The sequence below is a fragment of the Amblyomma maculatum genome, chromosome 11 (assembly GCF_055883805.1).
Source record: "Amblyomma maculatum isolate TAMU_Amacu chromosome 11, ASM5588380v1, whole genome shotgun sequence".
Lineage (NCBI taxonomy): Eukaryota > Metazoa > Arthropoda > Arachnida > Ixodida > Ixodidae > Amblyomma > Amblyomma maculatum.
Genome location: NC_139354.1, coordinates 107,122,297 through 107,191,064, shown reverse-complemented (window position 1 = coordinate 107,191,064; position 68,768 = coordinate 107,122,297). Strand labels below are relative to the sequence as shown.

General features: G+C 46.2%; 1 protein-coding gene and 1 long non-coding RNA gene across 4 annotated transcripts; one reads left to right on the top strand and one right to left on the bottom strand.

Moving 5' to 3' along the window:
• Positions 1–12,715: 12,715 nt before the first annotated feature.
• Positions 12,716–21,082, bottom strand: LOC146174612 (uncharacterized). 2 transcript variants are annotated; one of them, XR_014701917.1, is made up of 4 exons: positions 20,803–21,082; positions 16,200–16,327; positions 14,922–14,986; positions 12,716–14,508 (listed from the first exon to the last, which is right to left on the bottom strand). It is a non-coding gene; the product is annotated as an uncharacterized LOC146174612 (long non-coding RNA). The 2 variants fall into 2 exon arrangements; XR_014701918.1 differs by lacking the exon at positions 14,922–14,986 and having other exon boundaries at positions 12,718–14,508.
• Positions 21,083–22,019: 937 nt separating this feature from the next.
• Positions 22,020–68,253, top strand: LOC146174611 (uncharacterized). Of its 2 annotated transcripts, none has more exons than XM_084583777.1 (3): positions 22,020–22,217; positions 60,232–61,014; positions 67,212–68,253. In XM_084583777.1, exons 2-3 carry the CDS (start codon positions 60,384–60,386, stop codon positions 67,730–67,732), a joined length of 1,152 nt encoding a protein of 383 aa, XP_084439903.1. In that variant the 5' UTR covers positions 22,020–22,217; positions 60,232–60,383; the 3' UTR covers positions 67,733–68,253. The 2 variants fall into 2 exon arrangements, with proteins under 2 accessions (XP_084439903.1, XP_084439904.1); XM_084583778.1 differs by lacking the exon at positions 22,020–22,217 and adding an exon at positions 57,979–58,237.
• Positions 68,254–68,768: the final 515 nt, after the last annotated feature.

The window sequence follows — 68,768 nt, the reverse complement described above, 5'->3', positions numbered from 1 at the left end:
GGATGCATCAGTACACAATGAATGTTGCATGGTACCTCACTGCGTAACCGTGACCTTTTATTTTCCGTCCTCGCCTATCCTCGTAAATGGCAGTTTACACGTGCAGTACATCCCTCTCGTATTCTAGGTGACATACAATACTGCTCTTGTTTTCTGCAGGCATGGCAGACACTTCAGTTTTTTTGTTTCATAACAGCAGCAATGCTGCAGCCGGTGCACGTTGTCGTATGTAAAGCTCACCAGCTTCGATAGCTCTGATTCGGTGAAGTGCTTTCTTGCCGAATGAGTGGGTGTAATACCTCAAAATAACCTTATACAGGCACAGAGGGACGTTTATATTAGGTAAACCAATGAATGTAACGTTAACTGAACTGCCTAAGTGAGCATCCTACAGCAGCCGTTCAATGAGCGTTACCCCACTTAGCTCGTCACGCGGGCGCTTCCGAGTGGTGGCGCCATGGTATGAGGCACGGCAGCCACTCAAGCAGATTAAATCTATACGCCAGCTTTTTTTGAAGGGCCACTGACATATGCGTGACGTTTTAAACGAACAAGCTCAAAGCTTCGATCAGGTATCGGAGATAGTCTCGGCAAAACACTACAGCGATGCGCATGTCGGAAAAAAGCAAAAACAAATGAAAGCTTTGTCATGATACCTTTCAAAAATCACGCTTCCAATTTTTCTCTGCGCTAGCCAAAGGAGACACGGGGAGAGCATACAACCAAGGATGGCGTCTTTTGGTCCGTCTTTCTTACTGAGGCGTGAAAGGTGGGACACTGGGAGTACACAACTAAATGTGTTAGCCATTCTATACGCGCATTTCCGCCGCGCCTTTCGCCTAAGAAAAAGCACACAGCCACACAAAAAGAAGGTTTTTAGTTTTTCCATATACGCTCCATATACGCTCCAGAGCACCGTGCTCCAGAGTGTTCTGTGTGCTTGCCGGTTATACGTTCGCTTAACCGCAAACACAGAAAATACTTAGACGCAGAAATATACACGCATACTTTCACCGTCCTGATTTTCTAAGAGAGAGCCTCTCGTCAAGGCTACGATGAAGGAAGAGAAGAAAGAGTGGAAGGATAACTTCTCTGGTTTCGAAAAAAAAAGTCGCCCGGTGGTACCCATTCGGTTTGGGGACTAGGCCCAACGCGCACGAGACAGCTAAAACGAAGGAAAAAAATGTGTGAAAAATGCTGGGCCATGACGTACGCATGTGACGTACTCAGACACCCCACCTTCCGCCGAGCTTGGAGGAGGAGGAAAGGCAATTCGGCTTGCGGAGGCTAGAGGCCAGGCAGAGAAGTGAAAATGCTCTGAAATGGAACGGAAGGAGAGGAACACTGAAAAATCGGTTGATTGCGGTGGTTTTAACTGCGCTATTAATTACTTGCTTAAAAAGATGTTTGCGACCTTACATTCTGGCGTCGAAGTCTCACAGTCACCAGGGAAGAAAATATTCTGACCGGAGGGTGGACAGAGGCCTTTTAAGGGTGGCAGATATGTCAGAAGCCTGCCCTATTGGTACGGCGAGCGATTAGATGCAGATGATCGCAAAAGTTACTGTGTCCACACAGAGACATGTGGTTAATCGATAGCTTTGCTTGACTGCTGCCATTTACTGCGCATTGAGCTATTAACAGCGTTAGTTAGTAATGGTAAATAATATATATTGGTGGCAAATATTAATGATAAATAACGCCTTTTGTGCTAAGAGTTATCGCCAGTTGACTGCTTAAACAAGCGGTTGCATTGAGAGGTCAATGATTACCTTTAATATGGGCTTTGCAGCACAAGGCAGAGTTCGGTCCATCACTGGTTCAAATTTTCTTTAGGAGCTATGATGTTAGCAAAGGTCCATTTCAATGTATTTCACCCCAGAACAGCCGACTACCAGGCCGGAGGAAACCTTGCATCCTAGACTATTATCCTATTATCAATATTCTGCAGAGGACAGAGCCTCCGACACCCGTGGTAGGAGTCCTGGACAGTAAGAGTAAGAAGGTTTAGAAGCTATTAAAGGGACCATTAGAGACAAGTTTATAACATTGTGCTATGACGGCGGGAAGAATGCCCCGAGCATATCAGCGCGGACTTAGCACGGGCGACGTAATAAAACCGTACAAGTACCGGTTTGACAATACCTCTCAGGGGGTCTGTAAGGGTATTGTAAGTGAATAATGAAAATGCACAGGTGGTCGTTCACATTGCACAACTCCACAATTACGCGATACAGTAGAGCGCTCGCTGTAAACTTTTTTTTTTTTTGCTTTCGCGGGAGCACGGCATCATTACACACAATATACAAGAATCCGATTCGCTTACAAATAGAATGCCGCTGATGTATGGATCTACCGGCGGCAACTCATAGAAATTGCTATGAAAGAAATGAACACCGCGAAAACAGGGCGAAGCTTGACGCAGGCTCTGGCTCGTTTTTCCGTTTTTATTACTCCCGAGTAGTATTGGGTTATATACATTTGGTATGACGGCGACTATGTCAAGCGGGCTGAAACACGCCGCTTTTTTGCGCTCGTTATATGCATACCAGCTATACCATGCAAGCTATACCTTTCTGAATCCTCATGGTTCGCGACTTGTGGAATGTGGTCCATGTGCTGGGTCTCACATTCGCAAACACGGTGGTGTACCTCTCGATGGCAGCATGGGATTGGATAGAGTGGCGACAGCGAAAGGTGCGCCACACCGCACTCGGATGCCGTGGTCGGGTGGCGAACGAGGCCATTCAGGGCAACGTTACTATTCAGGGCGAGCTAGGTGGGGTGGTTGACCTTTGAAGTTCGTGAGGCAACAAGCAAGTTGGTATACCTCGGCCGCCTGCTGTTCCTGCCTCCAATTCCGTGGACCCAAAGGCGTAGCTTTTTGGGCTTGTTGGTGCATGAACATAGCAATATTGTAGCGAAAAACAGACAAGAAACACGAGAAGACCGAACAACACGAGCGCTAACTTCCAACAAAATATTTTTTCCACATATGCAGCACATTTATACGCCAAAGACAAGATATCACACGTGCTAGCAGTATCATCGCCGGAGAAAAGAAAGTTCCTTATAACATAAAAAAATCGACGGAGTGCTAACACATATCTCTCAGGAAGCATTTATCCTCTCCGTTTCAATTATTACACATGTGGTCATATTAAAACTTCTTGCTAGCACAGCAGCTTGTTCAAAGTATGGCTTGCAAGTTGCCGATTTACAAGAAAAATGTGATCCACAAGTCAACTACCCTTCCCGTTCTTGACGTTACGTGCGTGCTTCATTAATATTGCCGCGAAACCTTCAAAACTGTATTTGTTGTTTTTTAACAGCCGCCGGCATACAGGCTTATCACTCTGATTCTGAACCGCGTATCAGTTCCGTAATCTTTGTTTGTTAGTGCTCGATGTCGCGAGTCCCACCTTTATCAGTTTCATTGTAGCGCAAGATGCACCGAGATGTGTCTCGAAGGTTCCGGCCACTCGGGTGTCTTTCCACAATGTTCCAGCCGGTGCTGGTAGCTGTTTGCGACGTTATCTAGATTGTTCTGTGCGGCCTTTAAATTGAGCGGTGACGAGTGTGATGAGCATCCTTCATTCGACGATCGACCAACACGTTTGCTACTATCGCCGCCGCCGAGTTGCTAGTTCTTTTGCGGGCGCAAGTCAGCCCAATAAAGAGTTAACTTCCGTGACATCAAGCCTGTGTCTTCATTTGTGTGATCGACCCTGGTCACCACCACGTGACATCTGGTGGAGGTGCTGCCCTTGATCCTTCAAGTGAAGACCTCAGCCTTATTCCTGTCGCCCTGGAAGACCAACCTACAAGTCACCGAGCCAGCCGCCGACTCCAAGGCCTACAACCCGAACACGGTCTGCTGCCTGACCCCATTCGATCTCGGAAGGCATCGACGCTGACAATGGCCCAGCCTACAGCACCGGTTGTTTTTGTCCAGCCCCGTGAGCCCCCCTGCTTCCATGGACGACCGGATGAAGATGCGGGAGACTGGATGGACCTTTTTGATCGTGTGGCAGAATTCAACGGCTTGAATTACGCCGCTTCAAGGACATGCCCGAGTTCTTCAAGGACATGCCCGAGTTTGGTTCGAAAATCATGAGGCAACTATGAAGGATTGGGAGACTTTCAAGGAAGCATTTCTGACTGCCTTTTCAAGCGTCATCCGAAAGGAAAGAGCCCAGGTCCTCCTTCAGTCAAGACATCAACTCCCTAACGAGCCTGTTCTGACGTATGTTGAGGAGATGAAGCGCCTCTTTCGCCGCGCCGACCCTAATATGACCGAAGGTGAGCAAGTCAAACTTTTATTGCGAGGCGTTAAAGAGTCGCTCTTTGCGGGTCTTGTGCGAAATCCGCCAAGAACTGTGGCGGAATTTGAAACGGAGGCGTCTACTATTGAGAAGACGTTGGCCACCGGGATGCACCGCTCCGAGTGACCACTTCAGCCGGACTGCTCAATCCACTACCCCAGCGCATCTACAAGCGGAGAGAACCTTCGAGACCTCATCCGGGAGATCGTGCGAGAGGAGCTCCGCCGACTGATGCCATCATCGCAACAACCGCAGGTGGCGACGCTCGCGGACGTCGTCCGTGAAGAAGTCCAGCAAGCGCTGGGCGTTCCTCAAGCGACGGCTGCGACTGTTCCAGCACAAGAAGCAACAGGGATGAACTACGCTGGTGCATTACGTCGACCTCCGCCCCGACGTGATGACTTTCCGAGCCCTCGCCGCTACCGTCCTGTTCCTGAAAACCGCCCCTTGGCCCCCGCCCGCCCGCCACCGTTAGCCTCTCAGCTCAGAAAAGTTACCACCGCTTGGGATGGCCCGCTGATTCGCACCGCAGGTGGCAACCTGATTACTCCATCGGGACGATGCACTGCAAGAATAACCATAAATGGGAGTACTTACCCCACCAGCTTTGTGGTCTTGCAGCAGTGCTCCCGTGAAGTGATTTTAGGCATGGACTTCCTAAATGAACATAGGGCTATCATCGACCTGCGATCCAAGCTCATCAAGCTCTCTGCAGACAGAGCCCTTCTTGCTACAACGACGTCGATGCAACACATCCCTCTGAACGTCCTCGATGAAGAATTGACCATCCCACCCCGATCAAGCATCGCAGTCTGCGTAGGTAGCGCAAACATCGAAACCGCTGAAGGCATCGTCGAAGGAAATATCCAATTGCTCTTAGAACGAGGTGTCGGCATCGCAAGAGGCATCACAAAATTCCGGAGAGGTCAAGCTCGGGTTCTGGTAACAAACTTCAGTGAAGAATACCGGCATCTCAACAAGGGCACGACGATCGCTTTTCTTGACGAATTAGCGGACCTCAAAGATGTATTCGCCCTCCACGACCAAACGCTGGAAGACGCACTGGACCTATTCCATCAGCCCACATTTGACATCAACCCGGCATTGACCCACAACAGGAAAGACCAGATTCTCAGTCTGCTTCGAAGCTACATGGAGTGCTTCTCATCGTCATCGAAGGTACGACAAACACCACTGGCCAAGCACCGCATAATAACGGACGAACACGCCCGACCTCTGCGCCAAAGCCCTTATCGTGTATCGCCGCGAGAACGCCAGGCCATTCGCGATCAAGTTGAGGAAATGCTGCGTGATGACGTAATCCAGCCATCGAACAGCCCCTGGGCGGCACCAGTCGTTTTGGTGAAGAAGAAAGACGGCACACTTCGCTTCTGCGTTGATTACCGCCGCTTGAATAGCATAACGAAGAAGGATGTCTACCCGCTTTCCCGCATCGACGACACTCTCGACCGGCTCTGCAATGCAGGGTACTTCTCATCGATGGATCTGAAAAGCGGATATTGGCAAGTTGAGGTGGACGAAAGAGATGCATTCATCACACCGGACGGTCTTTTTGAGTTCAAGGTGATGCCATTTGGCCTCTGCTCCGCACCAGCCACATTAAACGAGTAATGGACACAGTCATGGCAGGCTTGAAGTGGCAAATTTGTTTGGTATATTTGGACGACGTTGTTGTCTTCTCGTCAAACTTTGAAGACCACCTAAAACGACTACAGACAGTGCTGGAAGCCATCAAGTCATCGGGACTAACGCTAAAAGCAGAGAAGTGTCACTTCGCCTACGAATAACTCCGGTTCCTAGGTCACATCGTTAGCAAGGACGGTATTCGCCCAGACCCGGAGAAAACATCTGCAATCGCACAATTCCCACCGCCTGCCGACAAGAAAGCTGTGCGCCGATTCCTTGGGCTGTGCGCTTATTATCGACGATTTGTCAGAAACTTTTCGCGGATCGCCGAACCGTTGACTGCAGCTTACAAAGGCTGATGCACCTTTTAAATGGGAAGCGCTGCAAGGAGAAGCCTCCGACGAAGTTAAGCGCCGCCTGCAATGCCCTCCTGTACTTGGCCACTTGGATGAAAACGCAGAGACCGAAATTCCCACCGACGCGAGCAGTGTGGGCCTAGGAGCCGTTCTCGTCCAGAAGAGTGCCGGACAGAAGAAAGTAATCGCCTACACTAGCAGGTCCCTCACAAAAGCCGAAGTCAATTACTCGACGACCGAGAAGGAGTGCCTTGTGATCATCTGGGCTACTTCTAAGTTTCGTCCATACCTATACGGCCGACCATTCAAGGTTGTTAGCGACCATCATGCGCTCTGCTGGCTGGCTAATTTGAAAGATCCCTCCGGCCGCCTTGCCAGATGGAGCCTACGACTTCAAGAATTTGACTTGACTCTAGTCTATAAGTCGGGCCGGAAGCACTCCGACGCAGACTGCTTATCACGGGCTCCCGTCGACGCTCCCCCGAAGGACGATGACGACGACGCCTTTTTGGGACCGGTAAGCGCCAGCAGTTTCGCAGAACAACAGCGATCAGACCCTGAGCTGAAAGCGCTAGCCGATTACTTAGAAGGAAAGACCACTTCCCCTCCTGGTGTGTTCAGGCGACAATTATCATCGTTCGCGTTAAGCAATGGCCTCCTAGTGAAGAAGAACTTTGCAACCAACAAGACCGCGCAGCTTCTTGTAGTGCCTAAAAACCTCCGGCCGGAAATTTTGCAGGCGTTGGACGAAGAGCTCACAGCAGGCCATCTCGGATTTGCGCGCACGTTGCGTCGAAGCCAGGAGAAGTATTACTGGCCGCGACTGCCTGCCGAAGTTGCCCACTATGTGAAAACGTGTATTGAGTGCCAACGACGCAATACGCCGCCGATCAGACCAGCAGGACTACTAAACCTGATTCCGCCACCAATCCTGCCCTTTCAACAAATTGGGATGGATCTCCTAGGCCCCTTTCCATCTTCGTCTATGGGTAACAAGTGGATCATCGTGGCCACTGACTACCTTACCCGTTACGCCGAAGCAGAGCACTACCAAATGGTACCGCGGTAGAAGTCGCCAAATTTTTTGTCGAATAAATTCTCTTGCGACATGGTGCCCCAGAAGTGTTCATCATGGACAGAGGAACGGCGTTTACGGCAGAGTTGACGAAAGCCATCCTGGAATACAGTCATACAAGCCATCGACGAACAACAGCGTACCATCCCCAGACCAATGGCCTTACGGAGCGCCTGAATAAAACTATCGCGGACATGATCGCCCTGTACATTGACGCTGAACACAAGACCTGGGACGCCATCTTGCCGTACGTGATCTTCGCGTATAACACGGCAGTCCAGGAGACGACCAGAGCGACCCCGTTTAAGCTTGTGTATGGCAGGGAGCCCACCACGACGCTCGACGCAATGCTACCGCACGTAACCAGCGAGGACAACCTTGACGTCGCCGCCTACCTGCAGCGTGCAGAGGAATCCCGACGACTCGCACGGCTGCGTATTAAAGACCAACAGCGCACCGACAGCCGACGATACAATTTACTACGACGCCACGCAGAGTACAATCCAGGAGACCAAGTGTGGGTTTGGACGCCAATTCGCCGTCGCGGATTAGGTGAAAAGTTGTTGCGTCGATATTTTGGGCCGTACAAAATCATTCGCTGCGTCGGACCACTGGACCACCTATATGAAGTCATTCCCGACGGACCGTCAGCATCACAACGGCGACGCGAACGCCCAGAAATTGTACATGTTGTACGACTGAAGCCATATTACGCGCGTTAAAGAATCAGTGGTGTTTAAACTTTGCAGTGTTTATGTTTAAGTTTCTTTGTTTTGGAACATCGAGGCGATGTTTTTGTTAAGGGGGGAGTAATGCCGCGAAACCTTCAAAACTGTATTTGTTGTTTTTTAACAGCCGCCGACATACAGGCTTATCACTCTGATTCTGGACCGCGTATCAGTTCCGTAATCTTTGTTTGTTAATGCTCGATGTCGCAAGTCACACCTTTATCAGTTTCATTGTAGCGCAAGATGCACCGAGAATTGTCTCGAAGGTTCCGGCCACTCGGGTGCCTTTCCACAATGTTCCAGCCCGTGCTGGTAGCTGTTTGCGACGTTATCTAGATTGTTCTGTGCAGCCTTTAAATTGAGCGGTGACGAGTGTGATGGGCATTCTTCGTTCGACGATCGACCAACACGTTTGCTGCTATCGCCGCCGCCGAGTTGCTTAGTTCTTTTGCGGGTGCAAGTCAGCCCAATAAAGAGTTAATTTTCGTGCCATCAAGCCTGTGTCTTCATTTGTGTCATCGACCCTGGTCACCACCACGTGACAATATGTGGAAGAAATATTTTTTTTGGAAGCCTTGTTTGGAAGTGTTGTTGGCCTTCTCGTGTTTCTTGTCTGTTTTGCGCTACAATGTCGCTATGTCCGTGGACCCACCGGGTATCTAATTACGTGGCGGCCGCATGCGCCCGAAAGCCGTGGACAGCCGCATATATACCAGCCGGAGAAGAAATGCGGCATTTTCCAGGAGCGGATATGAGCCGACACTGTGACCAAGTGGACGGCTAAGGTGCATGGTCGCGTACAGCAAACAGAGCGGGAAGCGTGGACCGCTAATATAGAGAAAAACACGCTGACATTCTACCGGGTCCACAAAGACGACATCGAGCCTGTGCCGGTGTATGAGAACAACGGGGTTAGCTGCCTGCTTTTCGAGGCCCGGGCTGGGGCTCTCCGGACGCTGCAGTACCGCAGCTGCTGTGATGCAGAGGTGCTGTGTATGTGTCGAGTGTGCGGTCCGGAGGCAGGAACGGCAGGTCAATTAATTTATTAATGCCTTCATTCATTCATCTTTATTCATAAATATGACCTCAGGCCTGGAGGGGAAGTGGGCGGGTTAGGTGAGGTTGAGGGCGCCAGACTCCGACATGAAGTCTAGCAGGGCACTAATCTTGCGCTTGGCACCGATATTGGGGGTTGTCCAGTCCTGGTATCTCGGGACGAGGTGAGCAGATGTGCAACAGGCGTGGAGGCTCGCCGTGCCAGGGCAGGTCGAGAAGAAGCACTTCGCCCTAATTGTTGTGGACTAGCGACATCGCCTCTAGAGTGCGTTACGCTTCCTGAGGGGCTTAAAAGCAGAAAGGTAACATAATGTTATCAACGTAGCAACAAAAATTCAATAACTAGAATGATGGTATAGTTAACTATAACCTAAAACAATATTTAAGATACAGGGAAAAAAGACGAGCATGCGAGCAACTGCTATCCGTCCGTCCGTCCGTCCGTCCATCCATCCATCCATCCATCCATCCATCCATCCATCCATCCATCCATCCGGCTTTGGGCAAGTGAAACCGGCAGCAGTGGCTAGAGTCACTGAAAAATTTGCAGAGTACCACACAGGTGCCCGCGGGCGCAATCTTCCTTCCAGACCGCCGAACCCAGCCACCGTCTGAACAGCGAGTGACCGCATTCGTAGGCTTCTAACATGTTTTGAAGGTAGAAAACTGAATGATTTTGGTGTTTTTATTGAGAACAGTACCACCAGTGATTATGTGGTCACTAAGTTTATTATTTTACTCCGCAATCGATGCAAATGATGAAGTGTGTGGGTGAACCGGCGAACACTTCTGGGCGGCTCTTCTTGTAAATCGCCGGCCATTTGGATTAACTCGTGTTGTACGCGTAGTGCAGTGGTGTTACATGTGTTACAACGTTATAAAGTGACGAAGTGTAAAATAGCATGTCTGCGAAGACCGCAGGAACGCGTGCATGCCGTCCGCTGGCGCTGCTGTGCCAGACGCGGTAGAGACAGGGAAGATGAGGTGCAGAGTTTATTACGCTCTGACACGATGAATCGCTTTGTATAAGCAACCCAAAATGGAGCAGCAGGCTCGTCGAGACAGCATGAACAGACTAACATACAACTTAGTATTGCCGTTGCTGCGCCAAGAACGCTAAGCAGGCTTTGTTGAAGCATATTGTTTTGCGTGAACTTAATTCTTTTGCGGCACCGTCATTAAATGAAGGAAAAGTAAAGCGCTGGTCGCACCCCATTTTCACTCTGAAAAAAAAAAAACAACAACAAAAACATGGCCTACTGTATCATCGCTATAACCGCGCGGTTGTGAATATTGTGCTTTTCATTGTGTAATGATATCTTTATATGTTGTTTCATCGGCATGCCCCTCGTGCCACCAATTTGCTAGAACGTCGCTCATTAACTGCCGTCAAAATTTAAAATGACATCGCACATTATTGACATATCTAGTTAACACATTTGCCAAAAGTTTCCAGCTGCGAACACGCAACAACCATGGTTGGTTGTTTAGTTTATGAGGTTTAACATCTCGAAGGGGCTCATACAATAAGACACCGTAGTGGATAGCTCCGAAAATTACCAACACCAGAGTTTCTTAAACGTACAAATAAAAATAACTAGTAAATCTGCGTATAGAGTTTTATGTGCATTTACATTAACAATAAAAATAAAAAAGGAAGAACTGCGGGCGGTCCTCGATCCGTACACGAACACGCAAAGTGTGTGATTTCGCAGAACTGAATATAGATGTATCTGATGCCGGCTGGCTGGATATTTAACTTAATCTGCGGGTAGCTTTTTCAAACTTCCGCAGGTAAAATGGACGCTGCATATTGCTGCGCACGTGCGGCACACTGCGTTGGAAGGTAAACACATGTTGCTATTAGGCGAATCATGTTCACGTTGAATGTTTAGGGCGCTTCTTTCGCGGCTAAACGAACAAAATTTCAAACCAATGAACCAGCTTATTTCGCACCCGAAGGTGTTCCTTGATCGCACGAATTTTTGGCACGTGAGTCCGCGGATTAGAGGCTGGCAGGTAGCCCTTGGCTTGTTGCGGCCTCTTTCGCCAGATGGACGGTGCAGTGCTGGATCGCAGTGTCCGCGCTTCGCAGCAAGGTATCCCAGGCTTCTCTACTTGTATATGTTTAGTCCTGTCCCTGGAGATTGTGGGCACTCCCAAATTATGTTGTCGAGGGTCCCTCTCGCCCCACAGTGTTTGCAGAGATCATTGTCCCTAACGTCTGGTGGCGCGTGAAACGCCCAGACCGGGTTCATGAACGTATTAGTTTGTAGCCGCCTCCACGCGACAACTTCTCTATTATTTAGTCTAACATCTGGTGGGGGTACCAGTCTACGTCCCAATTTATAATGGTCGATAATTTCCCCGAAATTTTGCAGACGCTCGTCGTATGCCCAGTGTTCGGGGGCTCGACGGCTACCCGGAAGTAGAGAGCTCGGGCTAGCTCGCGAGCCGCCTTGTTACCAGGGACGGCAGCGTGAGCGGGTGTCCAAATTAACTGAATTTTTCTATTCATCGTTCTTTGGGTGAGGATTTTGGCCGCCTCCGGCGATAACCTCCCCTTCCCAAAATTTTGAATGGCAGTTTTGCTGTCGCTAATTATGAACTTGGCTTCCTACGCAAGCCTCCTCCAACTTCCTCCGCAGTCTCTGTGTTGCGGCCTCTGATGGCTGCCGCGGTGCCCCTCTGCCATCGACTACCGAAGCTGCCGCCGCACCTGTTCTGCCACTTGCCGCATCAACATAGACTACTTACTTTGCTCTCAGTTACGCCACGCCCAGGTAGGGCGTGGCGTAACTTATTCTGCTTATTACGTATGCCTGAATTAGTTTTAGTAAATTTCTCTCTTTGATGCCTCTTCCTTTAGTGGCGACCCTCCTCAAGAGCCCGAGGGTTTGCATCGCGTAACTTTCTATTTTTTTCAGGACCTCTCCGTTATGGCCGTGGGATTGAATGACCATCCCCAAAATTCCGATCTTATCTACTTTTGGCACCGGTTTGCCGTCCACCCGAATATGAAACTCCCCGCTATTCTTGCAGCGGAGGTACTTTGGGTTATAAACGAACAACTCAGATTTATGCGGATAACACGAAAGTCCCCTTTTAGCCACGTAATCGACAATGATGTCGGTCGCTGCCTGCAGGCGTTCCTTCGTACTCGCATCGCTCTCATGGTTAATCCAGAGGTTAATATCGTCCGCATACATGCTAAAATTTAGCCCCTTGATTTGGGTAAGTTTACCTGGGAGGCCTCTCATTGCCACGTTGAATAGGAAAGGCGATAGCACTGAGCCCTGCGGTGTGCCTTTGCTTCCTAACTCTATCGTAGGAGATCTAAATTTTGAAATATCATGCAGGCTTTTCTGCCCGATAAGAAGTCTTTTATGTAGTTGTACGTTCTCTCCCCTACTCCGAGCACTTCGAGCCCTTCGAGGATAGCCTCGTGCCTGCCATTGTCAAATGCCTTGGTGAGGTCTGTAAAAAATTTTACACCCTTAAGGGTGTAAATGGCTTGTCGCATGGGGAGCACCCTAAATTTGTATATTTTAACACCCTTCTGCTGCAGCACCCTTCCCCGAAGGAAGGGTGCTGCAGCAGAAGGGTGTTGCAGCACCGTGTGCTACACCCTTCCCCAAGGAAGGGTGCTGCACGCGGTATACGTGCTCGTGCAGCAAATCCAAACCTGAGCATCCAAATGACTTTGTATGTCCCTCATAAAGCAAAACGTAGGCTTGAGCACAGTATGCGTGCTTATGTGCAGTGTTGCGAAGAAAAGAAGTAATAATGGTGTATGGGTAACTTGACCAATACGCATGCAAAATGCAAACCTGTTTACATTCTACAAACTAGAGCATTGGTCAGACATCATCTGCATCCAAGCACCAGACCAGCTACTAGCACCAATGTGCTTACTCTATATGCCTTAGCTGGCTGAACCTGAAGAATGTGCCCGTAGAAATAACATTTATTTGAATAAACTGCGAGGAACAATGTACTTTCACACTTTCAACCCAAAAGAAAGTTTAGGAAACAACAAGGCTTTGGCAACTTCCTAAGCCAGAGTCAATTTGTAAAACAGTAACAAAACGTCATTTGTAGAACAGTCAGAAATTTCATTTATTGACACTTAACAAATGTATCTCGCCTTTTCTTGCAAATACGCCATCAAGAAAACTAGTACACTTGGCTTGCATTTACTAAAATTAGAGTCCTCAGAACTAAGTAGTGCCCAGTACTTTAATATAAAGAAGAATGTATAAAAGTGCCACAAAGATTTGCACTTATGAACATTGAAATCGCAACATCATGAAGTTCTTTTTTCACAATCTTGTTCATAAATTTCATCCCAACTGTTCCTGGTGTATAAAATTCATCTTCAAGAAGAGCTGCTCTAGGACAACTAGATCATTGAATGCTTAAGGTTATAAATGCCTTTTGAAGAGCCAATTTTCTCCTAGGAAACAATCTCCTTCTGCATTGCCTGTAGACAATAGGCGCTGGTGCTCAACGTAGAGGTAGAAAAAGTGTTTCTTCAGTGCGCTCGCTACCGTAGACTACATAATAGTCAGGAGGTTCTTTAACAACCAGCAATTAGAGGGTTGACGTTGAGGGATTAAACAGACACACGACCAGACCGGTCAAACTAGGAACATCTTTTTATACAAACACATTAGACTAGACTAAAAAGCAACATAACAAATAACAACCTTAACAGGCAAAACAAATATGAATATGAACTGATAACAGTCACCGAACGCTGGAAGAAGGAAGTCCATGGGGACGTTCCCGGTTGCGTGGGCTCGGAGTGTGCGGAACGCCCAGTGTCCACATACGCTTGGCTCAGGTCAGCAGGTGGCTTGGCGGAGGGAGACGTTCGGCCGAGGCGAGAGGCCAAAGGTTGCCGTAATGCAGCAGACTAGATTTCCAAGTGTGTCAGTTAGCGCACCCAGCACGACGCTGAACGTCCGTGCTGGCTAAGCGCTCCAGGAGCACAAAAGGAGTTGGCCACTCCCAGGTCTGGTCATCTGGGTCATAGGACAGGTGGGACGCGATCCGCTGCTCCATGGCTACTCCCAGGTCTGGTATCCCGTGTCGTAGACCAGACGGGACACGATCAGCCGCATCTCCTTGACCACCCGTCCCGCTGCAATGCTGCTTTGCCGATATTTCTCCTACGTGTCACTCTTCGTTGCGTGGCACCTCCCCGCACGCGCCACATCTTGCGTCGTCGTCTTCTCTTCCTCGTGCCAGGAGTTGTAGACACCATGTGGCGCTAGCTCCTTACAGTAAAGCGTGGCGAGAGCTGGAGAGTCTTGATCCTGCATTAAAAAAGAGGTACATTTGTAGTGTATAGGTTTTAATTGAATCAGTACTAAGCTGCTTTTACTTCGTTAAACTGAAAATATCCCTCTTGACAATACTTAGGTCTAGTCTGATAACAAAAATATCAGAACCAGCTAGTAAAAGGACTTACCTGATACTATGCAAACTGAATGCAGAATGACATTGTAATTATTCTTCAGGAAAGGTCTTACAGACTAAAGTACAGTAATCAGCTTTTTATGCGTGAATAACTGCCAGCTGTGAGATGCGAAGTATACAAAAACGTAACTGGTGCCATTTTCTCCCAACCTTGTAAAGTTAAAGGTAAATTCCTCGGCTACAAATACATTCTTTAAATTTCCACGTTGTACAGCACATATATCATGCGAGTCTAATTGGTAGGACTTACGCACTCTTGTGTGACAATGGCTTGGAGAGCTGTGGATTTTCCGACGCTCAGCGCGGTTATCATGACTGCGACATCCAGTAAAAAAAAAAAGAAAAAAAAAAGATGCAAATATGCCACTTTCTGAGTGAAAGCAAAATTTGCCTCTTAAGGAAAGGCATTCAAGTCCAGCGAGTAAGACTGTACTCATACCACACCAAGTTACTTATCATAAGATCCTGACAATCCCAGTTTATTTTTTGGAAACAACTGCATAATGTGGTACGCTGATAAATTACACCTCTCTTTTTGGCGAAAAGGACATTTTGGGTCCTGATTGAAACTAGGACTTGCAGTTGATGCCAACATATAGTGTAATAAATGTGGGAAACAATTTTTATGCTTTTCAAAGAAATTTTCAGATAATTAAATTCTGTACAAAAGCTCACATTTTTATGCAAGTTCACAATTTTACTGCATAAAATTCGCAGGCAAATTCATGGGGATTAAATTATATAGAAAATTTCTCTCTCGCAATAATCAAACCAATAGTTTTTCTATACATTTTAAAAGCTCAGTTAACATATAAAAAATCTTTGAGGCATTGTTTAGTGCAATAAATATAATAGCAAAATTAAAAACACTTAAGCTCATATATTGAAAGTGAAAGAAGCAAGGAATAAAAAATTCTGTTCAAGTGGCTTCAAATATTTTTATACTAATTCTATTCTGTACTTGTGTCCTGCTTTGTGCAGCTCCATCCCCGGGGCCTTTTCTAACAATTGCTTAATTGGGTCAGTGCGTGCAGTTTTCTCTTCTTCCCTTTCAAGACTAACTGTACTATCACGTCATGACAAATGCAATCAGACACATTTGACCTTGCGACCTTTTTGAAGTCTTCTCTAAACTAAGGGAAAGAAAAAAATTCAAGCCTATTGGTCTTTGCAAGTGCAATAACCCATAGCGCTATTTTGAAATGGCCGCAATTTTTAACATACAAACCTTTTTCTGTGTCCTCGGTGATCAGTTATGCAATCATTTGTTTCATTAGTAGGATAGATATAGAGTCCATTTCAATGTAGTATTTACAGAGTAACCTAGTTTTTCCAGATAGTTTTGCCTTCATATTGTGTGATTATAAAAGCAATGAAATCGACATCTGTTTAAAAGTTACTCTGAAGACAACAACACAACAGACTTAATGAAATGTCATTCTGTGAGCAAAGAATTGTTTAAAAGTGCGCATTATGTGATGTTACACACTCTACAAAGGCATGCGGGCACTTGCTGTCGGTTACGCACCAGAGGCAGAGGCTCAGATTAATGATTCGGGACTTGGGTGTCAGCAGGCTGTAATGCATTATTCGCCATGTCTGCAATTTCATCTCCTCCTGCCAGGTCAACACAATCTTGAAAATGGGCATCAGCATCTGCATAAAATTTTCCTATAAGATTATAAAAACACTACAAATGGCCAAAAGATATTCGAGGGTGAGTTCAGACGAGAACTGCAATCGAGGTCCAATGACCATTTTTTGTTTGCAATGAAATATTTGTGTGTGGTGGACAAAGGTCTCAACACAAAGAAATGGGCTTTAGTTTTGCAAGATACGGCGTAGTTTTCCCGGAAAGAAAATCGTATGTCACTACAGGTGGAAAACGCGTTTTTCGCCATTTCAATAAGTTGCAGGCTTGAAGACCTGCTGCTAGCGTACTAACATTTTATCACCTATTTTTTTACCCATCGAGTCTGTGTAACTTTTACTTTGTAGTCATTAAAAACATGTTTTGTCATTGCAGTCGATTGAGCAAAAAATCGCAAACATTGCTCCAGAAGCAACTCGCTACACAAAAGTCCATTTTCAACTTTAAATACGGGTATGATGCGTGATTTTTCAGCATTGAGTCTCTTTCTCTTTATTATTCAGATAATTTTCTAAATTTCAGGCAAAATTGAGAGCTCTAAGCTGCTAGGTGTGTTGTCCACAATGCATAAAATTCGACCAAGTTTCGTAAACAGTAATATTATTAAAAGGAGTCAATTTGATGCCAATTTCAAACAAATCATCGATAGTTATGAAAATTCCTCTCAAGGCTCCTCAGTACCTCAGAAATATTACAACCTAAAAAAGTGTTGCATTATATTGTTTAAAATTATAAAAATAAGTATAACACTGAGCACTGATTATGAAAAATGTTAATATTCAGCCCTACATTCTGGCACGACTTAACAAAGTGCTGCAACTGAAACATTTTCTCTATATTATCCCGGCCTGGTTGTCTATTTCTAAAAACACTGAAAGGTCTAGACGTGTTTGTTCTTTCTCCCCATTATTTTGAAATCGGCCAAAATTCAAAATAAAAAGCGGACAACATTGACTCGAATTAAAAACTGCCATATCTTCGATTTTTATCGAAGGCTCCTAAAAGAATCGTAAGTACTTTATAAACATCATGTACTAAAATGTACTGCAATATTTAAACTAAAATGTAAAAACAAATATAAAACTGAGCGCATGTTGTCATTCTATAGAAGTGCTTATGGCTTGCCGTTGTGGTGTTGGCGTCAAAAGTTCGATTTATTTGCTGAATTTAGCTATAATTTAACTTATGCAATATCCAGAGCCTTCTCAATGCTTGTAATGTCATTTTCTGCTTGCTGGTAGTGTTGATGATTGCTTAATGTGGAATAAATTCGCTATTTCATGGTACAAAGCATGGCTAACGATGCATTACAGCCTGCCTACACCAAATCCCGAATCATTAATCTGAGCCCCTGCCTGTGATGCGTAACTGACTGCAAGTAGCCGCATGCCTTTGTGGAGTGTAAGTGACGGCAGAAGTTTTCTCTATCCTGTGTACACACACACACACACACACACACACACACACACACACACACACACACACACACACACACACACACACACACACACACACACACACACACACACACACACACACACACACACACACACACACACACACACACACACACACACACACACACACACACACACACACACACACACACACACACACACACACACACACACACACACACACACACACACACACACACACACACACACACACACACACACACACACACACACACACACACACACACACACACACACACACACACACACACACACACACACACACACACACACACACACACACACACACACACACACACACACACACACACCTAGTTTATAATTATGCTATTTCAGTTCTCCATAACGACAAACATTGACAATACCCTATTTTTGCAGACCATTTTTCTAATCTGCACATAATTTTAATCATAGTCAAAACACTTTGCGGCATGACAGTTTAGGTAGAATTTTATATCTCATTATAGCAGTAGCACAAATGAGCCGAGATGGCGAGCGTTCTAGTCGACAGAGGTATATAGCCCAGAAAACGGCGAGCTAACACAGCAATACCGCCGTTCACCTCAACTGCAGGTTACATACACTTTGCAGGTTAGGTGGACAAGGGGTTCACCGCGTGTTGGCTCGTCTTTTTTCTGGGCTAGATGGCTCAGTCGTCAAGAAGGCTCATCATCTCGGCTCATTCGTGTTGCTGCTATAAATAAATATAAAATTACAACTAAACTATCATACTGCAAAGAGTGTTGCTTATGATTCTAATTATGTGCACATCAGAAAGATGGTCTTCAAGAATAGAGTATTTTCAATTGTTCGAATATAGGAGAAATGAAATAATATAGTTAGGAACTAGATGGATTAGCTCAGCTAAGGCTTTGGATATTGCATAAATTAAAATATAACTAAATTCAGCAAATAATAAATCGAACCTTTGACACCAACACCATAAGGGCAAGGCATAGGCACTTCTATATTATGACAACATGCGTTTAGTTTTACATTTATTTTTACATTTTAATTTATATATTGCGGTACAGTTTAGTAGACGATGTTTATAAAGTACTTAAGATTGTTTTCATGGACTTCGATACAAATTGAAAATGTGGCAGTTTTTCAAATTCGAGTCAAAGTTGTTCGCTTTTTATAATTTTGAATTTCGGCCGATTTCAAAATAATATGGAGAAAGAACAAACAAATCTACAGCTTCAATTTTTGCAGAAATAAAGAACTAGTCCTGCATAATATAGTGAAAAAGTTTCAGGTGGAAAGTCGTGCCATAATGTAGGGCTGAATGCTGGCAATTTTCAAAACGAGCCTTCAGTTTTATATCTTTTATAATTTTAAACAATATAAGGCAACACTTTTTCAGGCTGTAATATTTATGAGGTAGTGAGATTTATTGTGAGGGATGTTCTTAAATATTGATGACGTTTTTCTTTAAAGTTGAGTCTTTTTTGCTGTTTTCGAATCTTGGGCGAATTTTATGCGTTGTGGAGAACACACGTAGTAGTTTAGAGCTCGAACTTTTACCTGAAATTTAGGCAATTATCTGAATAAAGAACGGAAAATAGAGAATGCTAAAAACATAATGCATCATGCCGGTATTTAAGGTTTAAAATGGACTTTTTTGACGCGCGTTGCTTCTGCAGCAATGTTAGCGATTTTTTACTAAACTAACTGCATCAACAAAACCTGTATTTAATAGCTCCAATACAAGTAAATTTACAGATTTAGTGGGCAAAAAACAATAGATTACAAAATTTAAGTACGCTAACCGCAGGTCTCCAAACTTGCAACTTTTTGAAATGGCAAAATTGCGTTTTTCTACTGTAATGAACAGTGATATATGACTTTTTTTCGAGAAAACTGCACCGTATCTTGCAAAACTAAAGCAAATTTCTTTGGGCAGAGACATATGCCCACCACATACAAAAATTTGAAGAAAAAAAAGAAAGGGTCATAGAACTTCTATTACTGTTCTTATCTGAACACACCCTTAAAGAAAAAAATGCATAACAAAAAGATATTCGCATATTCGGCACGCACAAAGTTTCTTGCAATGAATCATGTGAAACGTGCTGCAGTGTAAAGTTGTGCAAGAGTCACAATGATGTGCAGTCAGCAGAGAGACACCGCAATAGAAGTCCAATCTCCGGGAATGATTCGCGGACATATGATGCGACTTTGGGATAGCGACTGGAAAAGCCTCAAAGAGGGAACTCAGCGGGTGAACGTGTTACTGCGGTAGTGCCGAATGTTTAAGACAAACTTGCAGAGGTAAGCAAAGCGGCTTGCAGCACTAACCTCTGCGAGCTATTCGGAATTCAAGGCAAATAGGTCTAGAGCCATAGAATTAGTCAGTGGCCGCCTATTGCTAGTCGGAACCTAAACCAGAAACAAAAGCGGCAATTTCGTTTTTTTTTTCTGCATGTAGTCACCGCAGACAAGCAATCACGAAACGACAGGGCGCACTCGCCGTAGAGATCAACGTGTCCGCTGGGCGGCACGCTGCCCGTGCGCCTCTATTTACGAGCACGGTCGGCTATTCGAAGCCCCGAAGTAACTATAATGCCACCCGTTTCCCACGCATAACTCTACGCTTAAAACACTCACGCTATGAATTCCCTTCTAATTTCCTTTCTGTAGCAGCTTCACGAGGGCGAGCAGTGCTTCTAGAAAAAAAAAAAAAGCTCAATTGTTATCCGCAGTTGTGCTGCGTGTTACCTTTATAAGCTTCTACTGTCGCTTAATGCGTTCTTGAAAGCCATGTCGAATAAATAAATTTTTCAGCAGGTTTAGAAAATACTTTGACAGCGCTCAAGTGTAGTTCGTACCCACAGCACTACCGGCCAACAAGTGCCATGACCAACTATCTCACTTGCGAGTGCCAGTGCCTAACTGAATGAAACATCCACAAAGCACAGATAAAATTTTCACAAACATAAGCCTACCTCATTTCAAGATTGGTATGTGACAAAAAGAGGTCGTAATATAGGTATGCTTACCTGAAATTTCACCGACGACGGTGACGACGGGTTGACGAGACCTCCACAGTGCATGATGCTGCTCTTGTGTCAAGTATGCTAGCAGCCTTGAGAGATAAACATCCTCTTCGCATTGACATAGAACGCAGAAACCAAGCAAAGCAACGCACAAGCAACATTTCTAGCTGCGAACGGCCGGCGACAGACAAAGAAACTCGTTAGCGCAAGCGTCAGCAACGGTTCACCATAGGGTTCACCAGTTTGAAAAACGGAGGGATGACGGGAAGGATCGCATCGCGTGATCAGCGCTTCAGATAAACACCACAGCGACCGCAGCGCTGTGGACATGTGTAAGGGAAAGCGGGAAAGGCGTCGGCGTCATGCGGCGCCCTCCTCTCCACCGAAGCGGAGGTGGCAGAGCTAGCCAACATGAGTGTGAGGAAAGAAGCGACAAAAAAAAAAAAAAAAAAAAAAAAAAAATGGCCAGCGTCTGAGAGCGCACAGTGCATTTCGTGGTGCTTTGAACGCGTATCACTTGGATAGAATAACTTGGAGCTTTGTGCACGGCTGCATAGCGTCACCGTCGTCTCTTGGACTACCGCACCGGTTCGGTTTCACGTCACCGTTCTCTGCTGTACACCTGAAGCCTTGCAGAAACCGCGAAATATACAAAAGTAAAAGGCAGCAGAGAAACGCAGCAACACGAGGGCACGCGTGTTTTGCTGGCGCACGTATGCGCTTTGGCAGCTCGGACCGCATCGTCTATCAGCGAGCCCACGTTGTCGGCTTTATTTATTTATTTATTTATTTATTTATTTATTTATTTATTTATTTATTTATTTATTTATTTATTTCATAAATACTGCCGACTGCCCTTTGGCGGTCAAGGCAGGAGTGCACAAAGAAAAAAAGAAAAAAAAAATTACAAAGTAGTAACAACCAAATAACAGCAATACAGGGCGATTACAGTACGAGAACAAAATTCAATAAGACCAATGGGAAGCAAAAAAGTACAGGCAAATCATCCGACGTCAAATAGACTAAGTGAACAGAATAAAAACAAGGAAATCGAAATACACTGTGTACTAGACGCGCTACTGCGATACATGAGCCGAAACAGCAGACAAGAAAGATTCTGAAGATACCAGGTTGGTGATATCGCTTGGCAGTCGGTTTCATTCGGAAATGGTGCGTGGAAAGAAGGAACAAGAATATGCTTTTGTTCGGCATCGTGGCATCAAGATAGTCCGTTCGTGTTTGTTACGGGTGGGGCGTGTTGTGTTGTATTGCATGTAACTCTGAAAATTCAGTTTTGTTTTATTATGTATGATATTGAACAACCTTTTTAGTCGGTGCTGCTTTCGACGGGATTCAAGCGTGGGAAGCCCAGATCTGTTGAGCAAATCAGATACCGAGACCTGCCGACCATAAGCGTGGTAAGTAAACCGGAGTGCTTTCCTCTGGACGCCTTCAAGAATTTTTATATCCGTTTTTGTGTGCGGATCCCATACAGCGTCGGCGTATTCGAGCACTGGACGCACAAGTGATGTGTATGCTGTCAGTTTAGTTTTGCTCGTGCAATGCTTTAGACGGTGCTTTAAAAACCGAAGTTTTTTGGACGCTGCTGAGACAATGGACTGGATGTGTGCGCTCCAGTTCAGGTTGGATGTCATGGTTACCCCAAGATATTTCACCTGAGTCACTGAGTTGATCGGAAGGCCATTGATTTTGTATGTGCATTGGAGCGGTTGTTTCTTTCGTGTTACTGTCATTTTTCCGCATTTTGAACTGTTTATACCCATTTGCCAAGTACAACACCAGCTAGAAACTGCTGTTAAGTAGTCGGCTAGGAGTGCCTGGTCTTCGATTGATGTGATACTATGGTATATAACACAGTCGTCGGCGAAGAACCGACAGCGTATGCGTGAGTTGAAGGACAGGTCGTTCAAATAAATAATGAAAGGAAATAAATAAGGAAATAAGGAAAGCAAAGCTGTTCCGCCCCTGTTCTATCACGTTGCAGCTATAGCTGCTGGATATATGAATCACTGTGGAAAGCGCTGCTGCAGGTGGACGTTTTTTTTTTTTGTTTCTTTTTTTATCCCTCGATGATCGGCTGTTCAATCGCCTTGAACTTTTTGACGCCCCAGCTTGTGTCTTTTGAGCTTTCTTATGTTGTGCGAATTGAGGTTTTACTTTGTTAATAAGTTTAGTTCGTATTTTCAAAAACCTTATACAGCGCTGTTCTATCGCTTCTGTTATTACGCACCTACTAGACCGACTCGGCTCTCTCCTTATCTTTAGCAGATGCGTTCCAGGCTTCGATACGATATCCTGTTAAGGCTGCAAGTAATCTGTTTAATGCTCGACTTAAAGATGCTGCAGGTAATCAGATCCAGTTTTTCACTCGATTCAGGTCGGTTCTTGTACACTGAGCACGAGATCAGCGTTGGCCTAGTACTAAGCGCTAGCCCCGCACCAAAAATATTGTATCCCAGCTCATTGTTTTGATTTAGAGAAATTAATTGCAGTGGACGAACAGTTTCTTCGGCTTCAATTTGCGCAAATGGTGGAGATGAGGCTGGATAATAACTTTGATGGCTTACGTTTTTTTTTCTCGCAGATAAACTATTTTTTGAAATAGTTTTAAATCCTACAGCGTGATTCCATGAAGAGCCGTATAAAAGCAGTACTAATTAAATATGGCCCTTTTTCCTTGCACATGCCAGGTTTTCACTTTTTCTTCGCGACCGTAGGTGTGGCGGTCAGATGTTTTAGCCGGGGTGTCTCCTCAGGCATCTTCTCTCTTATTTCCATGTTTTATGCATTGGTTTACTACATATGAATAAAATAGTGATTGTTGAAAGACATTACTTTGCGCCTGATTGTTTAGCTGTATTGAAATAAAATGTAAATTTAATCATCAAATACTAGAACCTCTCTAAATGCAAAGGTCACAGTCAGAAAGATTATATCCATTCTTAAATTGATGAAAAAATAACCGCAACTTACATGAATATATACATGACGAATATCGCGCTAGAAAGGAGAGAGTTAATAAAGTGGATGATTATTGGCATAGCTTGTTCCAAGTCATTAATGCGGTTAGATGGCGCGTTCGGAATGCTCATTATGGCGAGCGATCTTGTAAAGCTTATGCTGCGAAGATGGTATTCCAGCATGTAATTTAGACAAATTACCCTTTAGAGCTGCGCTTTGGGAAAACTGCACTTCACTGGCGGTTCTTTAACCGCGGTTCTGGGCTCGTTTCTTTTTGTATAAGGTATATGTAAGTACTGAAATGCAATCTGTGCTCATTTCTGAGCAGGCTTTTAGCACCCTTTCAGCACCTTTTCTACAGCCTACATAAAATCAAGGGTGCTTAGAGCAAAAGCACCCTTTTGAACCGAAATGAAGGGTGTATATATGAGAATTAAGGTGCTAGAAGGGTTCTCCAGTGAGTGTATTTTTCAGGAGCACCCTTTTAGCACCCATAGGGGTGTAAAATAATTCGATCTTCTCTCCCTCGAACACGAGGTGGATAAGGCTCGCGTAGCGTCTCTTCCTTTCGGCGCTTGTAGTTGCCACGAGGATCGAGTGATGCTTAATATTCGTCGAGATGACGTCCTCCCCGGCCTCGCCCGGGTGGATACTAGCTGCCACGAGTATTGCGTCAGCCAAGATTGCGTTGCCAAACTTGAGTAGACGCACGAGGCCACCACGTGGCCTCAAAATGATCTTCTCGGCGCCATCGGGTAGGCGAGCATGCTGCTTTTCTACCGATTTCGCAGCGATTTTTCTTCCAGCATGCTTCTCAGCAGCTCGCTGCTTCTCAACTTGTTGCACGGTCTTCTCGAGCGGCACATATCTCTTCTTCTTGATGGTATGGCCAGGCACTTGAAATTCCTCCGGATCTACATGCGTTCCTTCGACAATTTCCATCTTTTTAGCTTTAGTCAGCTTCACGAGGTTAGGGGTCGGTCCCCGATGCATGGGGCCGCCGCGATCCCAGGGTGCCGCGAGAGGCTAGGCCACGTTAGGCCTAGCTTCAGCACGTAGTCCACCGAACAAAAGTCCGAAAAATCGGAAACAAGAGTCCCACCTTGGAAACACTGATATTCCTGTGGTCCTCTTGATGCGTTCCATCGATTCGACACAAAATTCAAAAACGCCGAGCCGATGAATTGCCAAAAGTAACTGAAATTGGCGGAGCCCATGAAAGGCACGTCCGCTCGACTCCCTGGTCAACCTCTCTCGATATGGCGACGCGAAGTCACGTGACGCGGATCAGCTAGTAGGCGAGCCGGCGGCGCGGGGAAAACGAATTCGGTACTTTGAAATTTTTCCAGTGATTCTAGCAGTGGCAGCCTGCAAGCGCCGCCTGGAGGAGTGGTGGACCGTGGTGCGAGCGTGAATAACGCGACCCAACGTGCCGAGCACCACTTACACTTACTGGCTTCCGTTCCTTTCATGCTGTTGAACATTTGGTTTCGTTTTGGGCGAACTCTTAATCAGAAGGGCGCCCACTGAAAAAGGCAAGACAGCGATATCGTCATCATCATAATCATCATCGACTGGTAGCGCTGGTGCCGCCTCTGAGAGACAGGAGGCGTTTTTCAGAGGTTCAAAAGACCGTTCTGCATTTCGAAGAAAAATGAAGAAAAGAAGGAAAACTGAAGAGACCACGTCAGCGGCGCCATTGCTGAAGGAAGCGCCGGTTAGAGTGAAAGTACTACCGAACCCGAAGGACTCTTGAAGTCCACTTGAATGGACATAGTGAGGAAAGAAGCTTTGTGGATGATGTAGGTGGGAGAGGGAAGAAGTTTAGCAATCGGCTCACGTGCAGCGTGTACCCGCGGAATTGCGCCGCATAGTAATTGCGCGAGCCGCGAATGTCTGTGTGGAAAGCGTGCACTATGTAGCCAGAAGCGTCTGGAGAAAAAAAAAAGCTAGACTGTCAGAGTTGCAATGAGCGTCAGGAGAAGCTGAATCTTTATCTATGTGACAGTACAATAAAAAGGGAAGTAGCCCAAGACTTATAGAAGTGATCTCTCCCCGGCATTGATGTATCGAGTGTCTGGAAATTTCAAATAAAAATAAATAAAAAAGTTTCTACCAAGATATGCTTAGTTAGGGTAATAAAATATAAAGCAATCGGAAGGGAAAATAGTAAAGAAAGGAATAGGAGTAGGTCGCGTCACCATTGTCCTCACCGAAAAAAAAAAGGACAGCTTAGGAACAATTTCAGAACTTCTTAGAAGCGTTTTTCCCTTTTAGGCGGCTGATTCTAGATTGAGCGGCATCGCCATCTGCGTAACCGGTTGGCATCGATGGAGGGATCATCACAGTAGGCACTCTCCAACATGAAGCGCGACTCTATTCGGCCTCCCGCTATCCGTCATAGTTATCCTGTACGCAGACGTTTCAGACAGTCCGGTAGAGGCAACGGGAAAACGACAGGGCGCTCGGTCAGTTGTAGGTATCTATAGGCCTCCTCTTAGTGCCTCATGACGGCGGAAATGTGTGCTGATGACCGAAAGTCGTGAAATGGAGAAAGCTGAGATGAAAACGGGTTTTCGGTTCTGCTTCGAAGGAGGACCTCTCGTCCAGCAACGTGCATTTTGCCGTCATGCGAAGAAAGCTCTATACGCACAGACACCGGCTAAAATAGCAAAGCCCTGCTGCTTTCCCGTGGCCGCAGTCACACTTTAGCTGACCTTTAGTTCATCCATTGTACGTTTTTTTAGAGTAGCACGAAAGCCGAACGCAATTGCCCTGTCACGAGGCTTTCTCTTATCATGTTTCGCGTGCTTTATTTGAAAAGCGGAAAAACGGACAACGTCAGCTGTATTGTCCGGAACAATTTATTGACAGGTTTGTCAAGGTTCCCTACAGCTTTGCGCATCACACTTGAGGTCTCCTGGCAACCCTTAAAGAAATGAGTTAATCAACTTATTTGATCAGTCAGCCAAGTGGGAACTAAAAAAAAAATATCCCGACGAACTTTAGCCCAGTTCGTACCAGGGCCAACATTAATCACTGTTTCATTCGCGTCCAAAGTGACAAATTTTTAAAAGCTTCATCCGAGTTACTTGGGACAAATGTGTGTCATTTCCGGCGCAGTGAAATACATATCTGCTTTTACTTTCGTTTTGACGTACTGTATTCCATTCTTCGATTGTCTCTTTTTTTTAGCTATTCTTTAAAAAACGTTTCATGACAGGTGCTACAATTTTCTCTCCGTATTTTTCTGCTGTTTCAGACAACTCGTGTGCAGTTTCGCTGCCTATGTCGCCACTATGTTCTTTATATATCGTTGTGCTATGTAGCACTGTTCTGATTCGTTAAGTTCTTGCTTTATTTTAAACAAGTTAATATTGCAGCGGCTGTTTCATCCTTTGAGTGTACTGAAAATGTATTAACTATCACGCAAGATGTACTTTTCTTGTTTTGAGAGCAAAATTTTACTGCTGTTTTGGCCGGATGCTTCAAATTTTGTACACAACCATGGTAGCGTTACTTGTTTTTTGTAAATTTTGCATTATTTCGCAGACACCAAAAGCAGTACCACTCCGTATATTTGCGTTGAACCATCTGTGTGTATACCTGATACTCATATGACTTCTATGTGAACATATTTAGGCTCTTTAGCCGGGTGATAGTTCCGAAGTTCCAGATATCAGTCTTGCTCATTATTTCTTCGCCTTGTTTAAGCTTCGTCTTTCAAGATAAATTTTGATCCTCATGCTGCAGTTCATAAAACTAATTTTGCTGTTCTGTTTTGAGGTGGACTGGGGGAACGTTGCTCAAAAGGTCCAGTGTTATGTTAGCTGCAGTTTTCTGTGGTTTAGTTATTAAATTAGGTGGAAATCTGCGTAACTAATTCAGATGAGCATGTTTCTATTAATGCATTATTTTCATACCATACATGAGGTGTCGTTCTATAAGTCAGAGCTACAATTTTGAATGTGTCTTTCTTTTCCTTTATTTTAGTTGAGGCTTGTAAATATTGTTACGGGAAATATTCACAGTAAGGCAGTTGTCCACACCACTGAGGATGATCACAGCACAGCACTCGCACAGCACAGCACTCGTCTGCGTCTTCTTCTTCTGGGAGTCTGTCGCACTTTTTCGTCAACACGGCCAGCGAATACCGCTCAGTAACACAACCCCCCCCTCGGGAAAAGCACAGTCCCGGTGCGTTCTACGTTTGTGAAACAGAACGTGCATAATAGGGCTTTAAGCGGGACACATGCACTATTTCAGAGGATGGCGCTCTGGATGAGGATTTCGGAGGCACAGATTCAACTTCGTATGTGACGTCTGTCACGGGCCGCAAAACTAGGTAAGGGCCTGTGTACCGGGGCAAAAGTTTTTCACACAAGCCCACGCGACGGCACGGGAGCCACAGCAAGACGAGTGACCCAGGACTGTAGTGGACATTACGGTGGCGACTGTCGTACCGGAACTTTTGAGAGTCTTGGGATGCAGAGAGCCTGGCATGAGCTATCCGGCGGGCATCATGAGCGCGGGCTACGGCATCACTGGTGTAAGTACTGGTGGCGTCTGCCGCGGGTAGTGAGGTGTCGAAGGGCAGTAACGGGTGTCGGCCAAATAACAGATAAAATGGGGAGTATCCAGCGGTAGAATGAACTGATGAATTGTAGGCGAATGTCACAAAGGGTAAATGAACGTCCCAATCCCGGTGGTCGTCAGACACATACATGGACAGCATGTCTGCGAGGGTACGGTTTAGGCGTTCCGTGAGGCCGTTGGTCTGGGGGTGATAGGCTGTGGTGAATTTGTGACGGACGGAGCACGAACGAAGAATTTCGTCAACCACTCGCGACAGAAAGCAGCGGCCACGGTCAGTTAGTAGTTCACGAGGGGCAGCATGATGTAGAATCACGTTTTCTAAGAGGAAGTCAGCGACGTCTGTGGCGCAGCTGGTCGGGATGGCTCTGGTAATAGCATACCGCGTAGCATAATCGGTGGCGACGGCGATCCATTTGTTCCCAGAGGCTGAAACTGGAAAGGGCCCAAGAAGGTCAACACCTACACGGGAAAACGGGTCAGTGGGTATGGGGATCGGCTGCAAATGGCCTGAAGGCAAAATTCTGGGTTTCTTTCGACGCTGACACAATTCACATGCGGCAATGTATTGTTGGACGGAGCGATAGAGCCCCGGCCAGTAGAAGCGTCGGCGCAGGCTGTCGTATGTGCGAGAGACACCCAGGTGGCCAGCTGTTGGAGCATCATGAAACTGGTCAAGGATGGTGGAACGCAGATGTTGGGGAACGACGAGCAAAAGGTATGCGCCGTCTGGTCGCATATTGCGTCGGTATAGGGTGTTCTCGTGGAGCACATATAAGGCAAGAGATGGATCAGGTCGGTCGCAGGTCAGACGGAGGATAATGGAATGGAGCAAAGGATATAAGTGTTGTTCGTCGGCAATGTTAGAAAAGGCCGACACAGACAAGACACATGCGTCATCATCAGAGCCGGTAGGGCTAGGGGAGTCGACGGGATGACGGGACAAGCAGTCTGCATCTTGGTGAAGCCGGCCGGACTTGTACACGACGGAAAATGTATACTCTTGTAATCGAAGCGCCCAGCGCCCCAAACGGCCTGTAGGATCTTTGAGGGAGGAAAGCCAACACAAGGCATGATGGTCTGTTATAATTGTAAAATGCCGGCCAAACGAATAAGGGCGGAATTTTGTAATAGCCCAAACAAGTGCCAGGCACTCTCGCTCTGTGATAGAGTAATTTTGTTCGGACGTAGATAAGAGGCGGCTGGCATACGCAATCACCCTTGTGTGGCCGTGTTGTCGCTGGGCAAGTATAGCTCCAATGCCGTGGCCACTTGCGTCGGTGCGGAGTTCAGTATTGGCAGATGGGTCGAAATGGGCCAAGACGGGTGGAGTTGTGAGAGCAGCAATAAGTTCCGAGAAAGCTGCAACTTGTTCAGGCCCCCAGGAGTATGAAACGTCTTTCTTTAGGAGATTGGTGAGAGGACGAGCTAGCGCTGCGAAATTCGGGACGAATCGTCGGAAATAAGAACATAGGCCAATAAAGCTTCGAACATCGCTGGATGAACGTGGAGTGGGAAAATCTCTGAGGGCACGAATCTTGTCGGGGTCAGGCTGAACGCCGGCAGCATTAACCAAGTGACCAAGGACTTTGATTTGTCGGTGACCAAAGCTGCACTTTTTGGAGTTTAGTTGCAGTCCCGCGCGGCGAAAAAGAGCTAGGATTGTAGAAAGGCGACGAAGATGGCTTTGAAATGTAGACGAGAAAACTATTACATCGTCAAGATAACACAAACAAGTGGTCCACTTGAAGCCTCGGAGCAAAGAGTCCATCATACGTTCGAAGGTTGCTGGGGCATTGCAAAGGCCAAAAGGCATGACTTTGAATTGATAAAGGCCGTCAGGAGTGATGAACGCTGTTTTTTCACGGTCTCTCTCGTCGACAGAGATCTGCCAGCAGCCGGAACGAAGGTCGATGGACGAAAAGTAGCTGGCTCCGTGCAAAGTATCAAGCGCGTCGTCTATACGCGGAAGAGGATAGACATCTTTTCTGGTTATCTTATTTAGATGACGATAGTCACCGCAGAATCTCCAACTGTTATCTTTCTTTTTGACCAACACAACAGGGGATGCCCAGGGGCTGCTGGAAGGCTCAATTATGTCGTTCGCCAACATTTTGTCGACCTCTGTTTGGATGACGCGTCGCTCGGCAAGCGAAACACGATAGGGCCGCCTATGAATAGGACTGGCGTCTTCGGTGTCAATGCGGTGACTGACAACTGTGGTTTGACCCAATGGGCGGGTACTGAAGTCAAAAAGGTCACTGTAGGTGAGCAAAAGCTGTTTTAACTCTGCGTCGAATTCAGGCTGGAGATCAGCTGCAATCATGCTTTTAACAGGATTAGTGCGCGATGTAGAGGACGAGGGAGGTGTTGCAGGGACGGCATTTGGATTATCGGTAGTCAGAGCTGAAATGGCACAATCGGTCATCGACGACAGCTCTGCTAGTGAAATTCCCTCGGGCAGAACCTGAGTTGATAAGCTGAAGTTAAGGACCGGGAGGGTGGTACGGTTCTGGGAGATATGCACAATCAGATGAGGAAGGGTGACGTGCCGCTGCAAGATGACATCAGTAATGGGACAAGCGAGATAGTCGCCGTCTGGGACGGGTGGGAATGGTGACATAGGGATGTAGACGGCAGCTTCAGGAGGAAGGCGGCAGAACTGTGCTGACGAAGGCGGGGTGAGCAGGAGGGGTCTTCAGAGCAGAGCGGAAGGTCCAAGCGAAGTAGGCCGGTAGAGCAGTCAATGAGGGCAGAGTGGGCTGTTAAAAAGTCAATGCCAAGGATAACGTCGTGGGGGCATGCTTGGAGGACGGTGAACAACACTGGAGCATGACGACCACCAATTGTAACTCGCGCTGTGCACATGCCAACCACGGCAGCAGGGCTTCCATTGGCAACGCGAACTGTGGGCGAGACGGCTGGAGTAAGGATTTTTTGAGGCGACGGCGAAATGAGGAGCTGAGAACGGACAGTTGGGCGCCGGTATCAATGAGAGCAGAAACGGGAACACCATCCACAAGGACGTCGATGCGATTATTTTGTAGGGCAGGGGTCAGCAGAGGTTTTTCAGTCCGGGTCACAAATGCAGCGTCACCTCCGGGAGCTGCATTGGCTTGTTTTCCGGTATGTGGCTGGAATAAGACGGGGACAAACGGCGGCGAGGAAGAGGAGAACGTGAGCGTCGGGTCTGCGGGGATGGTGAACGGTTGGCATCACGAGCAGGGACACCGGGGTCAACAGTGGTCTGGTCGGGGCGAGGTGAGGTATAGCGAGGGGCATAGTCTCCGCGGCGGTCGACGTAGGTGAATTGACGAGATGGCGTGTACCAACGGCTACGGCAGTGACGGGAAATGTGGCCAACGCGGGAACAAGTAAAGCAGATGGGACGATTGTCATGGGTATGCCACTCATTCGGATTGCGGTACCGATATCGGGGCGAAAAACCGGCGGTAGGTGAGGCAGCTGCAATTACTGGAGGGGAAGGTCCTGAATCCACGGTGTCGGCGCGGCGGGTAGAAGGAAGACCCATATCGGCAACCTCTAAGCGAACAACAGCCTGAATGAGTGATATTGTAGCCAAGGTATTGTCGGGGGTAGGCGAGAGTGAAGCTGCAGGAGTCATTGCCTCGAGCTCTTGGCGGACGATGCGGGTCAAAGTAGTGTCATTAGTTGGCGGTCGAGGAGGCGGAAGATCGACACAGGAAGAGCTGGCAGCCGTGTTCGGTAGACGGTCGAAACGATGCGATATGCGTCTCTGTTTCGCTTGTTCGAAACGTCGGCACACTTGTAGTTCAGAGTCCACGATGGAACAATCCCTGCATAAAAGGAGGTTGAAAGCATCGTCGGCAATACCTTTTACTATGTGGCCGACTTTATCCTCTTCAGGCATGGCGTGGTCGACTGTGCGGCACAGGGATAGGACGTCCTGTATGTAAGTGATGTAAGACTCTGTAGACGTTTGCGCGCGAGAAGCGAGCGCCTTTTTCGCGGCAAGGTGACGGCCAATGGGCTTTCCGAAGAGGTCGTGTAGCTTCTGCTTACAAATGTCCCAAGATGTGAGGTCCTCTTCATGCGTCTCAAACCACACCCGCGCTGTCCCAGTCAAGTAAAAGATGATATTAGCAAGCATAAGTGTGGGATCCCACCTGTTGTGCTTGCTGACTCGTTCGTATAGAGCCAGCCAGTCGTCGACATCAACGTCGTCGGTCCCACAGAAGGTTCATGGGTCACGGGGATGGGCCATGACGACAGCAGGTGCGGTGGCAGTAGATGTAGCGGCGTCAGTAGTCATACTGGTGGTAATAATGCGTCGGCCGCTGCGGAGATCCAGCTTGTGACGGGGATCGAAAGATTGACCTCCACCAAGAGATGTTACGGGAAGTATTCACAGTAAGGCAGTTGTCCACACCACTGAGGATAATCACAGCACAGCACTCGCACAGCACAGCACTCGTCTGCGTCTTCTTCTTCTGGGAGTCTGTCGCACTTCTTTTTCGTCAGCACGGCCAGCGAATACCGCTCAGTAACAATATGATTGAAATTATTTGTGAAAGTTCATATCTTGCTTCCAGACCAGTGCAATCGCAGATGGAAACAATTTTTTTTTAAATGTTGCGCCTGAGATCTTGGCATATTTGAACTGTCCTAAATTGATCTGATTTCGCAGGCTAAACGTACAAGAAAAATGTGTTTCAAACACCTGAACGAGAGCCTGTCGTCCTAGGTTTGTATTCCATATACTCAAATAAACAATAAATGTCCTTATTTATAACGTTTTATGAAAATAATTTAACCTGGGGTTAGCGAAAATAAAAGTACATTTCGTGTATTAGCCATGTTCAAAAATAAGGCACGAAGAGTGCTGTTTATTATCTTCTTTCCAAAGGAATATCTACAAATTTCCGTCCTCTCTAGTACTATATTGATAACTGAAACATTTTGACATCTAAGGTATTAAGTAAATAAGCAGCATGGGATGAGCAGTGAATATTGCCGCGAACTGTTTAAATCTTTATTTGTTCCTGTTTGACAGCCGCTAGTATGCGGCCTTATCATCGTTATTCTGGCGCGCTTATCAATTCTGTATCCCGTGTTTGTTCATGCTCGTTGTCACGATACGACGCGTTATCATTTTCTTTGTCGCGAACGATGCGCCGAGATCTGTCTCGAAGATTCCGATCACTCACGTATGCTTCTACAATGTTCCAGGTTGTGCTACTAGCAGTTTGCGACGTTATCTGGATTGTTCTGAGCAGCCTTTAAATTGAGCGTTGACGAGTGCGACGGGCATTCTTTGTTCGACGATAGACGAGCACGTTTGCTGCTATCGCCGCCGTTGAGTTGCTTAGTTCTTTTGCGGCCGCAAGTCAGCCCATTAAAGAGTTTCTTCAGTGCAATTACCGACTCTTCATTTGCGTCATCGACCTTGTCACCACCACGTTATTATATGTCATCAAAACATCTAAATCGGTTGTCTCAGCCATCTTTAGGTCCTCGATTCCGAGTTGAAGGAATTTCTACGTAGCTACTCAGCACACCAGCTCTCCAAGCCCGCAGAATACTTGCAAACGCCGAAGGGATCCGGAGTAGCACCCTTACACACACACCTGTTATATGTCTGTCACAACGCTTGTCATGCCCCCAACCCCCCTTCCTCACCCCCCCCCCCCTTCTCATCTCGCCAGGAAAAATAAAATGTGCTTCGTTGTGCACGGTGACCTGACAGGCCAGCACACGGTAGACGTGTGAGCGAAGCCTGGCTAGCGGGAAAAAATTCCATGTGGACTTTTCATCTACGGGCCACTTCCAGGCCGGTACCTGTGGCAATTCACAGCTGCATATTGACTGTAGTCATTCTGCAGCTGTGAATTGTCACAGGTAATGAATGCATGCATATGCATATGCATTCATATGCACTGCTCTATTCGATTTCGCAGTGTAGTCTTAACATTGAAAGCCTGGTGCGCACTTTGGCGGGTTGCCGACGCGAGAATGAGTCACGGAGAAGATGGAAAATCAACGAAGCGGTTGTCCTCGCGCGTTGTGGCCCCATGTCTGAGAGCCAATAACGTAAACACTTAAGAGCAACGACATGTAAACAATACTTCGATGATTCTGCATCCCGTAGTAATAAACTGTGAACAATTTGGTCTACAGTGGCACCGAGTCACAGTAGCCAGGGAATTCGGCACTGGTTTTTGAGGGCCAGAGTTCAAGTCTGTATTATTTACTCGTTTATTTACTTAGGTGCCCAAAACGTTCTATTTTTATATTCCTTGCTTATTTTGAGCTTTTAGAGATCTCTTTTTGCCATAGGTATAAAACATATTGTTACGCCCTTAGCGTCGCGACCGAGACGTTCTAGCTGGTTCAGTACGCCAGGTACACATGGCCAGCGGGAAGCAACACAGGTGCCACAAGACGAAAGTCGAACGGGCGCGCACACGTCTTCTTCCTTTTCTTTCTTCCCTCCTCCGTGCTCTGCTTGAGACCAAGTCCGTAACAATATATTTAAAATGGCCTGCGGTTTATAGTGACGTACAAATCAGATGTTATCGACTCTACCAGAAGCGTTCCACCATCCTGTAAATCCTGCTCATGAAGAGAGGTAACTATGACAGCGGATTCCTTTAAAATATTTTCAAGCCCATCGCCGTGACATCGCCAGAAGAAGAACGGCCATGTGATCGGCAGAAGAAAAATAAAATCACAAGGGGTCAACACTGCTGTACCAAATATTGAGCGAAAGCATAAGCTACGGGTGACCGAGTGTTCTTCTTTTTCTCTTTTTCTTGTTCCTCAGCTCACATATAAAGGCCCGCTTTAACGAAGCCAAATGAACGTGCCCTAGTGGCCTATAGGGGTAACGTGAATGCCAAGGTCCTAGCAGGCTGATTCTGATATAACCGTCTCATGTGAAACGAGAGACCCAAGTTGGCAGCTCCGCCAGTCCATGTGTTACGTGGGGTGTGACGTCACAACGTTACGGAGGTAAGACGTGGCTATCGCCGCGCTACTCCGACCGCTTGAGTGGTAGCCCAGCTTTCACCATAGTGTCAATGGGGTGTGACGTCACAGCGTCACGTGGGTAAGATGTGGCTACTGCCGCGCTACGCTGAAGGCCCGAAACGTAGAGTAGTGTTGCTTTCGCAATAAAAGGAAGAGGTAGGGCACAAGGACATTTGTAGGCTTCGCCGCTGTCCTACTTCGATCGATCCCTGTAAATAAATCTTCCCTTGCGTACTAAGCACATAACAGCTTTGGTGAGAGGTGCTTGGGTAGCGAAGACGGAGCGTTCCATCTATCGAAGAAGCCATAGACTCGCTGGCTTGCCACCACTGCCATCGGACATTACTGAAGACGACAATACCGAGCAACCAGGACCATCCGAGAGCCCCATACATTCTTTGGAAAACCTGACGAGGATGTTGACGGGCGGCTGAAACACTACGAAAGAGTGAGTAAATACAGTCGCAGGAACGCTGCTACTAAACTGGCTAAAGTGGTGTCCTTCCTTTCCGCCACTGCCTTGGACTGGTTCGACAATTATGAGGATTCACTTAGCGCACGGGCTACCTTTACAAGCGAGACCAAAAAAAAGTTTGGGGACGAATCTGCAAAGAAGCGCGTGGAACAGACATAGCTTCACCGGGTGCAAGTACCCGGAGGAACTTGCACTGCGTCCAACGAAGCGATCTTAAAGTTATGCAAGCTAGTGAATCCCGGTATGCTTGAATAAGACAAAGTCGGTCATCTCCTGAAAGGAATCGCAGAAGACGTTTATAATTTCTTGATTAGCAAAGAGAGCCTGAGTACCACCGCTGACGTTATAAAACATTGTAGAACATTTGAAGCCCTCAAGCTGCGTCGAATCACCCCTAAATTCGGAAGACTGGCCAATATCACCTCTGTAACTAGTGTTGAAGCCTGTCATTCACTTTTTATGGCTGATATGATAAGATTGTGCGTGAGGAATTGTCAAGATCCAGAGACACCTCCAGCTGTGAAGAATAACTGCGGCACACGTTTGCACCGCAGACAGATGTCGCCGTTCTGTCCAATCCGCAAGTCCAACCTTGCGGCGCTTCGCATATGGCCGATCGGAGCAACTCTGCTCAACGTTATGCCCAACAGCCGACGGGAAGAAGGCCCGCCTACTCTGGAGACGTGGTTCGTCAGCAGCGAGAGCCTGGCTACAACCAACGTCGCAACTTTTTCAGTCAGGGCTCTTTTGCTGATCGCTGGTACTCTCACCCTGTCCGTTAGATGTGTGGAATTGCAGGGCACATCGCTAGATATTGCCGCCGCCGTTTCCCGACTGTTGAAGACTACCGACCCCCAGAGAACATTCACGGACGACTGCACACCGAAGAGTAGCGATTCTCGACTATGTCAGCTTGGAACACGCACCATTCAACAGATTTGCGGAGTTCATCTCCTGCATCTGATCGCAGTGTGACGCCGCCATCCCAGCGCCAGCGGCGGTCACCTTCCCCTCGACGTCGTTCTCCCCTTCCACGTCTGGCAAAAATAGGAGGTGCGGCCGATGGAGGTGAGGCCGTTGGCGATTCGATCACGTCCATACCTCTACCCGTGTTTATGTTAAAGAACAAATTGGAAGTGTTTATTGATGGCGTGAAAACAATGGCTCTTGCGAACACTGGAGCTACAGTACTTTTTGTATGGGAGGTTTAAGAACCGTTTAGGTAGGAAAGTTATGCTTAGTTTTGACCGTGCAGTGTTTTTTTGTGGTATCGGTGGTGAACCTTTAGTTGCACTTGGTGTGTATGCTTCAGATGTTGTTATTGGCGGCCTTAAGTTTATAAAAGAATTCGCTGTACGGCCTCGGTCAACGCATGATGTGATTCTTGGAACTGATTTTATGCAAGACTGTGGTGCAACTTTGGACTGTCGGACGGGAGAGATTGCTTTGAATTCTTCACTACTTTCGGCTCTTCTGAATGACTGGATACTTGATTTTGGAGCATTTGAGGAGGAAGAAGCGACTGTTTTCCTGTTGCCTGACCCACTGATGCTTGGTCCTCAGCCTGTCTTGGACTCTTCTGATTGTGAACTGGCGAGGCCGTTCCGCGAGTGGGGGATTCGCCAGGTTTCCCCTTCATGATTTAGGTTTCATGCCTAGCCAGGGCTACGACCATGACATTGTCTTCACCGGGTTCAGGTCCGGTAAACTGGTTCGCCACTTTGTCGGCAGATAACCTACCTCTAAAATGCTTTTCTGCTGATGGTGTCAAGCATATCCCTGTAACACTTATTCCCGTTGGAGATGGATTAATTAAAATAAAAAATCAGTGCCTAATCCAAGATCAAATGAAAGTTGCAACCAGCCGATACCTGCAGATTTCGGAGGTGCGAGCATTTGATAGAAGAGGTTTTTATGCAAATCTGATGACTTAAACTACGTTGCTGACTTATTGCATTACACTTCATTTGCTTCATTGCCATTGAAGGCATTCATTCCAGAACAACTTGCATGCGTAAATGGAATAATACTCGGGGTTGATTCATCCGCTACGCCAGCAGAGATTCTCGAGGACCTTCATGAGGCCGGTGTTGGTATTGTGTCAGTGTACCGCTGTACCAGGGAGGCTCGAGGCTCACGCGTACCAATGGAGTCAGTAATTGCCACATTTGCAGGGTTCTCTTGCCCAAGTGAAATTAAAGTTTGGCCAAATATATACCGTGTTGACCCTTTGCATCCTCGGCCATCCCAATGCAAAAATTGCTGGCGTTTTGGGAACAGTGCCAAAGCTTCAGTCGCAACGCGCTGCCTCGTTTGCAGCTGTGATAATGCTTCAGATCACTGCACATATGAGTCTATTAACTGCTGCCTTTGCCAGGGAAGTCACAAAGCTGATGATCTCACTTGTCCAAAGAGGGCCGATGAGCAGAGTGTCCTAGACATTATTCAACGCGAGAGGTGCTCGCGCGCAGATGTTCATGCCCTAGTAGCAAAAAGCCAGTGCATACGCAAATGTTGTCCGCACCTCATCTCCTGATGTTGAAGCAAGCTTAACAGTCAGTTGTTGCTGTCGTAGAGAAGGGTGCTGTGTGGTACTTGATCGCTTGATTAATACGTCCAGCGATGCTCTGCAGCAAGTAATTTCCGCGTAAGCTGCATTGTCGTCCTTAGGTACCCTAACTCCGTCTACTTGCTCTATTTCCTATAAAGCAATAGATGACATTCAACCTACATCCTCTTCTGCGTCCACGCCTGTGGATGGAAACGATACTGACGCAATCTCTATTTCTAACGCATGTCAGTCAGACGTTGAGATGGCCTGCCCATCTCAGAAGCTTCGTACTTCCTCTTCTCCTAATAAATCAGACCATCCGCATGTCAAATCTAAGAAAGGTACACAAGGAATTGCAAGGAAAACGAATTTGTTGAAAGAGGCTGTTGCTGCCTCATTTTTAAAGCAATAATCATGGCGGGAATCTCTCTACTCCAGAGGAATTGTCGCTCTATCTTATCATCTTTCGATGACCTGTAGCACCTTATTCTTAAAATTACCCCTGATGTTATCTTACTGCAAGAAACTTCGATCTCTCCTAATCGTCCTTTCACAGTTAAAAATTACTGTTTTTTTAGAGCTGATCGCCCACACGGCAGGGACGGAGGCTTGTTAACATTGATTTCAACAAATCTAGTTCATCGGGCTGAAGTGGTCCATGAATTAATTGGGCTTGATTTTGAGATACTTGCCGTTGAGTTATTTGTCCCGCAGTGTGTCCCGGTCATAATTGCAAATATCTACTTTGCCACAGGCGTCCGTAGGACAGATTGTTTAGAAGCTTTGCTGACAATTAATTCAAATGTTTTGGCTAGGGACTTCAATTCCTATCATGTTATATGGGGTTTCAAAACAGGAAATATTGAGCAGTTACTTTGGTCTTGGTTGTCTAGAAATGATGTTCAATGCTATAATAGTCGCGCCTATATTTATATGAGAGCAAATTCTCATTCAGCTATTGCTTTAACATTAGCTACAAATGATATTGGAGTATCATCGTGGTCTACAATAGACTTCTGTACGTCAAGTGACCACTACCCTATCACTTTAAACATTGCATGTAATCCAATTAGGTCAACTGGTACATCATGCAAATTTGTCAACATTACTTTGTTCAAGAAACGTCTAGGAGAGGCCTTCAGGTCATCTGCCCCTTCTGATAAATCGAATCGCGGTCCTGAAGTAATGTCTTCAGTTTTAGACGCAACTCGGCAATCAGAGTTTACAATTCAGTCTGTCATTAAAAACAAGACTCTTTCGAGCTGGTGGAATGAAGAATGCGAAAAAGCCTATCGTCTGAGGAAAGCCGCATGGAAGCGCCTAGCCCATAATCAGTGCCCAAACAACTGGATTAATTACAAATTCTTTGCAGCTCCGGTTAAAAGAACAATGTGCAAGGGTAAGGAGGAATATAATGCGAATCTGAACACCTATTTGTCTATTCCAGTCAAAGGGAAATCTCTCTATAGATACATGGAACGTACAAAAGTTTTGCCTCATTTCATACTACCCAGTCCACTGTTTTGTCACAAAAAGATGAATTAGATCAATTGGAATCAATTGCCTGAGGCCTTGCGGCACGCTTTCAAGCTTGCACTACCTTTTCTGCAGCCCAATTGCAATTTGGTACACACTTCACTGAGGTAACTATATCCGAATTAATATATGTGGTTAATTGCCTGCAGCCGGCTGCCCCTGGAATTGACAGAATATCCGTTGCCATGCTGAAAATACTATTCAAAGACTTTGCCTCGGTCCTATTGCAGATTGTGAATTGGCCTTTGGAAAAAGCTTGGATTCCACAAGCTTGGAAAACATCGAAAATAATTTTACTACTGAAAGACCAGGAGAAAGGGTTTGGTCTCGACAACAGTCGGCCGATAGCTATCCCTTTAAATTTAGTTAAGCTTATAGAACGGATAGTCTACTCTCGTCTCACGGATCATGTTCTATCCTTTCAAGGTTTTAGCGAGGCTCAGACTGGATTCTGACTGGGATGATCGATTTGGAACGCACACGTAGACTTAGACAGTCGTATTAGGGTTGCCATGAGGCAAAAATAGGTTTCAGCTCTAGCTACTTTAGATATTGCCAAGGCGTACGACAGCGTAGAATGCAGCATTTTACTTCATAAACTAGCTGGTCTACATCCTGCGTTATACATCCTTGCGTGGATTAGGAAATTTTTAAAGGATAGATTATTCTTCTGCACAAAGGACGCATTAAATTCCAACACTTACACCCAGTCAAGAGGTGTACCCCAAGAAGCAGTCCTCTCGCCGTTATTGTTCAATATACTAATGCGTGACATTCCTATTCACCGGGCCGTCAAAGTTTATGCGTATGCAACGATATTGTTTTTTTTTTTTTGCCTCTGCCACAAACATTCACAACATATATCACTTGTTGCAAGATTATCTAAATGCCCTAGAGGTCTGGCTGGAAAGCCTAAACTTTAAATGTCAACAATGTGCCGTCATAGTATTCCTACAGACCCCCCCCCCCCCCCCCCCCTTAACATGTCCTTGTCTTATCATTCTGTCCTAATCCCGCAGGCGGATTCTATTAAATATTTGGGTATATTATACGACCCACATTTAAACTGGAAGCCTCAAATTAGAAGCCTTGTGCTTAAAGGTGAACGTGCCCTTGGCCGGTTGATAAGAATCAGCAATAACAAAAATATGGCATGCGTCGGGACACTGTTCTTGCTTTATAAAACCTACGTACGACCAATACTTGGATTCGGCTCCATTCTCTTTTCTGGGTGCTTAATGTACAAGCTTGAACCCCTGTTTGTTTTGGAATGACGAGCTCTGCGCCTTTGTTTAAGTCTGCCCAAATCAAGGGTCAATGCTTTGCTGTACTTGGAAGCTCGGATACCAAATCTAAATTCGCGGTTTCAGTTTCTCACTGTGCGAACATATTTAAGGTCTTTGGAGGCTGCCCCTGGATTGGCTAACCCCATATTTACTCTGATCCCATCAGGCTTCTTTGATAATATTTGGCCTAGGTATAAGCTCTCTCAGGTTGTGTTTACTAATTTCCTGCTGTCGAAGCTTTTCGTATCAATAACCTCTTTAGTACAAGTTAACCATCGGCGGCCTGATACTATAATTTCATTTGATGACACCCTCCCAGGGAATGCTAAGCATTTGGCTGCCAGTGTATTAAATGCCCTTATACAGGATTACCTAGACACTTTTCCGACCCATATTGCCTTTTTTACAGATGTTTCTCAGCAGGATGAAAAAACAGCTTTTGGTATATGCTCCCAGACTCTTGACTGGAGTTATTCATTTCGGGTTCCAGACTATACGCCAATTTTTGCTGCTGAGTTTCTGGCCATTGTGTTGGCCTTGACTAAAATCCCTAGTAATATTTCTAAGGTTATTTTTCTTTCTGGCAGCCTATCTGCGCAGTAATCGCTCGAAAATTCGAGGGACACTCTGCTTTGCCATCCCCTTATTTTTTTTCTTCCTCTTCATATTTCAGATTTGCGTTTTTAATGGGTACCTGGCCACTGTGGTATTACATATAATGAAAGAGCAGATTTTTAAGCGAAATCTGCTCTTGATGGACCTCTTTTTCCATGCATACCTAATACCGTTTACTTAACTTTAGCACGATTTCAAAATTTCCAACGTCTCCATCAGCTCAGTAACGAGCATCTCCTTTCTGCACCAGATTACCAACACTTAGATGGCCTTGGCGTGGCCGCATGTGTGTTTCAAGGACATGTGAAGTGTCTATGACTCTCTTTGGCTGCAGATTACCGAAACTAAATCTGTATTTATGTCGTTCGGGGCTATCCGCTACGAACGTCTGTGAGTCTTGCAAAGAAATTGAATCCATAGATCATTTTTTTCTCTTCGGCCGGAGGCTGGCACCTCTAAGCCAAATTTACTTAGCGACTCCCCTTTTGGGATTAGGCCTTCCACTAGCCATTCCAGTTCTCCTCTCCTTCGGGGCAACCGTCAAGGGATGTGCCTTAAAACCAGTGTGCGACTCTATTCATGATTACATAATTTAATCAGGTAGATTCCTATGCTACGTATGAATTCATTACTTTTTATTTTCATTTTTATTTTTTCTAAATTCTAGTTTAGACATCCATACTTATCTGAATACTCCGGTTCTTGAACATATATATTTACCATCTACAATGCACCCTGGCCAATCCCCCGCCGTGGGTATGTGCCATTTTGTCTGACATCATCATCATCAGCTGCAGCAGTCGTGCGGGTTTTCTCTATTCGAAATCAATGCGAATCCTATGACGCTGTAGTAGAACCTACGACACTCCCCTGCGCTAAGAAGGGTATCCTCGTGCCTCGTTGCGTCTTTCCCGTGGCCAGAGGCCGCACCGAGCTGTGGACAGTCAACCACTCTGAAGAGCCAGCTGTGTTGCCTCGGGGCCAGAACTCGCCCGTTTCAAAGAAGGCGTGTCAGGTTCCGTCTCGACGTCTCGACGAGCAAAGGGGTAACCTAAAAAAAAAAACTTAGAGCTCTAGTCCAGCGCCAGCATTAGTCAGCCTAGCTGTTTCCTTCCCGCGCAGAGTGACAAATTTTTAAAATCTCGGCTCGAGTTACGTGGGACAAATGAGTGACATTTCAAGCCCAATGAAATGCATATCTGCTTTTGAGATCGTTCTGACGTATTGTCTGCCATTTTTAAGCTGTTTCTTTTTTTAGCTGTTCTGTAAGGAACGTTTTGTAACAGGTGCTACAATTTTCTCTCGGTGTTTTGCTGCTGTTGCAGCCAACTTGTTTGCAGTTTCGCTGCCTATGTTTCTGCGGTGTTCTTTATGCATATTTGGGCTATGTGGCAATGTGTTTCTTGGTTATGTTTTTGTTTTTTAAGCAAGTTAATATTGCAGTGACTGTTCAGTCATTTGAATGTACTGAGATTGTATTAAATATGCCGAAAGATGTATTTGTTTTTGTATTGAGCAAACTTTTGCTGCCGTTTTGAACATATTTAGGTTCTTTAGCCGAGTGACAGTTCCAAAGTTCCAGGCATCAGTCTTGCTGATTATTTCTTGGCCTTTTTCAAGCTTCGCCTTTTCAGATAAAGCTTGGTCCTCATGCTGCAGTTCATAAAACTAAGGTTGACTGGGGGAACATTGATCAAAAGGTTCAGTAATAGGTGTAGTTGTCTGCAGGTTAGTAGATAAAATAGCTGGAAACCTGTGTAATCAATTCAGATCAGCTTGTTTTTAATACCTAATACATTATTTTCATACCAAACACGAGGTGCCACTCTGTAAGTTGGAGTTAAAGTTTTGAATGTGTCTTTCTTCCTATTTCTTTTTGTTTGAGGCTTGTAATATACTTTAAGTCATTTGAGAGAGTTCATATCTTGTCTCCAAGGCATTGGAAACGTAGAAGGAAATGAAGTTTTGTTTTAAATATTACGCTTGAGATCTTGGATTTTTTTTTACTGTCCTATAGTTATCGGAGTTTACAGGCTAAACATAGACGCAAAAGGTGTTTCAAACACCTGGCGATGGCCTGTTGTCCTAGGTTTCTGTATTTTATATTGTCATGCCACTGACGACGAGGAAGAATTGTGCTGGTCTGGGAGAAGCAGAGGAGAAAGCGTTGGTGCCTGGGGGCTAGTAGGCTTCACCTTATCCCACTGCCATATCACTGTAAATAAACACCCCTTTTCTATTTCACCGTAACAATTTGGTGGAAGGTGCTCCGTTCGATCCCTAAGTACGGCGCAGCAAGACCAACTTGAGTTTGGACGTAGTCGCCGCCTTGCTGGACTGCCACCGCTTCCAACAATCATGGACCACACCGAATCTAACCGTGCCAGCCGCGACGCTGCAAGCCAGGCTGGTGACAGGCTTGCCCCCTACAGCTCTGTTCCCTGCCAGCCTTACCGGGAACCACGACCGTTTGCAGGAGAAGAAGGTGAGGACGTTGAGAAGTGGCTACTTCATTATGAACGAGTTAGTCGGTACAACCGGTGGGACCCTATCACTATGCTCACAAATGTCGTTTTCTTTCTAACTCACACGGCTATGACTTGGTTCGAGAATAACGAGGACAATTTGACAACTTGGGAAAGGTGTGCCACCTAGATAAAACAGCGTTTTGGTGACTGTACCGAGAAAAAAGCGGGCTGAGCAGACCCTTGCTCAAAGAGCTCAATTGCCGGATGAAACTTGTGCCACTTATACAGAAGAGATCCTCAGATTGTGCAAATGTGTGAATTCCAAAATGCCCGAAGAAGACAGAGTCGGCCACATTTTGAAGGGCATCGCGGCTGACGTGTGAGGTTCAGTCGATCAGTCGTGTCCGACTCTTCGTGACCTTATGGACCATGTCACGCCACGCTTTCCGGTCGCTCGCTATCTTCCTAACATCACATAACTTCATCTGCAGTGCCTCGAGGATGCCATCCAACCATCGCGTTCGCTGCCTACCCCTTCTCCGGCGACCCTCAACCTTTCCCAACATCAAATCGTTCTCCAGCGACTCCTCTCTTCTCATCAGATGACCAAAGTAGCTGAGCTTTAACTTTAGAATTTGACCCTCCAATGAGCAGTCGGGGTTTATGGTCGACAATATCGACTGATTTGTTCTTCTGGCAGTCCAAGGAACTCTCAAGAGTCTTCGTCAGCACCAAAATTCAAACGCGTCAATTCTTCGGTGGCCTGCCTTTTTCACAGTCCAACTCTCGCATCCATACATCGCAACTGGAAAGACCATAGCACGGGTTATACGGATCTTGGTTGGCAGACTAATGTCTCTGCTCTTTACTAGGTGGTCAAGGCTAACCATTGCTCTCTTTCCCAGAAGAAGGCGTCTCCTATTTTCATGGCTGCAGTCTCCTTTCCAGGTAATCTTGGAGCCCAAGAAGAGAAAATCTGTCACAGCTTCCACTTCTTGTCCCTTGATGCTCCAGGACTTGATAGGGCAAGACGCAATGATCTTTGTCTTTTTAATGTTCAGTTTAAGCCCAAACTTCTCACTCTCTTCTTGTACGCGCATCAGAAGTCTCTTGAGTTCAACTTCACTTTCTGCCATTAAAGTGGTATCATCCGCATATCTAAGGTTGTTGATAAGTTTTCCAGCAATCTTCACTCCAGCTGAAGACTCGTCCAGACCGGCCTTCCTCATGATGCACTCTGCATATAGGTTAAATAGGCAGGGCGACAGTATGCAGCCTTGCCTCACTCATTTCTCCATCAGAAACCAATCAGTAAGACCATGCCCAGTTCTGACTGTGGCCTCTTGTCCTTCATACAGGTTCCTGAGGAGACAGATGAGGTGAATTGGAACTCCCATCTCTTGGAGAGCTTGCCACAATCTGCTGTGATCTACGCAGTCAAACGCTTTCGCATAATCAATAAAGCAGTAGACGGGTTTCTAAAACTCTATGGCTTTTTCCATAATCCAGCGAAGGTTGGCAATTTGGTCTCTATTTCCTCTGCCCTTGCGAAACCCAGCTTGCACGTCCGCAAGCTTCCGATCCACATACTGCTGCAGCCTACTTTGGAGGATTTTCAACATCACCTTGCTAGCATGTGAAATAAGCGCGATCGTGCGGTAGTTGGAACAATGTTTTGCACTGCCTTTCTTTGGAATGGGGATGTAAACTGACCTCCTCCAATCCTGTGGCCACTGCAGGGTTGTCCAAATCTTCTGACATAATGTATGCAGAATGTTAACAGCATCATGGTTGAGGTTTTGAAGCAACTCAGCTGGAATGCCATCAATTCCGCTAGCTTTGTTCTTAGCAAGGCTGTCTAAGGCCCATTCAACTTCACTCTTCAGGATGCCCGGCTCGAGATCAGTAATCACAACAGTCTTATGTTGGGTTTGCACATTCGGGTCCTTCTTGTACAGTTCTTCTGGGTATTCCTGCCACCTCTTCTTTATCTCTTAGGCTTCAGTGAGGTCCTTGCCTCGTTTGGCCTTTATCGCGCCCAGCTTCGCACAGAAGCTTCCTTTGATATCTTTGATTGTCTTATACAGAGCTCTTGTGTTCCTTAATTGGCTGTTGTCCTCAACTGCTTGGCGCTGTATGTTCAGGAAGGCATTCTTATCTCTCCTTGCTATTTTCTGTAAATCCGAATTGAGAACCTTGTATCTTTCTCTTTCCCCCATAACTTTTGCCATCCTCCTTTCTTCAGCTATTTGCAAAGCCTCTTCAGATAACCCGTTTGCTTTCTTGCATTTCTTTTGCTTTGGAACTACCTTAGTAGTTACTTCTTGTATTATATCACGAACATCAGTCCACATCTTTTCGGGCTCTCTGTCTTCTAGATCTAATTCTTGAAATCGATTCCTCACTTCCACAGCATATTCTAATGGAATTTGATCCAGATCATACCTGAAAGGCCTTCTAGTTTTCCGCATTTTCCTCAATCGAAGCTTAATTTTTGCAACAAGAAGCTGATGATCGGTGCCACAATCGGTCCCAGGCCTTGTTTTTACTGCTTGTATAGCGCTATTCCATCTCTGCCGGCAAAGAATATAATCGATCTGATTCCTGTACAGACCGTCCGGTGAAGTCCATGTGTACAGGCGCCTCTTGTGCTGTTGAAAATGAGTATTCGCTATGGTCAGGTTGTTTTCTTGACAAAACTCTACTAGCCTCTGCCCAGCTTCATTTGGCTCGCCAAGACCTAACGTGCCTATAATTCCGGATATTTCTTCCCTCCCAACCTTAGCATTCCAGTCTTCTATGAGAAAAACGACGTCTGATGATGGGGTGCAGTCTAAAAGGCATTGTAGGTCCGCATAAAATCTCTCAACGTCAGCTTCTTCAGCAGTAGTGGTCGGTACATAGACTTGGATAACTGTTATGTTGAAAGGGTGACCTTGGATCCGAAGTGAAATCATTCGGTCGTTTTTGGGATTGTACCCTAGCACTGCTTTGCCCATTCTTCTGTTTACTATGAGAGCGAACCCATTCCTTCTCTTGGATTCGTGCCCACAATAAAAGACAATGGTCGCCGGAGTTAAATTTTCCCATTCCGGTCCACTTGAGCTCCCTGATACCCAAGATATCAATGTTCAATCTGTCCATTTCTCGCTTGACGACATCCAGTTTACCTTGCGTCATAGATCTTACATTCCATGTTGCTATGTGATATATCTCCTTGCAACACCGGACTTTCCGGTCGCTTCCCGACACATCCACAACTGAGCGTCCTTTTGGCTTTAGCCCAGCCGCTTCATTTGTCCTGGAGCTACTAGGAATCGCCCTTTGTTCATCCCCAGTAACATGTGGGACGCCTTCCAACCTGGGGGGCTCATCTTCCGGCGCCATATCATTAATGCTATTGTGACTGGCCATAGGGTTTTCTTGCCAGGAAATACTGGAGTGGGTTGTCATTACCTTCTCCAGTGAATCACATTTTGTCAGAACTCTCTGCCGTGACCTGTCTATCTTGGGTGGCCCTACACAGCAGAGCTCACGACTTCATCGAGTTTCGCAAGCCCCTCCGCCAAGACAAGGCAGTTATCCATTAACGGGGGCTGACGTGTACAACTTTTTAATTGCCAAAGACACCCTTGAAACCGTATCCGATGTTATTAAACACATCCGCGCTTTTCAAGCTCTCAAAACCCGTCGTATTGCGCCAAAAGTTGGGCGGCTGGCCAACGTGCCTACCATGGCCAGCCTTGATGACCATGCCCAACTAGATCTTCCGTCGACGATCCGGCAAATCGTGCGGGAAGAACTCCTGCGGCTCAACCCACTTCCTCTGCACGAATCTGCTGAGGTCTCTGTCCAGAGGTATCTAGACGGCCGGCTTCACCACCCCAAGCGATTACAGTGCAGCCTTTCGCACAAGCTCCTGGAGTTGCAGCTTCTATTGACAACCCTCCTATGCATTTCGCCAACTGGAATGCGTCGATGCCTGACGCCCCAAGGTATGACATCGCCCCAAGTGCACATAGATCTTCCATTCGATCTACCAGGATTCCTGAGCAGTATGAGCATTCAGCCAGACCTACGACGTGCCCAGCTGTTCCTTGATTTTCTACCTTCCCCGCCGATATGCTACCGCTGCGGCTCCGAAGATCACATCGCCAGGTGCTGCCGCAGTAGGTTCCCACCTCGCTATAACCGTCCGGCGCTTCCAACAGTACCCAGCAATCGGCAATACAGTCCCGTTTTTCAGCAATCCAATACTCAGCGTGGGTATTACCGCAACATCCATAACCAGAATCTCCGCGACCACTCCCCTGCATCTGATAGAAATGTTACTCCTCCATTCGCCTTCCGTGCGCGTCGTTCTCCATCACCGCGGCGGCGCTCCATGTCGCCTCAGCAGGAAAACTAACCAGCGCCACCAATGGGGGTGAGGCCGCTGGAAATGTGCTGTGTGGCAACATCCCTCCAACTATAATGCTCAAAAACAAAATTCGTGTGTTCATTGATGGTGTGTATACGTTAGCTTTGGTGGATACGGGTGCGACTGTGTCTGTTATGAGTAATCAGTTTAGGCGCTTGTTGGGACGCAAAGTGATGTTTGAATATGACCGTGCTTCAACGATTTGTGGTGTGAGTGGAGAGGCGTTGCGGCCACTAGGTGTGTGTAGTGCCCAGGTGTCTGTGGGTGGTGCAATTTTTCAAGCCAAATTCGCAGTCTTACCCAACTCTATGCATGACATCATTTTAGGAATGGACTTCTTGAAGTTTTGTGGCGCTACCGTGGACTGCCGAAGTCAAGAGGTTTATTTTGACGGCTCGCATCTGCCGACTCTTTTTGAAAGTGGCCGTAATTAAGACACAGTTTTTAGTATTACCGAAGATACAGTAGTTCCACCATTGTCTGCCATGTTCGTCCCCGTGTCCGCTGCCGAACACCAGAGCTACATCACTGGCGCGTGCAGCGTCAAGGCGTGGCGCATGGATAATTCGCTCGCTGTCTTACACCATGTTCACTGCTGAGGCAGAGCCGAACACCAGAGCTACATCACTGGCGCGTGCAGCGTCAAGGCATGGCGCATGGATAATTCGCTCGCAATCTTACACCATGTTCACTGCTGAGGCAGAGCCGAACACCAGAGCTACATCACTGGCGCGTGCAGCGTCAAGGCGTGGCGCATGAATAATTCGCTCGCTGTCTTACACCATGTTCACTGCTGAGGCAGAGCCGAACACCAGAGCTACATCACTGGCGCGTGCAGCGTCAAGGCATGGCGCATGGATAATTCGCTCGCTATCTTACACCATGTTCACTGCTGAGGCAGAGCCGAACACCACTGACCAGGTTTCATTTCAGGCCGTGGTGCACCCAGTTCACTCAGCATGCCTGAAGAAAAATGTTATCCCTCACTGTATGATCTCCGTGCATCACGGTAGTGCCTCGTTATGGACAATCAATCCATCGTCCGAGCCCGCAGCTTTATCAACGGGATTGAAGCTTGCCTCCTGTGGACCCGATGCGCCCCACATCGTTGCTTTGGTGTCAAATGCTACGAGTGCCACCGTACCTCTGCCTGCTGATGAAACTTCGATCTTCCGTATGATCAACGCCGATCTCAGCCCCCTCAACGCCGTACTCTTGTGGATATTCTTCTACCCTTTTCGCCTATGTTTGACTTTTCTCAAACAGATGGACCGACCTCTCGCCCTGCACATCGAACCCATCATACCATCGACACTAGTTCGGCTCGTCCCATTCGTCAAAAGCCATATCGCGTGTCCCCATCTGAGCGCAGTCATTCATGAGCAAGTGGAGGACATGCTACGGAAGAAGGTGATACAGGAGTCATCTAACCCCTGGGCTGCCCCTGTTATTCTTGTACGCAAGAAAGACAGTTCGTGGCGACTCTGCGTCGATTACCGGCGTCTAAATTCTGTTACGAAAAAGGACGTCTATCCTCTTCCTCGCATAGACGATGCCCTCGACTGCCTCTCTGGTGCGTCCTATTTTTCTTGTCTTGATCTCAGATCTAGCTACTGGCAAATTCCAATGGACCCTGCGGATAAGAAAAAAAAAAACAGCCTTCGTAGCGCCAGATTGCCTTTATGAGTTTAATGTTATGCCATTCGGGCTGTGTAATGCGCCAGCCACATTTGAACGCTTTATGGACACAGTTTTGCGCGGCTTAAAATGGGACATTTGTCTTTGCTATCTGGACGATGTCGTCATATTTGGGAAATCCTTCCAAGAACACAATGACCGCCTAGTGCGCGTCTTGAATTGTCTGAACAACGCCGCTCTAATATTAAACTCGAAAAAGTGCCGCTTAGGAGAGCGCCAAGCGCTGGTGCTAGGTCACCTTGTCAACGGTGATGGAGTAATGCCGGATCCCCAGAAAACTGCCGCTGTTGAGTCTTTTAAACCCCCGCAGACAGTGAAGGAGTTGCGCAGTTTTCTAGGGATGTGCTCTTATTTTAGACGCTTTATACATCACTTTGCTGACGTCACTTACCCCATTGACGTGCCTTCTCAACAAAAATTCCACTTTTGACTGGACACCAGACTGCGATGCGTCATTTCGTCAACTGAAGTTTCTCTTAATATCGAAACCCATCCTACGTCACTTCGATCCTGCAGCAACACAGAAGTTCACACGGACGTTAGTGGAATCGGTCTCGGGGCAGTCCTTGTTCAACGGCAAGATGAACTAGAGCATGATATCGCGTACGCAAGTCGTACCCTGAGCAAGCCGGAGCGAAACTGCACAGACACCGAACAGGAATGCGTGGCTGTAGTTTTCGCTGTGCAGCGTTTCCGTTCATATTTGTACGGACGGTCGTTTACTATCGTAACTGACCATCATTCACTCTGGTGGCTGCGTAACCTTTGAGACCCATGTGGTCGCCTCGCACGCTGGGCCCTCCGGTTACAGGAATATGACTTTGCCGTGGTGTACAAAAGCGGAAGGCGTCATGCAGACGCAGATTGTCTTTCTAGGATGCCAATGGCCACGACTGGACCTGAAAGCGACGATTTCGACAATTATATATCGACCCTCGAGCCAGCGTTCCCCGACACGAATGTTTTCAAAACGTAACAGCAAAATGATAGCCGTCTGCAGCCTCTCTTTGCCGCCGCCCAAGCCAGCGTACCTACAAGCCGTTTTTGTGTGCGTGACGGCCTCCTATGGAAAAAGAGTTATTCGCCTGTCGGCCAGCGATACCTATTCGTAATTCCCAAGACGCTGTGCACGGACGTATTGCGTGTTATGCATGATGATCCAACTTCTGGGCATTTGGGATCGATTCGAACACTCCACCGTGCTCAAGAAAGATTTTACTGACCCAGAATGCGCTCGACGATTGAACAATACGTTGCCAGTTGCAAGCAATGCCAACGCCACAAATGTCCAAATGCAACTCCATCTGGCTTGCTGCACCCTGTGAAGACCCTGACAGCTCTGTTTGATCAAGTAGGCATTGACCTCGTAGGTCCGTTTCCGAAGTCCGTGGATGGAAATCGCTGGATTCTAATCTACGTGGACTATCTCACACGTTACTGTGAAACCGCCGCTCTTACATCTGCTACGGCGCATCAGGTGTCGCTTTTCTTGCTGCACTCAGTCATCTTACGACACGGGCCGCCACGAATTGTCATCACTGATCGGAGCCGACAATTCACTGCTGGTGTTGTTGAAGAGCTCATGCGTCACACAACTGAGCGCAAGAAGCTGGACCTTGGAGGGGCGCTGTGCCTTCTTGAGAAATGCTGGAGGGGCCGCCTTCTTTCCCTTCCCCGAATGTACTAGAAACCATGCTAGTACCAGCGCTGGCTCCGGAGATCGTCGGCTTGTCGAAATGGAGGAAAGAGGAGAGAAGAAACAGTGCCTGCTCCACATTTCTACAAGGTTGCTCGATCCTATTATTACCATAAGACGATGATTTGCAAGAGCGTTCCTACTCGGCTCCCAAATGGTGCACCGCGACAGCGCGAAGATGGCTACAGTGGCGGTCACCAGCGCTCACCCGCCTCTTCAATCCAGCGGAAATCATTGGAAAGATTTGGTCAATACTCCACTCGGTCCAGGGCAGAGGTGAGCCGTACCGTACGAAGTACCTTACGGGTGAACAGCTCCAAAGCCCGAATTCGAGGGGGGGGGGGGGGGGGGGTCCTGCGCCTCCTTGGCCCCGTGGAATTCTCCGTCCAGGTTGGTCGCGCTTTCTGTCCGCTTGGCTTTAGCGACAAAATGCAGCCACGTGAGTTTCAGATTTTTGCAGCACTGAACTGCATCCATACATGCCATCAGAGATTGGAGTCTCAGGAAGAGGAAGCTGTCCCACCACATAGTGCTCTGAGCCGGGACACTGATGTAATGGAGGCAGGAGCATGTTATGCCCCACCAAGCGATAAACTCCGCAACTAGCGCAAAAAAAGAACAAACAGATGTGGTGAAATGAAATCTAAAAAGAACAAAAACGAAACAAGCTCTGCAGTCTCCTTCTAAGAATTCTGCAAAATAGTTATGCATCACCGCAAGGTAGGGAAAACCGGCGTTTGGCTAGACACGCCTTCAGCCAGTTCCCTTCCATGCCAAACTGCATCTTAGACGCTGTGTCGACCCTTGGTTGCATAAAGTTATGTCTTTTTTTAGAACCTTTGGCTGCAACCTATTCTCTGGCCGACAATAAGCGTGAGCTGGGCACGGAACGACTATCTTCCTCTTATCTCTTTGAGGCTGCATTCCGCCGAGTTTGCCACGCAAGTAGACGCCATCTCTTGAGACCGGAGCAGCAACAGCCCATGCGCTGCAAAAGATTCTGAACGTGTGCACAGAACAATAGCATACTACGTGACACCGGAGCGAAATATCGTTCTAGAGCCAAACTCGAAAACGAAATATAAAGGCGTGAACTGAAACCTCCCCAAAAATTTGGTTTCGACTTCCTCCTGCAAACGATTAGGAGTATTTACTGAATAAAATAATTGAAAACCTCCTGCCCGATACCACAGAAGCCAAATTAGCAAAACAGTTCATTTAATGCAACATTTGGGACACCGCCCTTGAAGGTCAAATTAAGGAGACAGGACCAGGTCATAACGGAACTGACCCAAGCCATCCTAGCTCCGCTACAGTCGGACAGCTCACTGGGTGACAACCGCATGCCACCCGCCAACGGGGCCTTCCAGGGAATTTTAGCTGTACTATTCATAGAGGCTTGATATGTATGACGGCGCGAAACACAAGGCGGTACCGTGCTTCGCATTCATGAAGACTACCATACTCCGACCGTACTCCTATACCGTACTCACAATACCGTGCTCTTGTACGATAAAAATGTTTCCTCCTCCTCCGCAACCGAGATGGAAACATGAAATGCGTTCAGTACCACCGTAGTACGTTGGAAAGCTCGCTCGCCACCACTCGCTGCGTTTAATTCTTTCGCGCTGTCAAGCGGCTACTTCGGGAAACATTTAGAGTTTGCTAGGGGTTGATGGATGCTGGGAGCATGCCCTTTCGACTGGATGGTGATAGCTATCACCATGCTCAACGTTTCTTTTTTATGTTTTTAACCTAAATAATCCGTCAACTTTAAGCGAAGTTACGTTTAGTCCGTGTTATATATCTTTAAATACCCGTGTTTAATTTCGATTTATATTACTTGCGTCCCCTCCCTGCTATTTATCCACCAATCTCCCAAACATATCTAGCTTACCTCTACCACCAATTCGTTCTCGCTTTTTTCTTTCTCTGAACCGCAGGGCCTCGGTTAGGACTATGTCCGCGTCGACAGCTGTATATTTCTACATTCCAGTATTAGATGTTAAATTGTTTATGGCCATCTACCGCACATAGCCCAAGTTTCATCCTGGTTAAACTTCCTTCTTAAACTTCGGGCTCTAAGACATCCTGATCTAATTTAAAGAAGAAAGCTGCTGCCTCTTGAGTTGTCATAGAAAGTTTCCTTCTTAATCCGAGTTTTTAATTTTCTATATTTGTCTAGGGCTGGCTTCTTTTTCATTGAAGAATTCCAGTTTTTATTCTATGTGTTCTTTACCTGCCATTTATTTTTCTTTATTTCTCCATCCTGCTTTCCTAGATGCTTACTAATTAGTTTACCGGTCCTCTTCCGCCACTGTGAGTCAGTGCCGTTTCGGTAAATGTATTTAACTACTTTAGCTGTTTACCTATTGTCGGCCTTTTTCCTGAGCCGTTCTTCGTACAACATTTTGCTCTGATTCTATTGTGCCCCGAAAGACGCCCAGCCCATGTATTCCTCTACTGCTTCATTTGTAGTTTTGCCGCGGGTTCCAAGCGGTAACCTTCCCACAAATCTTTGATTTTCTGCTAACCCCGACTGGACTTCTGTCATTAAGCGCAAAACTGCCTTCCCTAAGGTACGCCCTGGTGCCATTGGTCATGCCGGTGGAGAGCGCCACAGGTGCGCTGGTGTAAAGTTTTGGCTGGCGAAGTAACAAAGGAAACTTGCGGCAAAGAGTTGAGAGTGTTAAGAGTAAAGTTAAATGTTAAACTGGCGGCACCGGCAAGGTGTCGCGACACCTCGTCGGTGCCGTCAGGAGGGTACATGCGCGCCTCTTGAACTGGGCTTTAGGAAGAGCATAGGCTCCTTCGCGCCTTGTGCTGGCTTCGCGCACCACGAGATTAGGAATGACTGTTGACACATGCGTTGCTCTAATGGCATCGCAGCAAGTAGACCTCAGGGGTGACCCATGAGACTTCATTTACATTCGTCTTTGGGTTCTACTTCGGTTCGACTTCGTGTTCTCCTCCTTTGTCGTACGTTATTGGCAGAATCGCATAGCCAGACCTGGAGTGCGGTCTGATCTCGGTGATTAGACTTAGCGCACTCGCCCTTTTAGAATGGGGCTCGGCCACCCTGCTTTAACACAGAGCCACAACCTCCTAGTTGAGTGCACGTGTTTACGGAAATCATTCATAGATTGGGAAGAGTTGGGGAGAGGAGGTAATTGTAGTAATCTGCTAATGTAATGTGGTAATCTTCGTCTTCATAGCCACTGTCATGCATTGCGTGCTGGCGCGCTCGAGGACGAAGAAGTTGGTCGCTGCGTTGCTGATTCGCCACGCCTGACGCTCCGCTGCGAGTTTCTCCTGAGCGGCTATATCCATCTGGGCTTACTGAATAAACACACCCCTACAATTGGTGGAGGTGCGGGGTGCGTTCCCATCCACCCTGGAACTCAGCAATCGCACATTGCCCTCTGCTTCCACCATGCCGGACGAGTATTTCCAGAGATCAGGGCTAGAAGGTGGAAGGCTTTAGCGGCAAAAACGGGCTACATGGCCCGGCAGCCCGCAAGAGTAGCAGATTGGCCGGTTGTCCGCGGTTCGCCAAGGGTCTGTAGGGCGTTGGCGTACCCTTCAAATAGGGACATGGAACGCAGACCCAGGCAAAGGCGAAGGATGGCTGGAAGGGGCGGCCTGGTAGGAAACAGGTGCGGTTGTCATTAGCGGCCCGGCTGTAACTTGGGCGTACGTCAATGGTGCCATTACTTGCGCCTGCACAGGGCTGGGCGGCAGCACGGGGCTGGGCGGGAGCACAGGGCTGGACGGGAGCACGGGGCTGGTCGGAAGGACATCAGCGATATGGTCTTGCACGACACGCCGTATGGTAGGGGCCAAGGATGGAGCCATGTAGGGAACAAGGCGACCAGTGTCATGCAATTGAGGGACCAGGGATAGATGGCGGGCGACCTCTTCGCGAACGAAGGCTTTGATCTGTTGAATCAAAGGGCTGTCCTCTGATGAAGTAGAACCACCCAGTGCTAGTGTAGAGGTGGTGTCGTCTTTAACACCGGTCTTCCGGGTAGAAGCGCACTGCTTTCGAAGCTCGTCGTAGCTCTGGAAAAATTTAATCACGTCACTGACGGTGGCAGGATTTTTCACCCAGAGCATCTGACACGCATCCTCGGAGATACCTTTCAAGATGTGTCCGATCTTAGCCGCTTCAGACATTAGTGGGTCGACACGTTTGCACAGGTCAACGATGTCCTATATATAACTTGTGAATGACTCTTCGGCATGCTGAGTGCGCTCACGAAAGCGTTGTTCTGCTCGGAGCTTGCGAACTGCAGGACGGCCGAACACTTCCGCAAAATTCTTCTTAAATGCAGACCAAGATGGCAGGTCTGCCTCATGGTTGCAAAACCAGAGGTTCGCCACGTCGGTCAGGTTAAATATTACGTTACTTAGCTTGATAGTGTCGTCCCATCTGTTGTAACTGCTGACACGTTCATTCGCCGACAACCAGTCGTCGACGTCGTGGTCAGCCGTGCTACTGAAGAGGCATGAATCACGCTGCCGTAGAACGCCAGAACACAGTACCGTGGTTGGTACGGGCGGCGATGTCGAGGTGGTCTCGTCCGGCATGGTGGAAGCAGAGAGCAATGTGCGACACCTCTAATAATTGACGACATTGCTTTGTTCTGAAGCTTTGGGCATGAGCTGCAAACCATGATGATCGCAAAACCGAAATGTGTGCCTAAGAAGTATAATTATACAGAAACTATACAGCTATTTTCAACATTTTACTATGGGAAGAACAGTTTACGATAGGTAATAAAACGCTGGAAGGGGCAAGGACACACATCAACATACAGCAAGTCGAGATCGATAACCAAGACCGCCGTAGTGAAATAACCGTAATAATAATAATGAGGAGGAGCGAATTTGTTAGGCGCTCTGAAATCGCAAACGGTAGATTGTCAGTGCACCCCAAGCGAAAACCGTATATCAGCTACATTTGACCAAAACCCGGCATGAGGCGGAAGAACAGAGGCTGGCATAAAAAGCTGAACGTCTAGGGCAGCGCAATGAATCATGAAGAGCAGAATGATAGCTATAAAGACATGTGAGAAAAGTTGGCAAAGGGAGTCAGTGCACATACCGTAGTCGAATTTCAAGATCAAATGGGCATGGAAAGGGAATGTAACGCGAATAGAGAAGGCAAGCGTGGTGGCGGGCGGCAGAAAGTTGGGCGAAAGGACGAGATTTTAAAATTTGTGGATGAACGTGGATGCAACATTAATTGGAGATCCCTGGGAGAGGACCCTTTCATTCTGCTTTGAACGTAATCGGGAGGATCATGTATTCTGTAAACAGATCGCCCTACCATTTGTGAAAGCCTGTTATTTGCGCATATTTCTTTGTTTTCAAAAAATTTGTCTGTGGCTGCATTCCACGCTCTCTTTTCAGTATTTTACTCTTTAATGCAGTGAGTAATACGCAATGAATTAAAGAAAGGTAATTTACAGAGGCGCCATTTTCTCGTGCACCATATAGAAATATTCACGAAAATTGTTTTCAATCGCACTGTCGAGGCTTTAGCTGCAGCAGAGGTCGCCCAAAGCTAAAAGTAAAGGAAAAAGAATGCACACATCTCACTGTTTCTGCATTAGCACCTGCAGCTGTGTGAACATGAAACCAAGCGGCTTCAGTCGCATGTTGTAATAAAATCGCCGCTATAAAGAGTAGAATAACGCTGTGGGTTTTCTAGAGAATCCAACAATGATGTAGACGACGAGAGCCTTCTCTGCTAGTTTTGCACCGCTTTTCAGCAGCCCATCCGCTTTGCTGTGTTGCCCTTGCCTCGCTTATCAGCGCACCTTATCTTCAAAGGGCACATTTGCTTCGAGTGTATCACTACTCCCCGAAGCGTTTGAACGTCGCTCATCCCTTGGTCGTCAAGTGCGGCGTGGTCCGGGGAAAGCGTGCTAGTATTGCGAAGAGGCGTCTCCTTGTGTACCACGTTGACGAATGGCAGGCTGAACAACTGCAAACGTTCGACTCTGCTTCCCACTGCAAGAAACTTTCGTTGGCGAAAGAAACGCAGCACATCCGAGCAGTTATGAAGCGACCCCGGCAGACCAAGCGTCGGCGACAACCAGGTATGTTGGCAGTAGCAAGGAAAGAAATCCGGGTTATGGTTTGAGTCTCTGTTGAACAATATTCTATAACCAGGGGGATATAATATCATAGCGTTAGGCTATTGGCTGTGTTTACGTGTATTGGCCACCATTATAACTACATTTTAGCTATTTGACGAGGAGCGCTTCGCGGCGTTCGGTATGGTGAGCACCTTTAGTATTGTGTTTTTGTTTTGGTATTTGTGACAAAAAAGTGCTATTCCACAAGAATAATTGTTTCCCGGCGCAAAATACGAAGAACCGTCATCGCATTTCCTCAATTAAAGTTTCGCTGTTGCAGAATGATGTATCACTTCAGCTCTAATGCTGGCACCCAGTCGACTCACACATTCAGTTGTTTTCTTTAACAATTATAACTAAGCGCAGGCGCAGCTCAACTGAATAGGGCAATTAAGTGACAAGAGCGTTTCCTCCTAAATTTAAAGCACTATTTCAAGTGACAGCCATGGCAAACTTGCCTGAAAACAAATATGCGACAGCAGAATCATTCGCAACGTAATAGACGACATAATTGTCCTACTATAACCATCGATAGAGAAAATTGAATACTCATTTGAGTGCAAAAGGCATGGGTATAAGTATAATCCACGGCACCTTGTTTTAAGGACTGCGATGCAGTGGGGAATTGTTATTTCCCATCCTTCGGGTTCAGGGTGAAAAGTTAAAAGTATGTCCTGGAATTAAACCTGTGTGTCAGGTTTGAAACCTTTTTACTGACGCACAGAACAGGTGAAGGTAGGAGGAAATCAAGCCGTCTCTCGCAGCGTATTGCCTTCTAGCGGCTGTCGTGTTCTTTCTTCTTCTTGCTCCAATTGCGTTAGTCAATATGTATGAAATAGGTATCGAACTATTCGCATTGGAACATCGTAGGTGTACATATGTGGCGAATTGAGCTCAAGCGAAAAGAATCACACATTTTGTGTTTCATTCGAACTCCCTTGGGTCAATTTTTAACTCAACGAAAACGAAGGGCAAACATAGCAGAGTAAATTCAGTGGGTTTTGGAAAATTCAGGGCAAGAAATGGAACTAATAAGGCTGCATCAATTCAGATGTTATAACAACGACACCTTGGTACAAATTAAACTCGCAAACGTTTAAAAAACGCAAACGTGCTCAAAATATATCCTGAATATGCTTTGGCTATACGTTGTTAATTTTAAACGTGGAGTACGTGATGAAAGGTGAAGAAATGGTAAAACAATGGTAAAACTTTGGTTGATTTAAAGTAGTCCAGGAGTGAGCTGTCATGCGATATTTGCATCCAGGCTATGTATATGAAGCAGGATTGCTCTGTGAAAGACTCATTGCCATGAGCTTCCGAATTCTTATAAATTTCAGGACTGGGTAGTACCACTGCAAGGGACGAATGTCAACTAAAATATTCTCGCATTACGTTCCTTTTATACTTTAGTCTCGTTTTATTGTCTTTACGTTTTTAACGCCGTGTTAGTCTAAGCCTATGATTTCGATTTGTATTTTGCTCCTTCCTACATGGTCTCTGTCGCAGAACACACACGTGCAGTACTTTTGGCAGGGTACCATCTTTCAGAAAGAAAGCGAGCTTGCCTACAATTTAGGGCGTGAAGACAACTGCACCGCATAATTTGGCTGACCAGATTTATCCTTGCGATGCCTTTGGATGCATAAAACAACAACTCGGTCTGCTGTTCAATTGAATGGATTGCGTATTTATCGCTTCTCCGCATTTTGTATTGGTGTTTTGTTGCCGCCATTGATGCTTTCTTCTTGTTTTTAATTATGCACAGTGTTATTTTTGCATTCAAAATTACGCGGCATATACGTCGTTTAACCTTCTCGCAAGTATACGCTGAATATTTTTTTTCGCTACTAATCACCTTCTATCAACAATATTGTGGCGTAGTCGCTTTCTGCGTGAGAACGAAAACTCTTAGTTTTCTTAATGCGTTTGTCTGGGTGTGTTTTTCAATACAGTCCTACAGGAAGGAAATGAATCTCTGCCCTTCATCTCGCACACTGTGGTTCCTCTGCTCCTCATCGTATTGGTTCCCAATTTTGTGGTATGCGCCATATCCTTCGTCGTCACCCACGAATCGTCCACAACGAAAGCTCTGGAACAGGGATTCATGGCATTCTGGTACAATGCGTGGACCTGCCAGGACGACACACTGCTGAACACCTGCCTTTTCTTAGTGGCGTATACAGCCTACAGCGGCCTCTCTCTCCTGGTGCTGCCTGGCAAAACCTACTACGGGCCGCCGACATCAACGGGTCACAGGCCGGTGTACCGCGAAACTGGCTTCACGTATTACGTGGTCACTGTGGCATTGGTCGCCTTCGTATTTCTTGGCTTAGACATTCCATGTGTGCCGGTGTACAGGAACTTGCCAGGGGCAGCCGTTGTCCTCACAGTGATGGCCTACGCAGTTCCCCTTCTCCTGTACATCAAGGGCAGAGTGAAGCCTTCTCCCGGAGAGCATGGCGCGTCCGGCAACGTGGTCTTCGATTTCTACTGGGGTCTAGAGCTCTACCCTCGGATCGGACAACGACTCGACATCAAGCAATGGACAAATTGCCGCTTCGGAATGATGTTATGGCAGCTGCTAGTGTTTGTTAGCTGGAAGGCTCAAGTGGAGACTAGCGGCTGGAACTGGTCCGTAGCAGTGGCGGCTATTCTGCAGACTGTATACATTGCTAAGTTCTTCTGGTGGGAGGACGGCTACATGCAAACAATCGACATCGCAGTGGACAGAGCAGGTAGGCGATCGCTTTTGTGGAGTTAATGCTTGAGACCTGAAAGGGCGACGTCTACTGACATGCATTGTAGGGCGCAAAAACGCTGATTTAGCGAGCAGCCCAGTGTCATATTTTTCAAAGTATAGCACTGTGCGATCAACATGGCGACCAATATTGTACGCGAAATTATTTCTTCGAAACTATCGTCTTAACATCATGTCAATGAGAGAAGACGTACTTTTGCAAGACGTAACGTTTTCATTGAGCATTAGATACATTTCTCTTCAGTCCATGTTTAGATTTAAGCGAGAGCATTTCTGAATAAAATATAACTTTTTCATGAAGCTGTGGTTAGAGCGGGGAAACATGGCTAGCAAACAAGTAGACTGCTTCGCAGCAGGAAATTTCATCTTTCGGCAGCTCCGAAGCTCTTCAAATATTAAGGAGCTGAGCGGCGATGGTGTTAACAAGTTCTCTCATCTGTAGTCTCACAACGTTTCCTATTTCGTTAAGCAGAGCTGCATTTGAGCATGGCTCATTACATACTAGATAAGCTACTTTTATAGTGGTCAAGAGAACTGGTCTATTTACTACTGAGTTCCGACGAAACGTTCTTATTTTCATTTTTTTATCGTACCGTGAGCATGTACCCAGGTAGGAAGCGTGGATTGATACTGGTCCTCATGAGCGACAGTAACTTTTAGAAAAACTCATAGGCGAAGCGTTTTCGTTTCCTGCTGAAGGATTTAGTAGAACATTTCATTGGCTACAAAAAATGCCTATACTGCCGACGGTCTAGTCCCAGCTTGATAAGCTTTCTCACTTCATCAACACTTTCCAAAACAACGGTGTCATCATCGCTAGCTTGGTGCTGCCTTAACGGAGGCTAACAGAACTACACGGCTCTTGCTTATAAACAACAGAAATGGGTGTCCTTCCGGAAATTTCGGCGTACATGAAATCCAGAGGTGGTGATATTAAAGAGCTTGATAGAGTATAATTAACCTATTGGTTAGAGGGACAGGAAAATAATGGGGCATAAACACGCATGCGCAGAACCCAACGCTCCTAAGATCTGAGTTAGCTGGCGATGCTAACGCAAAGGAGACGAAGTAGCATGAACTCCAAATGCGAATTGAGTCCAGCAAGATGGCAGCGTCAGGATAGGAGGCGGAGGACGTTCGTCTGACTGCCTACTCACATCTGTCGCTTCGCAGTGTCTCGCATGCGTCGCCACTGAAGGATGCGGCAATGTTTTTGGCAAAGATGCCCTCTTCGGAAACATATAGCGATGAAATTGGCCAAAGGTTTTAACATTGCTTTTGAAGTTGCACGGCTACTAGGCTTTTCAAATAAGTAGCGCGGAAAGTTGGGCGAGTTAACATGCGTTCGTGATGAAAACAAAGTGTAAAGAAACACTAGGACGCAAAGACGACTTAGACAAGCGAATAAGAGTCGCTTCGCATAAGAGTCGTTCAGTTAGCCTGCAAATAGGATGTTAGAAGGATGGGACGTTAGTCATATTGGGATCGTTAATACAAATTTAAACAAACTATAAAGTACTGAATTTTATATGTCGCCATTACTATTCACTGCTGTTTGCTTGCGCTGGTACGTTTCAGCTGGAAAGGCGTGGTCGGTCCCTTAATTCCACGCACCGAAAGGGCAGCTCCCTACAATTATGGAAACTTAAATTTATTTTCCCTATTTTAATTCTGCCTAATATTCGGCATCAAAAACGACGGAGACTCCCAGTGGAAGGAAAGTGTACCTTGCTTTATTTACCACAGCTAACAAGGAAGATGTAACAAGGACGACTAAAAGGTTTGGTTTTAGAAATATCGAGGGGGGCGAGGGAAGGTCGCTAGCTAGCCGCAAGTGTCACACCTATAGCGGAGAGTCCAAGAAATCAGCACAGTTCGCTTTGCCAAAACGTAAATGGGCCACGCGAGTGGCCCCATGGCGGCAGACTTACGTCATCCGCACCCGTGCCTCCTGATGTCGACGCCGTACTGTGCGCATGCGCATTATTGCTTTCTTGCACTGGCAGTCTAATATTTATGCCGTAGTCTAGTATTTATGCCTTAGCTTGGTCTGAATTGGTAGCTATTTACTTAGGCACCAAATTAAGGCGTTCATCGAATGGTGTGGCAGTAAAAAAGAACACAAAAATAAAACACCCCACACCGCCAACAACCAACGGATTTCTAGAAGTCGGTCGTTGACTTACCATAGAAAGCACCGCGACTTTTGCTGAAACCTTGACGCATTACGGAGACATATTGTAAGCCCCGTTAGAATGCCAGAATTTACATGGACTTTAGAGATTTAGAGGCGACCTAATGCATTGATTAGCTGTTGTTTTAACGCTCCCAGGCTGCAAACGAGACGGGAGACAAGCAGCGTGTAGAAGATTTCAGGTTATTCTCCCCCAGCGGGGGCTCACCTAAGTGCAGTACTATTTAACACTTATATGCAGGTCTGCGCACTGAGCTACAAAAAGGAGAATGACAGTTGTAGGATTAATAAAAATGGCAGTGCGTAGGGAGAAAAGTGAACGTCATGCGACGATGGCGTCAAATTATGACCTTTATCTTCAGCTGATAGGTTATCGATATTGAACGTAGGCACGGTACACGAGCTTTGTCCCTTTTTACGTTTTATGGAAACACGGCCACAACAGCGGCATAACAGCTGTTCCAGCGAACTCGTACTCAGTACCATTGCACTTTTTTTTTCCAAACAACCTCTCTGGAAGAAAAGCTGGGTACATTGGAGGAAAATTCAGCCCCGGAGGCTGCAACAGTGGATTTTAGTTATTTTTTTAGAAGAAAATAGTCGGTGGGAAAGTGTTGAAGGCGAATACAACGTATGTAAACCGGAGCAGCAAAAGCAGTTTCATAGAAAGCTCAGTAATACCTTCTTCCGGGAGAGTTGGTTTATATCGCAATTGGGAATGCTGCTGTTGGTTCATGATAGCCTTAGTTGTTTATGCGCCATAAAACCTAACACAACGCGCTATTAGGAATGAATTCAACGCAATGGTAAACACGAAGGACAACATATGAATTTTGCGAGCGTTACACTCACTAGGTTTTATTGAAGGATTACCGAATGCACTTACATACGCTCCGCCTTGATGGCCCAGTGTTTAGGGCACTCTACTCCTGTGCCCGAAAATGCGGGATCGAATCCCGGCCGTGGCTGGGCTTTTGTAGATTAAACGCAAGGCTCCCATGTTCTGTACGATGTCAGTACGCGTTAAAGAACACCAGGTGGTCCGAAGCCCTCCACTACAGCGTCTCTCATAGTCCGAGTCGCTTTGGAACGTTAACCCCCATAAACCAAACCAAGAACCTCTTACACAGTTTTTCCTCAATGAACAGAAAGCGCAGGTACTTGGGCAAATGTGCACAAAAATACCAAAGGCCCTCTTGAGATGAATGTAAAAATTATACTAATTAGGGTAGAGCTTTATCGAGCTTTATCCGGCCCGGTGGTGTAGAGGTGGAAGAAATTCGTGAAATTCACTAAAAAGCGAAGTCAGTATAACGTACGGGTAACAAGGCCAAAGCGAGTCTTCAAGGATAAGGTTCAAAGGAATATACAGGCTCTTAAGGATTAAAATGTAAATAAAAAACAGATAAGGAAACAAAGTAGGCAAAGTTCTGACGATGCCAGCGATTACCTTAGAAATGTGGCAACATAGCCAGTGTTGTTTGGACATTTTGATGCGGTTAGTCACTGTCTTCTATTTCGCATAACCATGCAGGAAACATAATAGCATGCGTTAATTTTTTCTCTATGAAGTATTAGTGGTTAGTGGGTTTGGTGCGTAGCAAGATGGAGTAGAAGTGGTCTGCACTAAAGGACAGCTTATGGGTCTGTAGCAAATCCGCACCACCATTGTGCTTCAATGAATGGTTTTCCCGGCGCGCTCACTGGTGGTCATGAAGACGCAAGTTGGCTACACGCCGCTAGAGGCGTGCTTTGATGGAAGAAAAACCAAATGCGCACCGGTACTCGGCGACGACAGTGCACGTTAAAAACCCAGAATTATATAAAAAAAAAATCGGATCTCTCACAACGAGCTCTCTGCAATATTTTGCACCATCGCCTTTATCGCTTTCAGACCTTAAAGTTCAATAAACACAAGACAAACAAAACTTATTTGCTAGTCGTTTCCTTATAAACTTTGTCCGCGTTTAGTTTCGTACGGCATCGATTGCATCACGGAGATATGCTTTGAAAGTTAGAGCGGAACAAAACTTAGGAATGGAATAAAATGCGCTCTCTACAAATTGTATAATTTGTGCACGTTCAGTAATTAGACTAGTTATGTCATTGATGTACATGCATTAGGAAGAGCTATGACCTGGGAACGCTTTCCTGTTGAAAATCTAAGTGACTGAAATGAATTTGGGGCAGCAAGCGGCAATACAAATTCTGAATGGTTTCAAGAGTAAGAATGGATGAACTGAATTACGAAGTTAAGAAATATAACCAGTACTTGTTTGTATTGGAAGTCAACCCTGCCGGCATTGAGAGCCAATTGGCAAAGCTATAAACAGCAGAGTTGAGATGGGTGATTGAGAAAGCTTTTTCAAAACCTTTGTAGAAGAGATTTAGGCATATTATCTTTTAGAAATGTATTCGTGTTATCTAGCCAAATCGAGAAACAAAACTAGATAAAGTTTTGTATTATTACGACAAAATTTCTGCGCGATGTTTGATAGAAAACTTATCGTGACAACAGAACTTTTTGTAGAAATAACGGAATTTTTTGTAGTTACTAAAGAAACGTACTGCAGAACTACAGAAAACAGAAAATTGCTTCTACAAAAAAAAAATAAAACAACAACTACAGACTAGAGAAAAATCTGATGTTTACAATAGCACTACATAATATTTTGTCGTATTTTTGACACGGTTCTGTAGTTTTTTCGACCGGGAAGACAGCTTCAAAAAAATTATAAATGTGCCGGCATTTGCGACGATAATTTGTAACTGAGATAGCACCACATGTTTAGAACACAGGTACATTGCGTGCATTTCCTGCAGTCAGATTAATGACTGCCTGTTTCTTAAAAAAGGTGAAAAATTTCAAGTAATAGCTAACAGGTAGCTTCTGCATAACGCCGCGACACATTGTATATCCCATCAGGGCTAGCGGATAGCTCAGTTCTACGTTTAAGAGCGTGAAAACTGCTCTAGATGAGGAACCAATAGATGAAAAGACATACCACTGTGTTGCCCATACACTACGTTTGAAAACACGCTCTGAAAAAGATCTTTAGCCGCTCAAATACTTGCCCATTGTCATCCAAGAGCGCAGTACGGGTGTACTTGTTTTTTAACAAGAACTTCAAAAAATGCCGTGAGTCACGAAGGATTTATATATGCTTTACAGAAAACGATGTTGTTCAGCATGTTGGAAGACTACCGTAACTTAAACAATGCAAATAATTATGGCTACAATTCTAATATGGTGAGGAAGCTGCGTTGAATAGGTTTTGCTCTTCTGCCGCTATCTTTGTGTAGCTGGCAGCACGAAACACGCATTTGTAATCAATTAAATCTATTCCTTTTTTGGTTAGCTGAGTGACTGCAGCGCCATATGCGGTACTTGGCTTTGCCTTGGCAACACGTTGTTATGTAGCCGTTGACCAATCGCATCTGCTCCACATGCAAGCGAGACAAGGTTTTGCTATTGGCAGCAGCCACCAGCGTAGTGGTTTTGCAACAGAAGGGATATACATAAGAATATGAAAGTAGGGATGTTAACCAAGGTGGTGCCCATTTGGCTACCTCACACCTGGGAAGGCGAATAAATGGAGTGAAAGCAGAGGAAGGAAAGCTGGCGAAATTACCTCGCATGTCCACTGGCCAAACCTCTCATAAATGCAAATGTCAGGGAATAATGTTCGAATTTCAATAAATATAATACCAAGTTCACCAACACCGATTCCGTCCACCTCCTCAATTCATGAAAGGGGTTAATCTAGCAATCATTATTGGCCCGCAAGAATGACGAGTGGAATAAAGGTTGCAGGCTTGACAGCGTAAATGATTTGAACGAGGCAGAAAGACCATCATGTTGTTATCGAAGAAACCACAATTAGTGTCTAATCAATGCCTGGATTTTGCCGAAGCAATCGTATTAGCGTGCTGACTGCCATGCACGCATCAATACCAGTTTTCTGTTTTTCTTTTCGCAGGTTTCTACCTCTGCTGGGGATGCGTTTGCTTTCTCAGCCTTTTCTTCCCACTGACAAGCTTGTACTTGGTCAAGAACAGTCCCGAATCCGACCCTATAACAGCGACTGCGATCCTTGTATTTGGTCTTGTTATGATCGGTCTCGAATACTGGACAGATTACCAAAAGCAGTTGGTAAGGGCTACGCAGGGGAAATGCACAATTTGGAGATCACCCCCAAGGTTGATCCGCGCGATATATCATGATGACACAGGAAATCCAAGAACCAGCCTGCTCCTAGCGTCAGGCTTCTGGTCCCTGAGCCGCCACGCCAACTACATGTTCGAAATGCTTGCCGGTCTGTGCTGGACGCTGCCCTGCGGGACTGCGAGTATAGTGCCGTACCTGTACGTCATCTTCTTAGCCGTTCTGATACTCCACAGAAGCTATAGAGACGAAAGAAAATGTTCAGATAAATACGGCCCCTACTGGAAGCAGTACTGCGAACAGGTTAAATATCGAATTGTTCCTGGCATATTCTAGTTTAAGCAGAAAAGCGAAATAACATATGCCATCAAGTGTGCTGCAGTCTCCGCCTTGGTAACCTTGTAGTGACGCGCATTTATCTCGCTACCTATAAGTTTCATATTGGAGATAAATAAAAACAATCAATTTAAAGGTGACTGCTTATCACTCCATGCTCATTAGAATAATCATAAGTAAAATAAAGATACCGACATTTCTCTATCTTCCTGACCGAGAACCTGCCAAATTGAACCTGGAAACTGCTTTTTGTAAACGAATAGTGACAAAATTGACAAGGCTTTCTTATGGCGGAACCCAACTGTTCAGCGATTTTGAGTTGGTTTGCGTTCAGCGCACTTAAATCTTCGTTCCATACTGTAGTGGAAGTCTAACCGAATTGCACACAAGAAGGGAGCGAAACAACTACTAAATCTGAAGTATCGTTTCCTTCTGGTTTGGTGCAATTGAGAACTTTTTCAGCACTTTTCAGCAAAATTTTGAAATTCCCAGAACAATAAAGTATAGATATATTCTCCGAATGGTTATACTGACACAGTTTTTTTTTTTGAAGCAAGTAAAGGCAGACCCTATAAAATATAAAATTCCACCCATTCGGCTTGCCGAACGATATCTTCAACTTAGACTGTCCTCACGCCTCTGCGGGAAGTCGTACCTTAAGCTGCAACGTGGCTATGTCGAAGAAAATGAAAGCCAGCACTACATGGCAGGCAACATTGCACGTAATGTTGAATAAAAAGAGCTTCGCGAGAATTGTGTGGATGCTGCTAAGGGCTTTACACAAAATACGCTGGTCGGCTTCTTGGGCTAGAAATTATTGAGGGATCGCTGTAGCTCTGCATCGCTTCATAAAATGTTTTGGGTATTGCAAATTAAGTCGGAGGGCTACTTCATGCATGGATAGCGAAAAATAGCTGATTGAAGGTAATAGTAGTGTTGAGTCACTTCAGCTGAGCATAATAAAGAAACTAGAAGCTCTTGATCGCCTTCCCACCTGTCACAGTGTGTGTGATAAGGCAAAGCCACCTAGATAAGG

Coding starts and splice junctions, on each gene's coding strand:
- LOC146174611 (XM_084583778.1), top strand. CDS start 58,198: ATGAAGCGACCCCGGCAGACCAAGCGTCGGCGACAACCAG. Junction 58,238..60,231: donor CAAGCGTCGGCGACAACCAG/GTATGTTGGCAG, acceptor TTTTCAATACAG/TCCTACAGGAAGGAAATGAA. Junction 61,015..67,211: donor CATCGCAGTGGACAGAGCAG/GTAGGCGATCGC, acceptor TTCTTTTCGCAG/GTTTCTACCTCTGCTGGGGA.